We start from the raw sequence: 72089 nt of genomic DNA, 5'->3' as shown, positions 1-72089 counted from the left end.
TTTTTCTATTAGGCTGGTGAAGAAGAAGTTGACCCCTGCTTTTGTGATGGTGGAAGTGGGGTGGTCCCTCTTAGCTGCTATCCCTGCAGTGGTTGCAGGACAAGCAATTCCAGTGAAGAAAATGCGCGCCGAAGAGCAGAGATTAAAGAGCGCTAGAGGAAGGGAGAAGAGTTCTGATGAGATTTTTGTCTGCGAAAGGGTATGCACGTCGATGAGAATGCTGAAAAAGGTTGGTGCATTCTCAAAGGACCCAATTCATGATACTTATGTTACCGTCTGCCGCGTATCTGAGGTTGATGCGTGTGCTGATGCATGCGCACGCACTGTCTGTGTAAACCAACATCAAGTACCCAATTGGAATGACATCTGCCTTCGGAGATGCCAGAGCGAGTGCTTGAACTCTCTTCTTCAAGTTCTCTTTAAATGCGAAAACATGTATTACGAAACGAGTTGTTAGCGTTAGTTACTCCGATTTTTTGTGACTTAAATTCTCCGATTATAATGTGATTGGGTTGGCTAATCGATTTTAGGCTCGTTAGGATGAACTAGATTTTCGTATTCTCCTTTGGTGTTGAAGAATTTCTGTCCACCTAAAACTCATCTCCGATCACTATTAAAATTGAACCAAATGATCACTCAAGTAAAACAAGAAATCTGCTTTGTTTTTTAAAGAAAAAGAGTGATAGTTAATCATCAGTGTTAATTGCGCAAAGTTTGCTAATCATGATACTTTTCTTTGCTTTCTTTAGGGCGTTGAACTTGTTGGACAATACATGCATATCTTGAGTTATTTCTTTTTCAATAGATGTGACATTATTTACGGCATAAATGTCAAAATTAGAACCAGTTATTCTCTTTATTGTCTAAAATTCATTTTCAATTTGGAGACCGTTTAGTTGTTTTTATGTGTCGAAAAATTAAATCACCAATTAACATTCTCATGATAAGATGTTAATTTTTTTTTTTTCCTCATTAGATACACTTTATTAAATTCTAATTAAAATATTTACATCTTAAGTTAAGATGTTAAAAAGGAACTCAAAACCAATACCATCCCATCTAAAAGAACCTCTAATTTTTTTAATAAATGTTGCAACAGAATGTGCCGCTCAGTTGCCTTCTCGACGAACAATCTCGAACGAAACAGTCCCCACATCATTTGTAAAGCCCAAATGTCATTAACTATGCTTTCCACCTCCGTATCAACGCCGATCTCCTTTCACGTTTTTGTTTTCTTTTTTCCTTTTTGTTGTTGAATTGAATAAACCAAAAGGGCTTTTAGATTTTAGGGTTTTAATAAGATTGTTTTTAGATTTTAACCTAAATGGTTTTCAAAATCGAATATAAATCCCTATTTTTAAAACTTACCATATTTAAGTAATTATAGCACATTTATTATTTATAAACTTACTATTCGAAATTCTTTACCCATCCATATAATTAATGTTTTTTTTTTTTGTGCTCCAATCATTTAAAATATAAAAATTTATTCAAAATTCAACTTCTTATTATTAAAAAAATTCTACAACAAAACAAAATAAATTTATACATAACTTTTAGTACCTTATTTTATTCATAGGTACAAAAGTATCGGTATAAATGTATTGGTACATAACTTTAGCTACCTTATTTTACTCATAGGTACATAAGCATATGTTCGTAAGTTTTGGTACAAATGTATCGGTACATAATTTTCGGTGTGAATGTATCAGTACAAATGTATCGATACACAACTATAGTATATAAACATACGTATGTACGTAATATGCATATACACAAAAAAATATACATATATATGAACAAATTCACACACAATGAAAAATATATAATAATATATGATTTTCTTACTATGGGAACTTAATAATAACTATCAATGATAAATAACATTTTTATTATTGATGAGAATCAATATATAACCTACAAACAAAATATTCAATAATTATTTCAACTTATTTAATATTAAAAATTACAATTAAATCCTAAGGATTATAATTATATTTTAATCTTATAGACAAGGTTTTATTCAAAAAGTAATCTTAGATAAGGATTAGAATAGAATTTTTCGTAAACTAATAATAAAGGGTTAGAAACTAAGGACTGAATGGAAAAGGAGAAGACTGACGTGCAAAAATCATTTCCTTCTGTATTATTGTTCCTGGTGTTTGATGAGATTGGTGAGCCTATTGTAGATATTTTGGCTGTAGTGTTTGAAGAGTGGTGTTACTTTTTTAAAGCATTTAAAGTTTAATTAGCTCAAATGTCTTGGATGTTTGCCAAATGAACTAGCAACACAAGTTGGCCAGCCATCACTCGGCCACTACCACTGACAACCAGTCTATTCCCACCTAGAAGTACAATGTAGTTGAGAAGATAGTTAAATGTTATATTTTCATATCATTATTACTTTTGCAGTATATTTCTTAATTTACAATATTAACCAAAATTTCAACGAAAATTGTTACGATATATTCTGAAAATTATTTGTTTTTAATTTGCAAATGTATAAAATAACCAAAATGGCCCTCAAAGGGGAAGGTTCAAGAGCATTATCCTAATTTTATGATACTTCAAGTGTGAGATCCCATATCATCCCGGGGAGAGGATGTGATGTGCCTTATATGTAAATGCCCACATCCCAATAGTGAGACACGTTTGGAAGGAAACCCAAGAACAAAACCATGAGGGCGTGGCCCAAAACGGACAATATCTTACTATGCGGACTGGGATGTGACAATTTGGTATTAGAGCCACTTCCCCGCCGGAATTGTGACAACAAGGGTGTCGGGCCCCTAAGGAAGGTGGATTGTGAGATCCCACATCCCCCGGGGGAGAGGAGATGATGTGCCTTATATGTACATGCCTACCTCCCTATAGTGAGACGTGTTTTGGGAGGAAACCCAAGAACAAAACCGTGAGGGGGTGGGCCAAAACGGACAATATCTTACTATGCGGATTGGGATGTGACAATAATTATGAGATCCCACATCGCTCGGGGAGAGGAGGTGATGTGCCTTATATGTACATGCCCACCTTCCTATAGTGAGACGTGTTTTGGGAGGAAACCCAAAAACAAAACCATGAGGACGTGGTCCAAAGCGGACCATATCTTACTATGCGGACTGGAATGTGACAATTTGGTATCAAAGTCATTCCCCGGCCGAAAGTGTGCCGACGTGGGCGTCGGGTCCCTAAAGGGTTGAATTGTGAGATCCCACATCGCCCAGGGGAGAGAGGGTGATGTGCCTTATATGTACATGCCCACCCCCCTACAGTGAGATGCGTTTTAGGAGGAAACCCAAGAACAAAACCGTGAGGGCGTGGCCCAAAGCTGACAATATGTTACTATGCGGACTGGGATGTGACATCAAGACACTTTCAATCTTATTTTACTCATGCTTGGATTTTGAATCCAATGAGACACACCAACTTTCTAATCTCACAGTACTCCTTCACTCACCCTCTCATTTCCTCTGTCTTCATTTTCTTTCATCTCTCTCTCTCTCTCTCTCTCTCTCTCTCCTTTCTTCCTCTTTATCTGTACCATACTATGTAGTTAAAGAAAAAGTCGTAGCTTCAGAGTAAGGAATCCAGCAACAGAAGATTTCCTCTGTCTTCATTTTCTTTCATTTCTCTCTCTCTATCTCTCTCATTTCTTCCTTTTTATCCGTACCATATTACATAGTTAAAGAAAAAGTGGTAGCTTCAGAGTAAGGAATCCAGCAACAGAAGAAAAGGAAAGCAAGAAATCCAATCTGATTACGACCTATTCATTTTCCCTCTTTTAAGATTATCTATTTCTTAAGTAATTTCTGATAAGACATTGTGGGCCAATATGGAATTAAATTTGTTTCCTTTTGAGGTAAATCCCACAAATACCCAAATTTGAAATATATAGGAATTTTTCAGAAGATAACGGTACGACTGTGATACAGTTGATAGAGAGTCAAGGGCCTGGCCGACTTGATGCTGCAAACGCGGGAATCTTGTGTTTGCTTTATACGTGCTAAAATATTATTGTCGACAACCGACGTGTCGTTTTCCGAACGAGTTGTTTCTTTTGTGGTAAAAAAAAAAAATTTTGGTAATCAACTATTTAAACTATATTTTGTGAAGATAAATGCCAATGAGATTTTGTCAAAGTGGACTCACTCTCTTTTACATTATTTTTTTGGCATAAGATTTTATAATATTAGCACGAAAATTGTGATAAAAACATGAGGAGGCGGATTAAAAGGATTTCCTTAGCATTTCTCTTTTGTAAATTATATGATATAGATGTTAGTTATTAGATTGTTATGAAGCGTCAATTAGAGTGATTTTTCAAGAAATATCACACGATTTGCAAATGTGATTTTTATGTTAAAAAAAAAAAAAAAAAAGGGACTAGATAGTGACTTTGTCACGACAGTTCATCATTTTAGGAGTCAGAAAAATTCACAAAGATATTTTAGTCTCTCCTGACCACCAAGGTGTGATTTACACGCATTAAAAATCGAACTAAAATGTGCCGTATAAGATACGAGCCAAAAATTTATCCTCAACTAATAGATTTATACTTAGGAATTAATTCGTAAATATGGTCTCACAATTTAATCTATCAATCGTTATTAGTAAAATGTTGACCTTAAATTTTTCGAAACTTCGACATTTAGAGCAAGTTGATTGCTTCTGCGATTGAATGATCGGCATGAAATTTAGTGTACGTATGGTCCCGTGTGTTGCCAAGTACAAAACTCCCACATAATACAATTAAGGGAGTTTTAACGAAAAACCCGCGGTACTGTTCACTTTAACGAAAAACTACATTTTTACACTAAAAAGTCAATCCTGGTACTATTCACTTTACCCTTTATTTTATTCTTATCATTAAAAGTCAAAATTTTCAAGCCATTTTCATTAGTAATTAATAAAGGCATGCTAGCCGGAATATTTGGAATCTTTACTGTATGAGAACCCTTTTGAAAATGTCTCTTAAAAAATTCCTCAAGTGACAACACTTTATCAGAAACACATAATTTTTTTTAACAAAATATATTTTTTAATCACTAAACATTTTTATTTTTTACGTCAAACGTCAATAGAACTTGACAATTTAAAAATAATTCAATTCTTTTGTTTGTAAGAGAAAAAAGTTTGAAGATTAAGGAAAACAAAAATGCCTGATGAACATTTCGGCATTCTTGTAGCAATCTTTCCCGTTACTGTTTGTGTATCAGATGATATAAGTCTGTTTGGTTATGGTCTCGTGTTAGGAATGGATAACAGTAAATGTTGGACTAATGCTTGCACTTTTTTTTTTCTGTGGCCTTTTGTTTGTGTAGGATTAATAAATTTTGCTCCAGAACTTCTGGTATATGCATTTTGTTGATATTGATATTGTGTCTTCCTATACGCAATTCGAGGATTGTCTCGTGATGACCTGAATTTTTCTACTTTTGTTATCAAGTTATATATAATATAACCTCATTCGTTATGTCAAAGTGACCTGGAGATTTTACAAAGTAATGTCTAAACTGGCATTGCACTGATGACTAAATGATGATCTAAGTTCATCATGTTTTCCTTTTTCTATTAGGCTGCTGTAGAAGAAGTTGACCCCTGCTTTTGTGATGGTGGAAGTGGGGTGGTCCCTCTTAGCTGCTATCCCTGCAGTGGTTGCAGGACAAGCATTTCCAGTGAAGAAAAAGCGCGCCGAAGAGCAGAGATTAAAGAGCGCTAAAGGAAGGGAGAAGAGTTCTGATGAGATTTTTGTCTGCGAAAGGGTATGCACGTCGATGAGAATGCTGAAAAAGGTTGATGCATTCTCAAAGGACCCAATTCCTGATACTTGTGTTACCGTCTGCGGTGTATCTGAGCTTGATGCGTGTGCTGATGCATGCGCACGCACTGTCTGCGTAAACCAACATCAAGTACCCAATTGAAATGACATCTGCCTTCGGAGATGCCAGAGTGAGTGCTTGAAACTCTCTTCTTCAAGTTCTCTTTAAATGCGAAAACATGTATTACCAAACGAGTTGTTAGCGTTAGTTATTCCGATTTTTTGTGACTTAAATTCTCTGATTATAATGTGATTGGGTTGACTAATCGATTTTAGGCTCGCGAGGATGAACTAGATTATCGTATTCTCCTTTGATGTTAAAGAATTTCTGTCTAACTAAAACTCATCTCCGATCACTACTAATAAAATTGAACCAAATTATCACTCAAGTAAAACAAGAAATCTGTTATGTTTTTAAAAGAAAAGGAGTGATAATCAATCATCAGTGTTAATTGCGCAAAGTTTGCTAATCATGATACTTTTCTTTGCTTTCTTTTGGGCATTGCACTTGTTGGATGCATCTTGAGTCATTTCTTCTTCAACGACAATGTGACATTATTTACGGCGTAAATGTCGGAATTAGAACTGATTATTATCTTTATTGTCAAAAATTCATCTCTATTCAGTTTGAAGACCGTTTAGCTGTCTTTATGTGTCAGAACAATTAAATCACCAGTTAAAATTCTCATGATAAGATCAATTTTTTTTTTCCTCAATAGATAGACTTTATTAAATTCTAACATAAATGTTTACATCTTAAGCCAATATGTTAAAAAAGAACTCGAGGCCAATACAATCTCATCTAAAAGATCCTCCAATTTTTTGAATAACCGCTGCAACAAAATGTGCCGCTCGGTTGCCTTCTCGACGAACAATTTCGAACGAAACAGTCCCCCACATCATTTGTAATAAGCCCAAATGACATGCACTGTGCTTTCCACCTCCGCATCAACACCGATCTCCTTCCTTATCATCCTAACAACTTCACGAGCATCAGACTCTATGATAATGTTTGACAAACCATGTCTGCTGCACTCCTCAAACGCCTCTCGAAGGGTAGAGGCCTCTGCCATCAAAGCATTGGCCTCTTGAATATTCCCCGTCCCCCGCGCCGTTACAACAACCCCGCAAAGTCGCGTATAACCCAGCCACCTGCCCCCTTCTTTCTCTTGCCACACCAGTGACCAGTCTCTAAATCGAACAATTTAAAAATTAAAAAAAAAATCTTTAGATGATGATTAAAAAAAAACAACAATACAATTATGATGTTTGTACAGTAAAATTAATGAATTTTTCTAGTGTATCAGTCCATAATAATTGATGTCATTCGTAAAAGTAGGCAGAATTTTGTTAATTTAATTTTCCAATTAATCAAAAAATGAATGTTATGAGAATCTAATTAAGAACCATGAAATGAAGCCAAATCTTTCATTAATTAGTCGAAGGATAAGATATGAAATATACAATATGTTATGATGAAGGCAGCAGAGATGCTTAGATCGGATCATGTTCTTCTAAAATTAATTAATTTTTTTGTAAAGGGGGAGGGCGTAATGCCTCCACGTAGACTTTCAAGTGGAAGTAGGTTGGCATATTGCATGCCGACAAAGAGATCAACTTAATTTAACGAACAAACAATGCATTCTCACCTGAAATTGTATAAGAAATTGAAGATTTTGATTAAAATAAAATAAAACGGACATTGAAAGATTACAAATAGTTCAAGGGTTTTTGCTCAATTGAAATTGTCCAGATATTGTAGATAAAAATTTTATTTGTATTAAAAAAATGATTTTCACACTCTTTTTAACTCCTTTCGCTCTTTCTTTTTGTTTCCTTTTGTTTTTGAATTGAATAAACTAAATAATTAAGGGTTAGAAACTAAGGACTGAATAAACAAAAAAGGAGAAAACTGACATGCAAAAATTATTTCCTTCTGTATTATTGTTCTTGGTGTTTGATGAGCTTGGTGCGACGCCTGTTGTGGATCTTTTGGCCGTAGTTTTTGAAGAGATGTTACTTTTTTAAAGCAATTGAAATTTAATTAGCTCAATTGTCATGTATTCCAAGGCATATCTCTAAGAATGATGTTTGCCAAATGAACTAGCAACACAAGTTGGCTAGCCATCACTCTATGGCCACCACCACTGACAAACAGTCCATTCCCACCCAAAAGTACAATGTAGTTGAGAAGATAGTTAAATGCGACATTTTCATATCATTATTACTTTTGCAGTATATTCTTTAATTTATAATATTAACCAAAATTTCAACGAAAATTGTTACGACCTATTCCAGAAATTATTTGTTTTTAATTTGCGAACGTATAAAATGACCAAAATGGCCCTCAAATGGGAAGGTTCGAGCGCATTATCTTAATTTTATGATACTCAAGACACTTCCAATCTTATTTTACTCCTGTTTGGGTTTTGAGTCCAATGAGACACACCAACTTTCTAATCTCACGGTACTCCTTCACTCACCCTCTCATCTCCTCTCACTTCATTTTCTCTCATTTCTTTCTCTCTCTCTCTCTTTCTCTCATTTCCTCCTCTTTATCCATACCACATAAAAACACCGATGGTGGCTCCAAAGCTATTTTTCGACGACCTAGACCACCAAACCTTCACCATCACATCCTCTCATCACCACAAACTCGTTCTTGACCACAGTTTCATGAAACTCAGGGCGAATCTTGAGATTTTTGAGGCTCAGGATGATGCCAAAAAATGTACCCTAACATCCTATAAGAAAAATTATTTGTTTTCACACGTAAGACTTCAATAAACTTATACTTAGAAAACCAATTCAAACTCAATAACTTAGAAACACTGAAAAACCAATTTATCTTGTATTGAGAGAAAGGAACCGAAAAAACTTCGGGCTTACAAGTAGATAGATGATGAGTTTTGTTTCCTTTCTATCTGAACTTTTAATTTTTAATTTTTTTTTTTATAAAGAACTTTTAAATTTTTTTTTATATAAATTAGGGTATGTTTTTTTCTTATTTACTAACCTTGTGAATAAGGGACTAAAAAAATAATCATAATTTTTCATATGTATAAGCAATATGAGCACTAAATTAAACCTAGTGTTGGTCAAAGAAATACATACATTAATTTCTTGATAGCTAATGCTATGGATACCAAAATTTTAAACCAAATTTTGTAATATGATGGGATTTTTTATTATTGGATTATTACTTAAGTGTTGATTAACGTGTTTATTTCCTATTAGTGAGACGCCATATGAGTTGCAAATTTGGTCTACTACTATACATTGAAGGTTAGACTTGAATTGGAATGAATGCCTAGAAACTACAACCCACATATCTATTAAATAGTAATTAAAAAGAAATTAACAATTAAACATAAATTCATGAAAATTGGAAAGAATAAAAGTGCACATAGCATTTTGAACTCATGACCTCTCATTAATTTTAAACAACAAAAACCAATGCTTCTAATTAAACTTCTTGGTTAATTAACCAATTTTTATAAATTTATACTTTAACGAAAAGAAACTCGTAAAAATTAGAAAGTAAATAAACGCACATAGCATTTCAAATGCAAGACCTACTCATTAATTATAAACAGCATAAACCACAACTTCTGGTTGAACTTCTTGATCATTTGACCAAATTTTATAAATTTATACACTAATGAAAAGAAATTCGTAAAAATTGGAAAGTAAATAAACACGCATAACATATCAAAACCGAGACCTCCTTATTAATTTTAAACAACAGAAATCACCAGTTCTAATTAAACTTCTTAGTCATTAACCCAATTTTATAAATTTGTATTCTTATGAAAACATATATGAATATACCACCCTAATAATTTTGGTGCCACCAATTTTTTTGAAATCTAGACGGATGCCCAACCTGCACTAGGCCAAGGCCGGCCCTTGTGAAACTCGAACTTGAGACGCCGATTCAAAGAGCTCCGAAGCAAAGTGACTTTCATGGCGACTTTCTCGCTGATTCCCGCCAAGGTTAGGCCTCTAACATTTACCATTGGATTCCTCTTGTCGAGGATGAATTTTCCTATCTTGCATGTGTGGTTTGGTTTGAAAATCGTGTATATCGACGACATGGAAAATTTCCCAGTTTCTGGCAAGGAAACTGAAGGCCAGCAAGGGTTTTCCAGCCAAACAGCGAGTATCTAATCTTCAAGGCTTGTACCATCATGTCATTGTTGATGCAATGAGCTAAACTTAACTCCTTGATAGGAATTTGGACGAAATAGATTGGTGGGGTGAGCTCGCAAGAAATTCGATGGAGTTGCAGCGATGGCCGCGAACCCAACCAAGTCAACCTAACTCGACAGCCCATTCTGAATCCAAATTCAGTATTGTCTCGATCCAAATTCAGTCCGACCCGACAACTGCACCTATTTCTTAATCTAGGTAAAAAATTCTAGGTATGATCCGTTAGCATCTTTTTAGATACCGACGAAATATTTTGTTCAGTGAAGAAATATTCCATCACCGGGGACCACCAATCTCACAGGCGCATGTCAACGCGTGGAGGCACGTCACGACGTGCGCCATCTCTCATCGTAGCTTATGGCGGCGTAAGGTGGTTCACTGTGGCTATCATAGGTTTTCAATCCGAATTTCGGTAGTTCGAGACCCGTAATTCTATATTCCTCGTAGTTTTTAATTGATTTACTATGTAGAGGTTGTTTCTACTTTGGGAGCGTTATAAACGTGTATGGGAAAGTGGCTACGACCATATGTGATGTGTGTGAGTGGGCTTTTATTTCTAAACCATATTATTATATGTTTTTTTTTTAAAGTGGTTTTACAATATGTTTTCACATTATTCTTTGCTTTTCTTATACTTAGCTTGTGTAAATGTTTTACCAGATTTTGATTTTTGTGACTTGAACTTGTGAATCTTTTCTTGAAAAGTTTCAACATCATGCTTTACTTGGGTTTGGAAATGCTTTATGTGATACCTTGATTAGTGATACTTGTGATTTAAGACATAATCCATGGCATGTTTTCATATGATATGTCTGCTCACCATGTATGCTTACAAGGTGTTTTCTTTTATTTGTATTTTTCTGGTCAGGATCAGCTTTACGTGTATGTTCACATGCACCGTTACGTTTACTTAGGATCCATAATAGGTGTCAGCCTATCCTTAAATTGCACTAGGCAACTAGGATGAGCGCCTAGCGCCAACTTATCGTGTATGTAGTAGAGTGTAGATTTATACACCCAGCCTATTCATGTTAGAATATCTCTGGATGAGCTCGTATGTCTACATTGTCTAGTGAGCATACCATATCTTATATATTGATGATTGTGATATACCTGTTTTTTAGGTAGACATGATTTTCACTAATGCTATGGTACTTTATTATTATTTTATTTTTATTATTATTACGGTTTCAGACTATGATACTTTGTTATTGCGATTTCTACTTGTTAGTTTATTCGGAATGATTTTACATTGAGAATTTATGAGTTTTACTCGACTTCTTGGAATAAATATTTCTACTTTATTGCTTGGTTTTTCATACTTATTATTTAATATGATTTGACATCTATATGAGTTTTTACAGCAAGAGGTTAGTATGTTCTAAAGATAGATGTTTTACTAGGCTTTAGAGCTCTTGACATTGAGATGTGGTGGCATAATGTTCCCTCACCCGTATAGGGACTTCTCTTATTAATCTTGTAATGAACATCTTGAGATGTAATACATTAGTTTACATTCGCTTTAGATATTTAGATTGCTCTGATGTCAGTTTGGTATCTCTAGTGTCCATTACGTACATTTACTTAATGGTTCATCACTTTATTCTCTGTGCAATCTACTCACTCTACTCTATTCTACTTTTTTTTTTTTTTTTTTTTAATTCTCTTACTTTATTTTATTCTTACTCATCACTTTCACCTATGGTTTTGTCACCCTTTGAGTGTTGACCAACATGCTTCGATTTGGGTATCCACATTGAATTCTAGGTCGGGGTGTGTCAAAAGTCGTGATTTTAACTAACATTAATTACACAAGCATGATTAACACTTTTTACACCACATGGATCAAAAATATTGTTTTTAGTCAAAAGAAGGATGTATGGACAATTTTACTGTCTATGAGCCTCATATGCAATTTTGGACAAAGTTTGAATGAGAATCGCAACTTTAACTACGCAGTCATACAAAAGGCATCACCTTCAATTTTTGTGTAGGTATTGCTACAAGTAATGACGGATCCACAGAGGGACATGGGAGGTCCCATGACCCCTCGAAGACCCCTGAATCGTTTCTTGAAAATTTTCAGGGACCCCTCGTACTCGGATGAAGGCTATGCAGCTGCAACAATGGCGTCCTCATGGGGAAGACGAACGTGCGGAGGAAGAAAGACAATTTTGCCCTTTTCAGCCTTGGCCCAAAACGCACGTTTTGGCCAACTGATTAAAACCTTTTCTTAAATAAAAAAAAGAAAAATTAGACAATGGAAAAACGTTTTCGTTTGCTTCCTTTTTGTTTTAAGTCCCCAAGGCCCCCATCACTCTTCCTGAATCCCCATACCTTACTCATCCCTTCCCCCATCCAAAACCTGAAACAGCCAATTTTCACATATCCAATCCTCAATTTCCCAATTCTCAAAACCCTAAAATCCTAAAATCCCACTCAATCCCATATTTTAATTTTACTTGAATATCATATCTCAATTTGTTTCAAATATCCACACCACCACATTTGGTTCAAAATTCAAATAAGATTTTTTGGTATTCTAATCTAATCTAATCTCAACTAAATTATATTATCTATTGATGGAGATTTATAATCTATTATTGATATGATTATAAATATGTTTTATGTTTGTATACTCATTTAATTATTGGAATTTTGTTTATTGATTAATTGGTATATGTTTTGTGTGTGTGTGTGTGTGTGTGTGTGTGTTTTTTTTTTTTTTGTTAATATGTAGTGTAGAGATAAGAAATATGGAAAGGTTTTTCAAGCCAAAGAGCATATTTGCAAATGGAACATTTTCAGACTATGAAATATCGTCGTAGACGCTTGAATTAGAATTTTATAGCTTGTAATGTTGTTTGCGTATGATTTATGAATGAAATGTATCATAATTTAACTTTTAAAAGTTATTTTTATCTATAAATTTTTTTACCTTTATTATTGGGACCCTCCGAATTTAAAATTTTGGATCCGCCAACATCAAAAGTTGAATTCTGGATATTAGTGGGGGATCCATTTGTATTTTCATTACTAAATAATTGGTAAGTACATAAGTAATTGTGAATTAGTAGGCATGTCATGAGTGTGGTGCCTCAACACATGCTTAACGAAGTTCATTAGAGAGTTGTTCTACTTACTCATGCGGCCTGGGACTCGCAACAAGTTTGTCCTTGTGGTGCCTCAACAACCGCTTAAAGTAATTCATCAGAAAATTAGTCTACTTACTTGAGTGGTCTAAGAACAATAATAGTTTTGTCGTTGTGTATTAAAATTTGACAAAAACAACTGTTAAAGTTACAAAGTATTACAATATTGGCTACTTATTCATCTAACTATCAAGTTAAATACTAATTTTTGACGTTAAAATTAGTGATGTTGTTTTTCCTTACATGAGTTGGGCTGGTGTCACTTGGTTTATTTTTCATAACTTTATATATAGGATATTAATAGGGGATTTTTTTAGAAAAAAAAAAATTCATTGTCTTTAAGGTCATGAATTCACAAGACACCAAGTAAATATAAAATTCAACAAGGGTCGCATCAAGAAATAGAAAGTTAAAATATAAAATTCAACAAGGGTCGCATCAAGAAATAGAAAGTTAACTTAATACTTAAACAAAGTAATCAATAGTGAAACATTCTATAACTTTACGAGTGATTGTTGCTAATTTTTAAAATACAAATACAAAAAAGGTTATGGTCTGAAATTACACAAGTAAAAAGTGTAATCATCCCATAGAAAAGTATGCGAGCTTTGTAAGCGATGAATTGCATTGTTGGTTAGTGGATTCTTCCCCAGTTAATGAGTTAATTACGTATCAGATTCAAGGCCTCGTTTCTTTAGCAATAATTAATGTAAGATATTTTGTAGTTAAAGAAAAAGTGGCAGCTTCAAAGAAAGGAATCCAGCAACCGAAGAAAAGGAAAGCAAGCAATCCAATCTGATTGGGACCTATTTATTCTCCTTCTTTTAAGATCATCCCTATCTTAAGTAATATCTGATAAGATATTGTGGGCCAACATAGAATAAAATTTGTTTCTCTTTTAAGGTAAATCCCACAGAATACCCAAATTGGAATATATATATTGATTTACTTCACAAACAGTCAAAGGTCTGGCCGACTTGATACGGCAAACGCTGGGGAATCTAGCGTTTGCTTTATACGCTAAAATATTATTGCCGACAGCCAATGTGTCGTTTTCCAACGAGTTGTTTCTTTAGGAGCCGGCTGGACAAGCAGGAGTTTCCAATTAAAGTAACGTTAGAACACTGAGTTTATAAAATTTAGATTAAAATTTTTTAAAGAATTTGTGGAGTGCTTGTGTTCCTGGGAAGGTCAAGATTTACGTTTGGCGAGCGTGCCTAGATTCTTTGCCTACACGGTTGAACCTTTGTAAGCGGCGAGTGTGGAATGAGGAGGTCTGCGTCGTGTGTGGTGGTCAAACGCAATCAACGGAGCACATTCTAAAAGATTGCAATGTGGCAAGAGCAGTGTGGTTTCGCAGCCATGGCCTAAAGGTAGATAACAGTGAACGTCTATCTCTCATCCATTGGTTAGCAAATTTAAAACTACATGTATCAATTGTTGGGTTTGAATTTTGTTTGATGATGATGTGGGCATTATGGAATCATAGGAATGAGGTTCTTCGGGAAGGCAAGTGATACACTAGTAAGAAATTGTGCTTTGAACAGAAGAGTGGATGCAGGAATTTCATAAATGGCATAAGCCAATAGCAAGAAGGGCTGCCCGAGAGTTGCAAAAGTGGAGAAAGCCAGAGGAGGGGTGGGTTAAGTGTAATTTTGATGGGGCCTGGAATCAAAGTGGTTGACGGGTGGTTATGGGGTGGTGTTGCGTAACCATCTGGGGGAGTTTCTAGTTGTTGACGTCGGTCCCTTTGTGAGCTCACAATCTGCACTGCACACAGAGCTCACTGCAGCTCGCCAAACAATGGTGTTGGCAAGGCACCATTTCCCAGAGAAGGGTTGAAAGCCCCGTCAAGGTTTTTATCGAGGTCCATTATGCACACTATCGTCAGTTTATACGTATTCTACTCTTGCTTAATGAATATCGTACCTTCATTTCAAAAAAAAAAAAATTGTTTGTCTAATAGTATTCTTTTAATTAATCTGAAGGGAGCATTTTTGCTCACAACTATAAATTATAGTGAGTGCTTATCACTATCTTTTAAGGGTTAGTTTGATATTGTTGTGCTTTAAAAAAAAAAACCACTTTTGTTGTACTGTAAGAATAAACAGCTGTAAAATAAAATCGTTGAGTGTTTGGTAAACATATTTTTGTAAAAATGTTTTTAACAAAAACAAAAAAATAGTGTTAAGAGTGTTTAGTAAACGTTTATATAAATTACTGTGAATATATTAAATGACTAAAAAAGATATAGTATTTAATGTGATATAATATTGTCAAAGAGAATAATATAGAGGTAATAATTGTAATTTTGTAAATATGTGAAGGTATATTTGTCATTCGAAAATTTCATTAAAGAGCACTGATTACTACACTTCGAAAAAGAAAAAATTTAGAAACATGGTAGACCCTACTTTTCTTTTCTATGTTTTTTTTACTGTAATTGACGATAATGTTTCAAAAAAATCACTTCTTAAGGGAATTGTTATTAGTACTCCAAAAATATCATTCTACACTCCTTACAAATGTATTTTTCTTTCTAATTATAGAAAGTTTGGAGTGCCAAATGAGATTTTTGGAGTGCTAATAACAATTTACTTTCTTAAACTTTTAAAATGAGGAAAGAGAAAACAGATTAATGTAAAAAGGGAACTGTTATTAGTACTAAAAAAATCTCATTATATACTCATCATAAGTGTATTTTTCTTTCTAATTATAGAAAGTTTGGAGTGCAAAATGAGATTTTTGGATTGTTAAAAAAAATACCTATAAAAAATAGGGTAAATGACACAAAACTATCTCAACTATGGATCAAATCACAATTTCATATCTCATGTTTTAAAAATTACAATGTCATACTTAATCTTATGAAATTGTTGCAATGTTAACCTCCACCTGTTTGTCTGTTAATTTTTCTGTTAAATGTTGACGTGACTTGGAGTGAAACCTACTCCATGGCCCAACTAGCCAAAAATATTAATTAAATATTAATAAATTAAAGATAAATTATTTAAATATTTTTATTAAAAAAACACGTGGGACCCACCCCTTATAATTCTCTCTTTCTCCTGATCCGTTTCAATGGGTCATTTGACACACATCGACCCGGAATGTCAACTAGGACTCCGAATCGAGCTGTGCTGGCCAACACCTGGAAGACGACGAAGCCATAAAGTGTAGTGATGTGGAAAATGTGAATAAATTTAAACTTAAAAGTGCCTAAATACAAGAGTGTGCTCCTGAGAGCGGGAATGAACCCAATTCACACGTGATGACAGAACATAAGTACAATACAGTAAAATAGGGTGAGAATTATACCATCGATGGTAATCGTCTACACCAAGATTTGCCAATAATCCTTGTTGGTACGAAAACTCAGCTACTAGAACCTGGAGGGACGAAAAACAAGGGTGAGTGGCCCTGAAAATAAAGTTTTAATAAAAACCTTATGAAAATGTTATAACCCCTCGCCGTAAAACCTATATAGTTTCTAGAAAATACTACTACGTAGGTATGAAAACCAATGCACAAGAGCAGTGAAAATTGAAGTATTCCATGTCATAATATTTTAGCAATATTAAATGTAAGTCAGGTGTGAAACCAATATAAAATAGTATGCCAGTTCGAGTCACCTAATGTGACCTGTACGATTGGACCTGTAACTTATCAATCTAGGCTAGCGCACGAGTCGGAGTCACCTTGTGTGACCTGTACGACAAGCTGGGTATAAATATGTACGCTCAAGTGTTACGATCACGTGAAGGCTGTGCGATAATTCGCGGGTCACCTATGAGTCGGAACCACCTATTGTGGTCTGTATGATAGGATGGCACCAGACTTGGATCCAAGGTGAGCATGTGGTGCGGAAGGTTAACAATTACGTGAAGGCTGGCCCTAGCCCCGGGTAGGAGCACTAATACTGGGGTGTAGTCATGATAAGCTCTAAATAAATGTGTGCATACCAATGCAATACAACCGATTCAATCACAAAGTAAACTCACCTGAACTTACATATGCATCCCGTAGGATCGTTTGGCATTTCACAATTTCATAATAATGCAACATTTTAAATATAACAATATTTAATCATGGCATGATATACATAACTCAGTTCAAAGCATTCGTGGAAACTATAAATTTTATATATATTATAAAAAGGAAAAAGACCTACTCACCTAGAGTCTGCACTACAACTCCCTAGCACGAATATTGAGACGTCACGAACGATCGGCGCCTAGAACAAATATTCAGTCACGTCTCAGAATTCTTATTGATAGAACACGTAACTTACATAAAATACATCCCCAAGGATGTTCTAAAATGATTTGGGACCCAATTCAACCGTCGGTAAAAAATCGACGGTAGTTTTCACAACCCTACGTAACTCGGTCTGGAAGATCCGCATCATAGATTTTCGATCCGTAACTTCCAAAAATCCACACTATACTTCTAAAACATCATACTAAAATTTCATTACGATCCAATGGTTGGATCTCCACCAATTGCAAGTTCAAGTGGCGGTTAATGTTTTATTTTATGAACTTACAAATCCAATTTGGGAAGATCCGTACATTGGATTCCCAATCCATAATTTCCTATGATCCTCATATATTACGTACTATAAAATATTAAAGTTTGGTGACGATCCAACGGTCGGATTGTTGATTATAATCAAGTGCCGGATTCTATCAAAACTATGCTCATATGATGAGATTTCATCAATCTAACTTCACCTATAGAATTGGGGTATCAAACTTAGCTTAGGAAAGTTAGGGGATGTCTCGGCCCACGCGCCGCCGTACACGACGGTCGGCTGTCCCGACTGGCCAAAAAAATCAACTATTTCTAAAAGTTCCCAAATTTCATAGAAATGAAGATCTTAATGAGTAAAACAAGTTTTATACCTGTAGTCAAGTCCAATTTAGTCGAGAAAAGCTTCAAGTCGCCATGCCCGAACCTTAGGATTTGGGTTCTTGATTCAACTCTAAACAAGCTTCGACGCCTTAACCAATGCATGGGCTTTGTTCTTGAGGTTGATGGGAGTACATTGGTGGTGGAAATTGCACAAAATCGTTGCATGAATGGCGGATTCATCGCTGTGGGTGTCCTTCGAGCCGACGTGAGTGTTCGTCGTGAAATCACGACCTATAACCATCAAACTTGGGTGGTAATGGAGATTGGGATGACACCGAGTTGATTGGTGGTGTTGGTTGGCTACAATTTTTTAGAAAATTGAAGGAAAACCGAAGAAAACATCAGGAAAATTTGAAGAGAAACGGGTCGGTCACGCGAGGAAGAACTAGGTCAGGGTGATTCGGTGCTCCTCCACTCTTTCCTTTTTCTTCCTTTCTTCTTTTTCCCATTGGTCACTCACCCTCTCCCCCTTTCTTCTTCTCTCCATTCGTCCTCACCTCTCCCTCTTTTCTCTCCTTTATTTTCTATCTCCACCGACCATCTCTCATTCTATTCAATCTCAGCCACACACGTGGTTTTCCAGATTTTGCTCCAAAAATTTGGTGCATTCCAAAAAATAATAAATTTACAATTTTGCCCTCGACTTCATTCGTTAATAACTCTTTCATTATAACTCCAAATTACGTTATGTTTGCGCCTACGCATTTGTAACAATGAGTACTACGAGGATACGCTAAGAAAATGGATCTTATGTGACTTGACAAGGCGGTCACCAAAAGTCAATGCATTTTCCTCGAAGGGCATTTTCAAAATTTCACATTTTAAAACTATAAAAACCGTAGTTTTTGGGGACGAGTCGTTACATCCTTCTCCTCGGCCATCTCCACCTCCTTCCCTTGGAGCTCATCCCCCTCCTCTTCCTCCACCAAATCCCTACCGTTGAACCCACCCCATATAAACCCATCACCCTTATCCATCTTCCCCAATCCAAAACCTCAAATCCCTCATCGTTAGCACAAGCTCTCGACTTTACTCTCTGCGCACTCCCTCTCTGTCACCAGGTCACCCTTCGCTCAACAATGTCAAGATAACTTCTGGATCGCCCATTTACAATGATGGGTTCTTCATCATTTTCGGAATCAAGAACAACATCAATTTTTATCCCCTCATCGTCGTCAGCTTCGCCGATGACATCTTCTACCTCTACTTCGACCCCTGCATCTCGACCTTCTACCTCCTCTCTTCTAGATCCTTAAATTTGACCCAGTCCCTAGGCCTGACAAACCTGCTTGCAAAAAAAAAGAAAAGTTTGGGTTTTTTTTTGTCCATTTTTTTTTTCTGGGGGACAGAGAATGAGTGGTGAAATTTGGAGGATGAACGTGAAATTTTTTTGGAGAAAGAGGAGGAGAGTGGTGATTTTTTTTTTCTTTGTGCCGATTTGAATTTCTGGGAAACAAACGAAATGAGTTGTGAAATATGGAGGATGAAGGTTAAGAATGGAGGAAGAAAGAATCTCAGAAAATTGGATGTGAGAGAGAGATAGGAGAGAGAGAGGAGAAAGATCGGTTGTGAGAGACATAGGAGAGAGATTGGATGTGAAAGAAAGATAGGAGAGAGGAGAGAGATCGGATGTGATAGGGGTGGAGACAGAAGAGGGTGGGTCCCATATGTTTTTACAAAAAATATTTAAATAATTTTATCGTCAATTTATTAATATTTTTATCCACTTGGGCTAAAGAGTGTGGCCCACTTTAAGCCACGTCAGCATTTAACAAAATAATTGAACAAATTGACGGAGATTTGACATTGTAACAAATTTGTAAGATGAGGTATAATATTGTCATTTTTAAAATATGAGGTATGAGATTATGATTTGACCCATAGTTAAAGTAATTTTATGTAATTTATTCTAAAAAATATATATTTTAATTGACTGTTCCATCTTCTTTTCCAAACCTACAACCCATTAGAGCTTTAGCGCGCTTCCTTTGTTGTCGTCCACACCCGGTCTCCTTCTCCTCCTCCCATTTCAGATTATCTTTACCCTAGAACAATGTCTAGAGAGAGAGAGGTTGGATGGGGGAAGAAGAAGGAGAGGTTGAAGGGAAGAAAATAGCCGGCAGCAAGGAGGTGAGATGGCTGTTGCCGGCGAGGTGATGTGACTGGGTTAGGTGACTGTTGAAATTATTTATTTCATGATTACTTAGTTTTGTAAATCTTTTAAATCAAAATTGAGCGTTTGAATCATCATTGTTGTGGGTTCGAAGGCTGGTATCCTCAATTGGAAATATGAGAGAGAGAGAGAGAGAGAGAGAGAGAGAGAGTATGTAAGAGGGTGGGTTCGCCGACGGTGGCAAGGTGATGGTGGCGGTGCAGCTTTCTTGACTGTTGGGTTTTTGTATTTTTAATGTTTATTAGCTTTTTTATGCCTTTTAAAAATTTAATAATAAACCTTTAATATAAATGTTAACTACAATTAAAAATAGACACGTAGCAGTCTTAAAAGAAGGATGATGAGCATCCACCATAGTTAATGTGAAATGGTTTCAAATATCCAAATAACCAATTTTGTTGGAAATGATGGTGAAATGTTTGTGGTAAAGCTATAAAAATCTGCAAGTGGGTATATATATTGAGAAAGAAAAGAATTTTGAGTAATGCTCGGAGATCAACTATTTAAACTAGAGTAATGCTAGGTAAATTAAAATTATAGACGAAATTTATAAATTAAATGATATGTTATCTAAACACGTTAATCAACAGTTAAACAGTTAAGTAATAATTGAATCATTAATTTTCATGTTATTTAGTTTACAAAATTCAGTCGACCTAGTATTCCTCTTTAAACTATATTTTGTATATAGAAATGCTAAGAAGATTTTCTCAAAGTGAGACTCTATGAACTCTACACTACCTCATGTTTTTTGCACAAGATTTTACAATATTGGCACGCGAATTGTGCCAAAAACGTGATAACATGGGGAGTCAAAAAAAAAAAAAACAAATCTATGATAGTATAGAAAATAAAAATATATATGTCAAGTTCTATACTAACATATTTCTTCATTTCTTAATATAAAATCTATCGTTGTATAAAAAATAAAAATAAACCAAGCCCCTAAACTTTATGTGTTGGGTTTAAATATATTTTTTTCATCTTTGTTTAATTGATAAAGCAAAACAAAAACTTCATTTAGGCCGGCCCATACATAGAAGATTGAACGAGTCATCAGTAGTCACAAATCTTTCAACAAGACTTCAACCAAATAAAATAAGAGTAGTGCTATCCAAATATATATATATTTTTTTTAACTTTTCACATATACTTGTTAATATTTGTTCATTGATATTCTTTAATTTATACGAATTGATAAGTAAAAATTAAACGAGATCTGAAAAAAGTAAAAATAAGTGTATTGTTATCACCATCCCAAAATAAAAGAAATGAGCCAGATGACCCTGTAGAAGCATTTTTATAGGAATTGGAGCACATCTTAAAAGGGAAAAAAATATGAAAAAAATAGAAATTTTAAATTTGGATGGAATTACTTGGAATTTAAAATATCAATTTAAAAATATAAATAGAAATAGTTGGAAAAATTAGTCTTCTGAATCATAATTAATGCTTAAAAGTTAAGTAATACAAATCGTCTTCCCCCCCACCACGTCATATCATATCCCCCACCACCAACCGAAAAACACGATTCAGACACTGACCGACTCCCCCAGTCCCTCTCCCTTATCGCTTACCAATCGCCACCTCACATCCAATCCCCCGCTGGTGTGCAGCACCGAACCCACCCGCCTCCCGCCATGTCTAAACCCTCTGACGTGTCCTTCTTCCTCCTCCTTCTGGTCCTCTGCGGCCAGGCCCACGGAGGCCGCTTGCTCCTCTCCGACTTCAACCAATCAACGTCATCCGATCTGATCTCCGATGGAGTCCACCACCACCACCGGTCCCATACCTTCGCGCCCTACCTCACTCTCAAGAACGCCCTCTCGGCGGAGGACTCCACCTGCGAGCAGACCTACGGGTTCCTGCCCTGCACCACCACCGTGATCGGCAACCTCTTCCTGATTCTGGTGTATGGTTACCTGATGTACTTGGCCGCCACCTACCTCTCCAACGGCAGCGAGCTGTTGCTCGAGATTCTCGGGCCCGGTATCATCGGAGGCTTGTTCCTCCCCATCCTCGGCGCCCTTCCCGACGCCATGCTCATTCTCGGTCAGTCTCTTTTTCTTACTCGCTGTTTGTTTGCCGAGAAAGTGATAGAAAATTATCATTTTTTTTTTGTTTATTTCGGATGAAATTATGCAGTTTTAAATATCGACTTTATGTGAGTGATGTACAGTGATAGACCATGGTAATATGCACTGTTTTGTTTGTGTTTGCTTTCGAATAATTCAACTTTTTTCCTTTCAAAATTGAAAGATTATACCTTTAAACTTTTGCAACCTTTGTGTTCTTTTCTTCTTTTCAATATTTAAATAAAACAAATTAGAATTATCAACTTTTTTTCAAATGGATCCTTTCATTTGGATCCCAGTAGAGAGAATATGAAATGAATTTTGAATTGTGATGTAGATTGGATCCCACTTTTGTTAGTTGCTCTATCTGTTTGCGATTCGAATTTGGGATTGGCCCCAGTTGTTTAGCTTTATGCCTTGTCCTTAATACCAAAATTTTGCTCGGATTTGAAGATTTTGATCTGGAATAATTGGACCTGTTTCGGTTTAGTGATCGTACTTCAGAAGCAAATTTAAGATAAAAAAAACAAAGATCGAATGCTTAAAAGCTAAATCAAGAAGGGAAGAGAGTGTTCCTGCAATATAAATTGTGCTGAATTAGCCCTTTGCATATACAAATTTTGGAACTTTAGGGCCTGTTTGGTATCGTATTAATTTGTTTTTCATAATTTCTCAAAACATTTCTTAAGAACATGTTTTAAGAACAATTTTATTTAAGATCCAAAAATTTGTTCGCTATGAGATTCAAAATTGTTTTTAAATTTTAATAATTAAAAAGAATAGAAAAATATCGTACAACAACTCAATTGGAGGGTCGGAGGAGAGGGAGATTAGAGAGAACAAGAGAGATGAGAGAGAAAGAAGAGTGAGAGGAGAGAGATTCGGGAGAGGAGGGGAGGTGAGAGAGATGAGAGAGAAAGAGCAGACGGAGAAGAGAAAAGTAGGAGAGAGAGATTCGAGGGAGGAGGGGAGGAAAGAGAAAGAGGAGAGAGATCTGGAAGGGAGGAAAGAGTAAGATATGATAGAGAGAAAAATAGGGAGTGAGAGGAGAAGAGAGAGTAAAAGTAGTGGATTTACGGTTGAAAAACTCACTTTCTGTGTTTTCTAGAAGTAGGTTAATTTTCAAGTTAGTTTTGAATTCAGTTTTTGAAAACAGTCCTACAAAACAAGCATTCAAGTTGTAAAACTTAAAAAGTGGTTTGAGTCTAAAAAGTTGGATTCAAGTAGAATACCAAACAGGCTCTTACTTTTATGCAATAGTCTAATATATCATTTTCTCAAATACCTTAAACCTTCGCATTAGTCTTTAGCTATACATGTTCGGTTTTCGGGGATGTGTGGTGTGTTCTAAAAAAAGGATGCTCTTTGTTTTATCCATCCTATTTAGATTATCTATTTAATAATTAACTTTTAATGGCTTCTGATATGTAATGTATTATTTTCAGTATCCGGACTTTCTGGAACTAAAGAAACTGCTCAAAGTCAGGTCTCTGTTGGAATGGGCTTGCTAGCTGGTTCTACTGTAATGCTTCTTACGGTAATATGGGGTTCCTGTGTTATTGTTGGAAAGTGTGATATTCAGGGATCGGTTGCCATGGATAACAAAGATACAAAAGGGTTGAGCTTAACTGGTAAGTCTATATTCTCTTTGCACGTTTATTTGAGAAATGTAAATTGCAAATTTTATATGCATTGTTTTCACCTTACAAACATTGTTCTCTTTATCTGTGGTCAGAAATTATTTTCACCTATGGTAAATGGGAAAATGCACAATGATGATTAACAAAGGATTGATCCACATGTGTGAATGCATGTGTTATATGTTGACCAGTGAAAGTTTAATAAGTGATGAAATTCTAAACGTAGATTGAAAAATGAAATTAAGAGGAAATTTGTATTCCTACTGACATGTAGTGGGAAGAATGCTTTGTTGAATTAGTTGTATATTTGTTTCCTAATCTCCGGTTCTGTATATGAACAAGAGAGAGCAAGTTGTGAATGTTCCAACAAGAAAACTGGACTACTTGACCTTCTTGTTCATCTTAAAAAACCCAGTTTTATATGCCTTGTTGACTGAATCTTTTAAATTATTGTGTTTGCCACTTCAGGAATCATAAATTTTGAATGTCTGATATACAAGGAGATATGAACTAAAGCAGAACTGTTGGTAATTGCAGGTTCTGGTGTCAGTACTGATATCTGGACAAGCTATGCTGCAACGATTATGATTGTATCTGTCATCCCATTTCTTATTGTGCAATTACCGCAGCTCCTCAATTCCACCTCGGGTAGACACCTAGCAGTTTTGATCTCACTCATTGTCTCGGTAGCACTATTGCTTTCTTATTGCCTTTATCAGGTAATTATAGTTTTGATGCAGTAAGTCAGCAATTACATACACTGTGTAGTGTAACCAATCTTTTTTATTTATTTACTTTTTTTTTTTCTGTTTGCTTAATTTATAAAGCTTATTTGTAATTTACGGCTAACAAATTTGTCCGCTTTTCTTCCATCTATTGTAATTTGCATTTTCATGTGAAGATTGCTGGTACTTATGCCTAGTAAAGCTAACTTTGTCAGCTTGTAAGAAAAAGGAAAAATAATTGAAGATGACATAACAATTGGTTACTCCTTTAGTGAAAGAGGGGGTGTTTGGGTTGTTTCATATCTTTAATAGGTATTATAAACTAAGATCACAGAATTTATCTTGGTTTCTTATAAGGATTCCATATCACTAGATTGGTGGAAACTGTTGCTTGTTAATTTTTAAACTGTGAACTCCAGTTACTAATGGGAATTCGGGATATGCTTGGACAGCCCTATTATTAATCAAGGGTGAGCAACCGCCTATGCTTTGTAGGTTTATTATTAAAAGGTCTGAGTACTTTTAAGCGCATTAATATTCTGTAAGTTCTTTTATACCAAAGGTTTGGATACCCGTTGCGATTCTGTCATGCTAGTTCCGTAGGTAACATAAACTGTTTCAATTTTCTTTTTCCTAGTATTACGAATTGGATCTTCATGCTTATTTTCACTGCTATTGACTTATATTTAATTGTTGTTGCAGGTGTTTCAGCCTTGGATCCAGAGGAGAAAAATTGCTTATGCAAAGCACAAGCATGTAATATCAGGACTCTTACAACATCTGAAGAAGCGTGCATTGGGAAAGCTTCTTAATGATGAGGGTGAACCTGATGCAGACATTATCGAGAAGTTAGTATTTTATAATAGTATTACCAATGGAGTAGTTAGTCATGTCTGTGCTTTGTGTCTCTTTGTTATGAGAGATTGTTGCATTTTTTATTTTATTTTATTGTTGGAATTCGTTCTAACTCGTTTTCTGATTGGATATGTGTCAGGTTGTTTTGTACAATTGACGAGGATAGGGATAGGTTTCTTTCAGCTTCTGAATTAAGAGCACTGATTGTAGGAATCCGGTTTGATGAAATACAGTTGGATAACAATGAAGCTGTAGAGAAAGTGATGAGTGATTTTGACACTTCTCGTGATTCCTATATCAGTAGTGATGAGTTCTTCATTGGCATCTCAAAATGGCTCAATGAGGCAAAGCGTCAAGGAGATATCAGTACTGACCCCAGTAATCGTACAATGAAGTTTTTAACAGACTTTCACAAGGTAATGTTTGCTTATGAAGATAGATTAAGGTTTGCTTATTTGATACGACTTTTCTATGCTAATCTGTTAATGCTTTGTCGAGTACAGCGAACAAAAGAAGAGCACGCTCTTTTGGGGGCGGATGACCAAAGTGATGAGGTTGTTGAGGGTGTTGAGAATGTGAAGTGGACCTCTATCAAAGCAGGATTAATGTTGTTGGTAGGAACTCTTATTGCCGCTGCATTTGCAGATCCCTTGGTAGACGCTGTTGATAATTTCTCCGATGCCACAAGCATTCCAACTTTCTTTATCTCATTCATTGCTCTACCTCTGGCTACTAATTCTAGTGAGGCTGTATCAGCGATTATCTTTGCCAGCCGCAAAAAAATAAGGACTGCCTCGTTAACATTTTCTGAGGTTTGTATCTCACATATCCCATCTCTTGATGTTTTACCAATCTGCAAGCCTGTCAATATTTCACATCTTCAACAGTTGTATAATTTATCAGTTGGAGCTTTTACAAGTTTGCCATAAACTTACAACTTTAAGTTTTAGACTTCCACTCAGATCAAACTCTTTTCTAAAGTGTCCAACTGAATCCTATTAAATTATTATTGACCAAATTCAACATTGTTTAGGGTATCCTGCACAATTAGCCAATTAACATTCTTCTGTTTGTCATGATTTAACTATGTTGATGGAGGAATGATATTTAATTTGAATCTGTGATTTCACCCTCCATCGTATTAGTTGATTGACATAATGCGCTCATAGTACAAGAAGGTTTTATTTTGAGTATTTGACTGAAGCCGAGATGCTATATTAATTGATGGGTGCTCGAGAGCACTAATACAATTGCATGGAAGATTTATTTTGATAACTATTGCACTGAAGGTACTATTGAAGGTGCTGCATCTAACCAAAAGAACAGAAAGAAAAAAAAATGAATGTATGAAAGTACTGCATAATTTGAGTCCAATTCATGAACGTGAAAAGTAATGTACAGTATGGTTTTGTTGCTATCATGCCGTTGCTATCATGCGGTTGAAATATGACCTCTTTATCTGTGTTTCTTGTTGCAGTTATATGGTGCAGTAACCATGAATAACCTCCTCTGCCTAGCGGTATTTTTGGCCCTGGTTTACGCCAGAGGATTAACGTGGGACTTCTCATCAGAAGTCCTGGTGATTCTCATCGTTTGCATTGTGATGGGTCTTCTAGGCAGTCTCCGCACTGTCTTCCCTCTTTGGACGTCTTCAATTGCTTACCTACTCTACCCATTCTCCCTGGCGCTGGTTTACGTCCTGGACTATGTTTTTGGCTGGTCATAGACACATGAGGTCATACGAATCCGTTTGAGTGGTCTTCGGCTTATATAAATCGACATGTTTTTTTCAGTTTTCAATTTTCTTATGGTTTCCATGATCTTTGATAATGTTCTTGTGAGTATGCCTGTTTCATTTTCGTCAGAAACTTGAGATTTGTAGGGGCACTTGTATTATCAGACAATTTTCTCTGTATAAGCAAAACCCTGATATGTTATTGCAATTTTAACATCTCGAGTTATACCTTCTGAAATTTGTCATCTTTTTTTAATTTTTTTGATCAAACAATAGATTTTGTTAGATTAGTTATCGACGGGATTTGAACCTACGCTATTATGCAAGAACTCAACACCTTTCCACTACTGTCGTGAATGGCTACTTGCTATCTTGATTGACCTAAACATTTTTTGCTTCGATTATGGGGGTTACGGTTAGCGGTTTTATCCCAGTTTATCTTTTGACACTAAAATACTCAAACTGGAAGTGTCGGAAGCTAAACTGGAAGTGCCAAAATTGCCAACTATTCGAGGATAAATTACAAGTTTGGCAACTCATATGCTGACATTTTTTAAGATAATGTGGGCACAAATATTGCTGACGTGGCCACACGATTGGCTGAGGACCTCGGTTGACTTGCTGCTGAAAATCTGCTTTATGTGGCATGCAGTATCCAGATTATCATAAAATTGGGACTGCAATCTGAAGAGCCAAAAAATTTTGAATCACAAGAACTTCAACATCCACCTGAAAAAACCATGTTCAACACGTTGCTATTTCACCGTCTCTTCTTCTTTCTTATCCTCTGCGGCGGAGTGGCTGCGAGCCACAACATCTCCAGGCCTCAATCCTCACCGCACGATGTAAATGTGTCTGATGGGGTACACCGCCAGTCTAACAACTCCACAGTGCCCTACCTTACTCTCAACCGGCCCGGAGACATCGCGGCGGAGGCGGAGGGGGAGTGTGAGGAGACGTACGGGTTCTTACCTTGTACCGACAGCGTGCTAGGGAACCTGTTCCTGATTTTGGTGTACGGTTACTTGATGTACTTGGCAGCAACGTACCTGTCGAATGGGAGCGAATTATTGCTCGAGATTCTCGGCCCCGGTATCGTCGGAGGGTTGTTCCTCCCCGTCCTCGGGTCGCTTCCCGACGCCATTCTCATTCTCGGTGAATATCTCTGACTTACCCTCTCATGCATTCTCTGTTTGCTTTTGGGCGGGAAAGTCTGGGAAAAAATTGAAAGAAAAGCCGAGGACAACGTTGAAAAAGTGAAGCAGCATTAAAATTGTTAGTTGTTACTTTTTCGACAAACCATGTGGCCCACGATTAGGGAAACACATCTTCTTTTACTCCTTTTACTAAATTATTGGCAATGATAGGTGACTTTCAGCCAGATCGGATAAGATAAAAAAAATAAGGTTTTCAATTTTTTATTTAAAACTTTTTGAAATTAACTTTTCTTTTAAGTTGGAAACTTTCGGTTTTCTGGAATCGGTGGTTTTTTTTGAAATTTTCGGGTCATAATTTGAAATTTCTACATCTTGCATGTTTCGGATGTGTTTACATGGATCTTTTTTCTTCTGCATGCAATTCAATAATATTTGTAAACAATTATGTAAATTATAATACATTTTTTGGTATATTATTATCCTACTGATTGTATACAACATAGAAACATTATAATCAAACACTTTTTTCAATATATAATATAAAAGCCATGAACAAAATTACTTAAATTAACAACGAACATGACAATTGAAAAAAATAAATAAATAACGAACATGACAAAATATAAAAAATGTTTACAAGATACATAGAATTAGTGAATAACTGTAAAATGTTGGATTTTTTTTGGAATAATTTGATTGGATTATCCAAATTAACAATGAACATGGAAAAATATAAAAAAATGTTGAGAAATGCCAAGGGGACTCTCTAAAAAATGAGACTTTTTTTTATGAATCCTTTGCCACCTCATGTTTATCTTGTATTTTTTGGTACAGTGTTTTATAATGTTGCTACCGAAATTGACATTAAATTATGAGATGACAGAGAGTCATTTTTTAGGAGAGTCCTCTTAGCATTTATAAAAAATGTTTACCAGACGTAGTTAATTATAGTGTCGGAAGATAGACTGGGATAAAATTGTTTCTGAATTAAACTAGTCTTCTTAATTTGCAGTATCCGGACTTTCTGGGAGTAAAGAAACAGCTCAAAGTCAGGTCTCAGTTGGAATGGGGTTGCTAGCTGGTTCAACTGTATTGATTCTCACATTGATCTGGGGTTCCTGCGTTGTCGTTGGCAAGTGCGATATCCAGAATTCGGTTGCCATCGATAACAAAGATACAAAGGGCCTTAGCTTAACCGGTATATTCGTCCACTTTATACAGTATACATTTTTTCTTTCCTATGCAGTCTACATTTGTCAAACATGATACTAAGTTCTTACAGTAAAATCATTTCCTACTGAGGATTCAGAAACACATCAAAAGACATGAAGAGGAAAGGATCAATGCTCAATATTTGAAAACCTTCCATGTATTTTTCACCTCGGAGCTAATTTTTTATTTTATTCAGTCCTCGTCCATGAGATTTGAACACGACCTCCTCCAGCAGAGTGGAGTGTTACTTTACGAAATGGTTGTTCGCTCCTCAGAGACCCTTGAAGTTTTGAAAAGCTAATTAATGAGAGAACACAAATCATGATTCAAACAAAAAAAAAATGGACTAACATGATCTCCTTTTTCAACAGTTAAATGGAATAAAACTCCCGTTTTTACCGTCTTTGTTTCAACCCTTGACCCTCTATTTAGTAATTAATTTGCGCATGAGTTTAATATAATTAATCACAATTCATAATAGCTTTTGTGAACTGGGAATCGGAAATAACTCGTTTACAATTTACATGACATGCCTAAATATTTGCTGCCTGAATGTTTTAAATAACTGTGTTTCTCACTCGAGGAATGATAAATTTGGGGATGTTTTGTATTTGCAGGTTCTGGTGTGAGTACTGATATCTGGACATGCTATGCTGCAAGGATTATGGCTATATCTATCCTCCCTTTCATTATTGTTCAATTACCAGCGGTTCTCAGTTCAAAATCCGGCAGCCAGATCGCAGTTTTGGTTGCACTTGTTATCTCTGTCGCACTATTTATTTCTTACTGCCTTTATCAGGTAAATTTGATGTTCATGTAGCAATCAATTACATAATTGTCTAGTCTGATATGTCCAATCAAGCTTAATCTGAGCTTACAAAACACATTTAATTGTGGTGCAGGTGTCTCAGCCTTGGATCCAGCGGAGGCGAATTGCGTATGCAAAGCACAAACATGTTATATCAGGAATCTTACAACATCTAAAAATGCGCTTCGGAAGTCTCCTTACGGATGACGGTGAACCTAATGAAGAAAATATAATAAAGTTAGCATTGTTTATCAAATTTTTCACTAGGATTAATGCACTTTTTTTTAATTTTTTTTATAATGCAGTTACCTCGTTCGTATGACGTTATTATTTATATTGTCCATTCTTGACCTTACAACATTCTTCGTGTATAGGTTGTTTTATGCAATGGATCAGAACGGGGATGGACATATTTCACGTAATGAGTTAAGAGCAATGATTGTAGGTCTCAAGTTCGACGAAATAGAGTTGGACAAGAATGATGCTGTGGAGAAAGTGATGAATGATTTTGACACTTCTCACGATTCTCAAATCGATCGGAATGAGTTCCTCTTCGGTATCTCAAAATGGATTCATGAGGCAAAGCGTTCGGGAGATGACAATGATCATCGCACGATGAAATTTTTGTTTGACTTTCACTTGGTAAGGTTCGATATCTCCAATTGATTTTGAGTTGCATGCTCTAACTTCAACACTAACTACTCAGAAACTAACGTGCAGAAAACTAAGCAAGAGCACGATCTTCTCGGGGGGCAAAGTGATGAGATCATTGAAGGTGTTGAAAATCCCAAGTGGACATCCTTCAAAGCAGTTCTAATGTTGTTGATAGGAACTCTTATAGCAGCTGCAGCTGCAGATCCCTTGATTGACGTTGTTGATAATTTCTCAACTGCCACAGGCATTCCGACTTTCTTCATCTCATTCATTGCATTACCTCTGGCTACTTCTTGTGAGGCTGTGTCTGCAATAATGTTTGCTAGCCGCAAAAAGATCAGAACCACCTCTTTAACATTTTCTCAGGTTCGTATATCACATATCCGATCTCACTCTATGTTATATCACTCTGTGAACTGACAGTACTTCACATGGCGAAAATTTGTGTCAATAACTTATTGAAGAACAGAAGAATTCTACATCAGAAAATATACATGACTTTTATTGAGTAGTTTCACTACTAATTATTACACCAATGTCCCTTTCGACAAAACCTCGACCCTGCCATGCTGGGCAGCTAGTAGAATGCGAGTTGGTGCACAATATAATCGGTGTGGTTAGAAGTGGACCGCTAGGACTATATCCATAATAGGTTCGACTGTTCTCCAATTTAATAGTCCAGTTTCATCATTATTAAGTTCACTAAACGCCCAATTTTAACTATAGGCTTCTAAATCAACAAAAATCAGAATGTAATTACATGTCAAATGCTTTTCACAAGTAGTTATTCTGCTAGGATGCTTTGTTTTTAACTGTAACATATGGAAACTGCAGTGTATGCTGAAATAAGACCTCTTTATCTCTTTTGTTTCTTGTTGCAGTTGTACGGATCAGCGACCATGAACAACGTCCTGTGCCTGTCGGTCTTTTTGGCCCTTGTTTACTTTCGAGAGTTAACGTGGGACTTCTCAGCAGAAGTCCTTATTATTCTCATTGTTTGCATCGTGATGGGGGTTTTCTGCAGTTTCCGCACTGTCTTCCCTCTTTGGACATCTTCGATCGCTTTCCTACTTTACCCATTCTCCGTCGCACTGATTTATGTCCTGGATTATATTTTCGGCTGGTCATAGACTAGAGGGGCCATATGAACTTAGTAGGGTGTTTTCAGTTTATGCGTCTGAGGCTTGAGGATTTGAACACAGGTTTCAATTTCACGTGTATTATTGTAGTGGATAGCTCGTTTTGATCTTATGAACTTTTTGCTTTCAACAAAAATTTTCTTCTTAAGAAGTTTGTGATTTCATTATCTTCTTAGTGATTGACATATTCGCTACAATATATTTGACAAAAGCCATGAAAACAAAGAATATCAAGAAAATAACCCAAATCATTCTTAGCCGAATCCAAACGTTGGTTTTCTAACAAACAAAAATGTTTTTGGTTATGTTTGACAAAAAAAACTTAAAAGTGCTTACGAATCATAGGACCGCTCTCTTCTTCGAGAAGCAATTAGATTTTTTTAATAAAAATTTAACACATTTCACATCAAAATAATAGCTAAAGCTCTTATGAGCAAAAGTGCTTCATAGAGAAGTAGTTTCAAATGGACCTTAAGTCTAAAAAAGTTATGATGCTCAATTAATACAAGATTAAAAACAAACAGGGGTTATCCTAATTGCAAAAGACAGTGATGTGATGAGCAAGAATGGAATCAAATCCTTCCGTAGTGACAAATCTCAATATTTTTTCTATAACGAGTTTAAACGTAAAGCTGAAATGATATATATAGAGAGAATCCCCTTGAAATCAACATACAGGAAAACATCTGAGTCACTCGCCAAAATCACATCTCTTGAGTCACACATATAGATTGACAAAACTGTTGATATTCAGACAATCTTTTATCTCAATAAACTAAACACACGGATTAGGCTAGAAAGATGAAGCAACATATGACAAATATGAGCAGCAGCTTGCTGCAGGAAAATAGAGGGTAGAGAGCAAATGGGGAAACAGAGGGCATAGAGCTTTTTCACAAAGAGATCTTTTTTGATATTGATTGAATGTCGTAATACATGGGATAGCTGATAAGGCAAATGCTCAGCCCTTTTACAAAAGATCTATGCCGTACATGTGGCAATAGATTAGAGATCCAAACATTTCAAATTACATAAAAAGATTAACTTTAAAGCAAAGGATTAACTTTAACACTCCTTGTTAATGCTTTGCTGCTTCACTCCCAAAAGTTCTCTTAGGTAGATGAATATGTCCTTTGGTAATGCCTTGGTGAAGATATCAGCAACTTGATCTTCCATCATGCAGTAGACCATATCCACTTCCTTGTCTTCCACAACACCTCTGATGTAGTGATGCTTTAGAGCAATATGCTTTGATTTGCCATGACAGACAGGATTCTTGCTCATGGCAATTGCTGACTTGTTGTCACAAAGGATATGAGTTGTTTGTCACCAAAATCTTGCATAATTCTTCTCAGCCACACTGCTTGAGAAGTTGCGATTGAAGCCGACACATACTCAGCCTTTGTCGTTGATAGTGCAACTGATTTCTGCTTCTTAGACACCCAAGAGAATACGCCAGCCCTTAGTGTAAAAGTATAGCCAGATGTTCTCTTCAAGTCATCCACACTACCTCCCCAATCACTATCACAGAACCCATACAATTTTGGCTCAACATTCCTTTCATACATAATACCAAAGTCAAGTGTACCTTGTATGTATCTTAGGATCCTCTTTGCAGCTCCATAGTGAATGCGACTAGGCTTGTGCATAAATCTGGACAACAAGCTTGCAGCATACATAATATCGGGTCTAGTCGCTGTCAAATACAACAAACTCCCAACTAGGCTTCTATACATAGATTCATCAGCATCACCACTACCATATTCTCTTTGAAACTTTTCATTCACAACTAGAGGTGTTGCAATAGGCTTGCAACCAACCATTTTGAATTTTTCTAAAATTGTTTTTGCATATTTCTTTTGAGTAATAAAGATACCATCATTTGATTAAATGATACTAATTCCCAAAAAAATAATGCAACATGCCTAGATCACTCATCTCATATTTCCTCATCATGTCATTCTTGAAATTCAAGATCATTTTATCACTACTTCCAGTATAAACCATAACATCAACATATAAGGAAACAATAAGGATATCTGAAATACCTTCAGTTTTGACATAGAGGGCAGGTTCATTCTCACTTCTTTGAAATCCCCTTTCATTGAAATATGAGTCGATCTCTCCATACCATGCTCTCGGAGCTTGTTTCAAGCCATAAAGTGCATTCTTAATCTTATCCTCTAAGAACAAATCCTTGAGGTTGATCAACGAACACCTCTTTTTTTAGGACTCCATTTAGGAAAGCGGACTTGATGTCAAGTTGGTGTAGAAACCACCCCTTCTGCGTAGCTATAGAAATAAGGCCTTTGATTGTTTCATGCCTAGCTACCGGTGCAAAGGTTTCTTGGAAGTCAATCTCGGGTTTCTTAGAATAACCCTTTGCCACCAATCTAGCTTTAGTCCTTTGAATGGAACCATCTTGATTGAGCTTAGTCTTATAAATCCATTTCACTCCAATGACGAAGTTGTCACAAGGTTTGTCTACTAGTTCTTATGTCTTGTTTTTCACAATGACATTAATCTCCTTTTACATTGCAGCCTTCCATGTATCTTTTTTCACTGCATCATCAAAGTTTTCCGGTTCTATAACACAGAAATTACAGCTTTCATAGACTTCATTTAAGCTCATTAACTGAATCGGCGTTGAACTTGGACTCGAAGTTGTGGGATAGTGAACTTGAGGACTGTTTTTAGGTGACTATCGTGGAATTTCCGGCTCAATTTCCTCTTCATTTGGCCGATTTTCTTCTTCAATTCTGATTAGTGCAGATTCCTCTCAGATGGTTGCTTGATTGCAATCCCACGAAGATTTCTCACTAAAGAGAACATCTCTACAAACCACAACTTTCTTCTTTTTTAAGTTGTAGAGTCTGTACCCTTTTGTGTGTGAAGCATAGCCTACGAAAATGCATCTTTCACTTGACTCATCAAGTTTTTGTCTTAGTTCTTTCGGAACATAAGCAAATCAGATTGACCCAAACGCTCTCAAGTGATTCACGGAAGGCTTTCTTCCACTCCATGCCTCAAATGGTGTCTTGCCTTCAACCACCACTATCAGATGCCTATTCATCAAGTAGACCGCTGTATTAATTGCCTCACCCTATAAATATTGAGGCATTCCCTTGTCATGCAACATTGCCTTAGCCATTTCGACTATGGTTCTGTTTTTTCGCTTGGCTACTCCATTTTATTGTGGAGTGTAGCTAACAGTAAGTTGCCCTTCCAAGCCAATATCTTAATAAAACTTATCAAATTCTGTGGATGTGTACTCTTAAAACTTATCAAATTCTGTGGATGTGTACTCTCTTCCTCTATCACTTCTAAGAACTTTGATTAGATAACCAAATTATCGCTCAACCATAGCTTGCAACTGCTTGAAGATTGAGAACACTTATGATTTATGTCTTAGAAAGTATACCCAAGTCATTTTGGAATAATCATCCACGAAGATTAGGAAATACTTGTTTCCCACTTGAGTAGAGGCCTTCATAGGTCTGCAAACATCTGTATGAATCAATTCCAATGGAGCTTTTGCTCTCCAAGCTTTACCATGTGCAAATGAATCTTTGTGATGCTTCCCAAGTACACAACCTTCACATATTTCTTCATTTTCTTGGATACTTGGCAACCCACGCACCATTTTTTTTTCTTGTAGCTTTTTGAGACTTTGAAAATTCAAGTGGCCAAGTTTTTTATGCCATAGCTTTCAATCTTCTTGCACTTCCATCTTGAGTGCATATTGAGTTGCATAGAAAGCTTCTACTCTTCCTCATCTCAATCTTAGCCAAGAGTTGTTCATGATTCCTTCCATCATATATCTTGCAAGTATTGTCTCCAAAATACAAGTAGTAGCCATGCTTAATGAGTTGTCCAAAACTTAGCAAATTTTGCTTCAAATCAGGAACTAACATGACATCCTTGATGAACATCTTTCCATTCTTCGTATGCACGTCAATAGTACCTCTTCCCAAGTATCAACTAGCTGCCCATTTCCCATCTTCACTTGGGTTGGGTTTGTAGTGTCAATATTATGGAGAATGTTCTTGTTCGTCGTCATATGATTGCTACAACCACTATCCACAAACCAAACTTTAGCTTCTTCTTGGACGGTTGTATTATGACCAACATAAAACATATTGGTCTCTTCACCTTCAACTTTGGTGTAGTGAGCTACTTGATTATCTTTGTAAGTACAATCCTTTTTCATATACCCGAATCTGCTACACTTGTGGCATTTCACTTTTCCCTTGAACCAACATTCATCGGAATGAGCTTTGTCACAAATTTTTCACTTCGAAACATACAAAGTCTTCTCAACCTTTTTCTTCTCTTACCCTTTCCTTCCCACACTTTTTTTTTGCCTTTCCAATTCTTGTTGGACTTGGCTTTGCTTTGACTTGAACTAGCTTCAGTTTTTGGATTCACTGTAAGTGTTTGGAAAACATTTTCTACATCATTGTTGTCATGCCTGGATAGTCTCTGAGCAAAACCTTTGAGTAAACCAATCAATTCTTCAACACTCAAAGTTGACAAATCCTTAGTCTCCTCTATGATTGAAACTATGTTGTCATACTTTCTTGGCAAGCTAATTATATACTTCTAAACTATTCTCTCATCAGACAAGGTTTCACCATAACTTTTCATTTGATTAATAATCTCAGACAATCTACTCAGGTAATCATCTAGCAATTCATCATCTTTCCTTCTTAGGTACTCAAAATCTCTTCTCAAAGATTGGAGTTTGACTGCCCTTACCTTAGTAGAGCCTCTGTAGACTTTCTCCAGCACATCCCAAGTTGATTTGGCATCTGTCTTGTTCGAAATTCTCGGAAAAATTTCATTTGAGATAGCATTTTGGATGACCCCAAGAGCTTTTGCATCTCTCTTGATGTTTTCCTTTAGTTCCCTTGTTTAAGCCTCTATCAAAACCACAGTACTTAGAGGTACCACATAGCCATCTTCCATCAAGCTCCACAAATCATGAGATACAAAAATTGTTCTCAACTTTGTTCTCTAGAAGTCATAATTCTCTCCAATGAAGATAGGAGTTCGAATCTCTCCACTACTACTTGAACCAGCCATGAATTTGAACATTTTGATTCTAGGGTTTCACTTAGAATTTTCCCCCTTTTGAGAATCAAAAAACGCCCTACTATTTGATCAGATTGGCTCTGATACCATGTTGATATTCAAACAATCTTTCATCTTAATAAACTAAACACACGGATTAGGCTAGAAAGATGAAGCAACATATGACAAATATGAGTAGAACATGAAAATAGAGGGCAGTGAGCAAACGGGGAAATAGAGGGTAGAGAGCTTTTTCATGAAGAGATATTTTTTGATATTGATTGAATGTCCCAATACATGGGACAGCTGATAAGGAAAATGGTCAGCTCTTTTACAAAAAATCTATGCCATACATGTGGCAATAGATTAAAAATCCAAACATTTCAAATTACATAAAAGGATTAACTTTAAAGCAAATGATTAACTTTAACAAAAACGACCCAAAGCGGAAAATCCATACTGAAGTGAAAGTAAATTAAAAACTCTCTTAGAGAGATGCAACAAAACTAAAAACAAAATTAAACTAGAGGTTTCTTTCTACAACTTATTAATAAAAGCGCTCTAAACTATACATCTTAAAACTCATAACCCTTTAGATTATCAAAACTCATACTTTTAGTATAGTAGTGTCACCATCCTACCTAAAACACCAAATTTAGTCGTGTATATGAAGTGGGTGGTGTGGATCCAACAAGATGGTTGAGATTTGAGACAAATAAAAACCAGAGTAAGAAGAAATCACCAAAACGAGATTGATGACGAGGTTCAAACCATAATTAATCATTAGGCGATAAAAATTCAATCGAAATCGTCTTCGGTAAGTGTATGAAGAGTGCAAGAGAGCACTTTGTAAGAGAGTTATTGTGATAGTTGGAATAATTTTATCTTATAATTTTTTTGAAGAACCAATTATAATTGTATGCTCACGAATGAAATATACAAAAATTAACGATTAGAATTAACTAGCACAACTAATGCTAACATTTTCCAGGCAACATAGGCCCAGAGTCTCACATCAAACGCTTGCAATTATAGTGGATGTCATATGTGCCTACCCCACATAAAAAACGATAGGACAAAGCACAGTCAGATCTTCCACAATCCACATGCAAAAGTTTGTTAGCAACTGCAGTGCCTCGGTCATCCACCAACCAAAAAACAAACTCAAAACATAACTCAAAAGATCCCAAAATCCCAAGGCACACAAGCACTTTTGACTTCATAAGAATACAATTGTAACCACTCATACAGACAAATCTGCATCTCCATGTCCATTTTTCCTTTCCAAACTCTTCACCCTTCACAAGGCTCAAGCTTACGTATGCAAATAAAAGACCCATCTAAGTATAAATTTAAATTATGAAAAAAAAAAAAAATTATAATTTGGTTTACAGAGAAAACAAGATCCACAAGAAATGGCCTAATTAATAAATAAATCGGATTTTATAACTTCAAATTGAGATCAACACTTTCTCCTACTTCACCATTGCAATTGTTGTTTAGAGTGGTCGCTGCCCTACCATTTTGTGCCTTTGCTAGTGGGAAGAAGCTGTAGAAAGCTTGTTGTGGATTTGGAACACTTGGTCCTGGCTGGTAAATTGTGTCATCTGCATTGTTCCCCTATAACAATTCGAATGAACGAAAAAAAAAAATTAGACAATTAATGAAATGAAACTGCTAAACAAAGTTAGTGAAATGAGAAGTGGGCTGTATTGATTATCGCACTTGATAGTGAAATGATTCAAAATCCGGAATTTCACGGTTATGAAACGCAAGATAAGATGGAGGGAGGTTGAGCTTTGGGCTGGGACATGTCCAACTAGTTGAAGGAGGGGCTAGGGTGAGAAAATCTCCATTGACACTCCCATTTTCTTTGATGCTGCTTCTTGAATTCGACTCAGAAATTGAAGTTGAGCATGAAGGTCCTTCTCTGAATATGGTGCAAAGGAAAGAAAATCCATGTGAGCAAAATAATGTGCTTGGTGTAAATAAATGGAAGATAATTAGAGATAAACTGACCTGAAATTTGTTTTGATTGCTGGATCAAAATTAAAGGCGGATCTGTTCCCACATGAAGTTGCTTCATCGGCTCTTATAGGAGGAGCAACAAATGTAGGGAACTTGATGGAGGGGACTGGTGGATTCTCTAGAGAAAATGGATATGGCCTCTTCATGCCAACCATCTACTACATATTAAAGATAGTAAGAATTAATCAAATGAAGTATTATTCAAGTGATATTCTATATATTGATTATATTCTAATCTAAATTACGAGGAGGAAAATTACAATTTGGGTTCAGAAGGAGGACCACATTGCTATAGTCAACTTGGCTACTCATAGGTATGTATGAACACCAATCTCTTAGGTGCCTCACAAAATTATCAAACAGATTGTACTCAAATTCAAATTCAATTGCATCAAAATAAAACAAACTGAAATATAAAAATATACAAATTCTTTCTGAATTCCAATGTGAAATAGGATTTCCAAATCTAATGAAATCCCACTGGTTGGACTAATTCCCACTAGGAAAAATAATTTGCAAAATAAGTACTGAGAAATTTTAAGTTTTGAGATGCTAAAATTAGATACATATTTCAGGAAAAAGAGGCAATCATATAGGCTAAATATAGAGGTGAACAGAACAAACCTTTTCTTCATCCGGCCACATAGGAGTATAGTTGCTGTAATAGCTTTGGTTTGAAGGGGGCTCTATCTGAAAATTTAGTACAGATGATGAATTTGCTGTTGACAGATTAACCTGCAATATTTCCCATACACCAACAATTCATTCTCAAATAGAATTAAAAAGAGTGGATCATCAAAAGTTCATTAATTTCTTCACGTAACTAAATTTTATTTTTTTTATACGACGATATTCTAAACTACTTTAATCTACAAAGAGGCACGCTATCCTGAGTTAACTTGCCTAACTTGAATCTAACATTTCTTCACATAATTAGATTTTTTCTAGAACTACAAAGAGAAAGGGGAAACTGAAACAAACAACGAAGAAAATAGAGTAGAAAGAATGTGTTACCATTGAAGGAGGAGGAGGAAGTGGCGGTGGAGGAGGAGGCTGCTGGTGATGAAATTGCTGTGTTCTTGTTGGAAAATTGGAGAGCGGCCAAACGGGGTTGTTGTTGCTGGACTCAAAAGGCAAATTCATAGTAGACCTGAATGCCAATCCAGGATCCAACCCAGGATTACAACTCACCTTCTGATCAAGAATATTAAACTCACATGGATTCCACAAGTTGGGAACATGATTCCCATTCCCACCACCATTAATGTTATTGTTGTTATTATTTCCCACACCAAATGGAACAGTTCCACTGCTGATCATTGGCTTCCTACCATCAACGCCGCTGTGGGCCGATGGAATAAACTGCGGATGGAAAATCGAGTTGGGGGAGGGCAGATCCAGTGATGGGAATGGTATTGAAGAGGGAGGCTGATAAAAATGCCTGATCGGAACCGAACTAGTACACGAATATGAAGAAGATTTTGTTGGTGATGGGAGAGAAGATGGTGGGGTGGTGGACAAAATTGCAGCTGCTGCTGCTTTCTTCTGCTGTTCTTCAAGCCTGATTTTCTCAAGCTGTGCAACACCAAGTCCTCTCTGTGGCACTTTTTTCTGCTTTGTTTTTTTGGATGAAGATCTACTACTGATGATGTTATTGCTTCCCAACCCAATAATTTCAGTGCTAGTGTTTTGGGTTTGTTCTTCCTCATGAGCCATTTCTTTTGCTATGTTAATAAATCCATCTACTTTTATAGCAACAAAAGATTGATAATAAAAAAGAGGGGATTTCTGGATCACACTCAGAAACTCAGGATTTGAAATGGGGATTTATGAGAGAAAAACTAAATCTTGATGGTGATTTGAGTTGGAGGAGGAACATGTTCTTGTGGCTTTTGTAGTGCTTGCTCTTGTTCTTCTCTTCCATGAATAAAAATTTGGGTTTTTTATAACTTTTTTTTGGGAGTTTAAGGAAATAAAGAAACAAAGATTGGAGAGAGATACCCAAATCCTTGATTTTCAAGAAACCATGATTTGAAAACAAACTCTTAGAGGAATTTAAGATTACCCAAAATCTCGCTTGGGGAGGAACAAACCCAAAAGCCTAGCCAAGTTTTTAGCAAAACAAACAGTACAAAAATTAAAAAGGGAGAGGGAGAGAGAGAGAGAGAGAGAGAGAGAGAGAGAGAGAGAGAGAGAAGCGGAAGAGAGATAATCTGAGAGGTTTTCAGATTTTTCTCACATGTCCGAGAGAGATCAGATGACAGAGAGAGAGAGAGAGTATATATGCAAATTTATGACCAAAAAATCTGTATTTTTTGTAGGGTTTTTTTGAAATTCAAACCATGCAAATCTAGAACACTATGATTAATATTTTTCTCAAATTTTTCGCCCACATTCTCGCTCCACTCCTCATTTGCTTCCTAGACCGACTCTTATGAGCTCTGTTTTCTCTCACTCACTGACTACTTTCGCTCCTGAGAAGACAAGTGAGAGCCAAAAGTCGAAAGCCGAAAGCCATAAGCCAAAAGCTGAAAGCTATATTTTTGCTCTCAAATTCCAATTGGGTTTGTTTGTGAGTCACCAAATTGAGCTACGAACCAGAGTGTCACCAATGCTTTGCTTGTTTGTTTCCTTTTTGGGCATCCATGCATGGCTGGCTTTTGCAGCTTTAGCGTATAGGGCCTACCATCTCAACTCCCACGTACGCGGGACCCGTTTAAAGTATCCCCAACACGGACGCATGCATGGAATTCACCGCCATTAACTTTGCCTAATGTAGTAACGTATAGGTTTATTGGATAATATTACGAAGGTAAAATTTATAAATAAAATTTACAAATTAAATGATGTGTTATCAAAATAAATGAGCACGTTTATCAACGTTTAAGTAATAATTCAATTAACAACTTCCATGTCATTTAGTTTATAAAGTTTTGTCTACAAATTTAGTTTCCTTAACATTATCCATATCTACTAGCATGTTTTTGGAATTTGAAAAGTATAAAGTGTTGCAATATGGGAGTTTTCACATTCTTATTTGGACAAATATCATATGCATTTTAATTTAAATATCGACATTGTTTTCACATGGCAAAATTCCTTTTAAATAACACAAGTTCAAACTTTGATTGGCACTACCCTTGAATTTACATACTAATTTCTTTGATAGGAAAACTAGAAGCACTAGAAAAACAAACAAATACCATATGCAAACTATTCTTATACAATTTGAGATAAGTGTTTGTTGTTTTTTGCAATGATGTTGAAAACTATAAATTAATCTAGTGACGTGAGTTTTTAGTTTTTTATTTTTATTTTTATGCAGTTTGTGCCTCCTTTAATTTTACCCTTTTCGGTTTGTTTCATTTACAATTTTGTTAAGATTTATGTCTTGTACGTACGGTTGAGGTTTTTAAATGAATATCATTGACTAGAATGAGTGAATGACATGTTACATGTCTTTGAAGTTATCATTGCTACTAATAAATGTCCTATATCCTTGATGGACAATTAGTTGGATGATCATTCTTTCGTTATAACATTGTTGTGCGTTCATTATGTCATCGTTTATCTTTGGGCTAATTATCCATTCTTTATCTAATTACCCATTCTTTATTTAAAGCGAAATTGTTTCATCTTTCAAGGCAAAAAATAGTAAAAAAAATTTGAGAACAGAATGACAAATTCGACCCCATCCTCCATCGTCATACCTAGGGAAGGCAATGGGGTGGATTGGGTTTGGATGTGCCATCCCCATACCCGAATCCATTTATTTTCCTTGAACCTAAACCCGTAGAATTCCTGAACGGATTTTCCCCATAACCGAACTTGTCGGGTGACGGATTTTTGATCGAGGAACGGTTTTTCCCATTATGATATTTATATTATTAACTAAATGAAGAATATTAAATAAATTGCTATTATTAATACAATTGATACAATGCATCTAATAAGTAATATTAAAAATTTATATTACTAAGAAAACATTTACACTCTTAAAAATTACTAGCATATGGGCACACACAAAGTGTGTGAGAAATTTTTTTATTTTTGTTTTTGAAATAGAAGGAGAGAGAGGGAGAGAGGAAGAGAGTGATAGAGAACGTGGGAGCGGGAAGGTTTTTTAATTTCATTTTATTTTATTTTAAATTGGAGATATGTTAGGATTACATGTAGTTGAGGCTTTGAAAAAAAAACAGTAAAATTTGGTTGTGTGAAATTACATTTCTGCCCTATATTTCTTATTTATATTATGTTTTAATTAAAGGGTTAAACTAGTAATTTCATAGGATTTTAGTTGACAATGAGTGTTTTCTTAATTAGTAGAGATAAACATATAATTCATATTATTAATGATATAAAAGTAAATAATTTATTTCATATTTAGTAATGCATGATTATTAACAACCCCTTTTCATATAATAAATATTTATATTTTTTTTATTCATAGATGAAATTGTTCGGTTTCGGGTATGGGTTCGGGCCGGATACCCCAATAACCACAACCGAACCTGAAACCGAACCATTCGGATCGGTTACTTATCAGAATCGGATTTGACAGATTAAATTGCCATCCCTACCTACCCTCCCTCATTGTCACTCTAAACTTCTTTCCTTTCTATACTTTAAATTCAACTTGTTAGTTTCTATTTCCTACTTCCTATTAATGGAAAGTTAGTGATAACAATTATAAATGATTATTAATGGAAATTGAATAGGAAGTTTACTTATAACGTTAACTTATTTTGAACGTTATGCTTTATAAGAAAAGATATTCTACGGTTCATATTTACTTACGAACTATAGCAAGAACATAGTTGAAGATAGATATACAGACTGGATCAATTTTTATGTTTCCCCCTTCCGATTGGATCTACGTGATCAAAAGCTTCTGTGAGAACATCAATGTTATATATAAAATCGTATACTTTCTGTTACCGGAAAAAAAAAATCGTATACTTTCAATAATAACTAGATGGTGTGTGTGATGATTTGAAACTGAAGAAAATAAGTTCACGTTTTAGAAAAAAATGTGTTAACACAAGTATATAATTTATTCAAAACAAATACGCCTCATGTTATATATTAGGCTTTCCAGAATGGTATACCGCATCAAAGAAAAAGTAAATTACACACACACACACAGACACAGACACAGACACACACACACACATAGAGACACACACACACAAATGATATAAAATCCAAACTAAATTCATGTAAATTATATTTAGAACCTATAAACATTTCCCCAAAAAAAAAAAAAAGACATATATCATATATATGCATATCTCAAAAGTGCTTGCTTAATTTTCATACAAATGATATATTTGCTTTTAAGTGACCATCACTTGGTTTTTTTGATCACCAAATGTTTTAAGAACCAAGACGTATAGTTCCGCATGATTCATTTTTATAGTAATTAAGAGAATAATTAAAGTATTAGAATAGGAGATTTCTCAAATTTAATGGTGATCAGAACTTGGATTTAGGTTTTAAGTTCAATCTATCATGAAAAATGAAAATCTACCAAAATTGGACACACTAGATCCTATTTACTTTATTTATTTTCATTTGGTTTATGAGCCACGAGCCGTTAGTTAAATACTTTAAATTCAAATTCCATCCAATAAAAAATTGACAGTAATATCAAATTCTTAGCCAATTCAAAGATTTGAGTCAAATTAAGGTAACCATAATCTAATCATAAATTTGATAATCTGAAACAGATAATAGATAACACAAGTTGAGAGGTCACTATATATGATTGAATCCTCAAATATTGCCTTGTGACATACCAATGAGCAAAGCTAAAATCTACCTTTCTTGAAAGACCCCACTTTGGCCACAGCAAACTATCCCAACTTTCTCAAAACAAAACAAAAATGGTGCCTTTCAAGAAAACCAGCCACCCACCATCCATATATTCCATAGGGGACTGTGGAGCCTCCATGACACCACTCCTTTTGTCACATAAGAAGCCAAAGATTTTGTTGGATTCACAAACTATAAGGCGTCCATCATAAATATAAAGCATCTATCAATAAGATTCTGTTTATTTTGCCTGATCTCATTCTTGTTTTTCTTTCATTGGTTGTTCATTGGTTTGAGTACCATGTAAGAGAAATACTATAAAGAGACTTTTTCAAAATGAGATTTTCTATGAATTCTTTCTTACCTCACAGTTTAATGTCAATTAATGTGCTAATATTATAAAATATTGTGACAAAAAAAATGATGTGAAAGAGAGTCTATAAAAAGTCTCACTTTTGAATGTCTCTTTAGCATTATTTGGTATTTGAATCATTTGGGGTGAATTTAAAATCTTCAACAACCAATAATTTATTGTGGTTGATAGCATCATAAATATTGATGGGTCGTATGTTTAAAGTTGTATTTAGTGTGAACAAGATACGAAATTGGTTTTGTATGAGTGAAATTTTTTTAGTGCAAGATGATCTCGAAATTGGTTTTGTATCATTTTATAATTTCTCCCTTTTTTTTTTCATCAACGAAGATAAAATATTTGAACTTGAAACTTCTTTAATATTGAGAAGAGAAATTAGACTAAGAGCTACTTTTAAAATAAATAAAAAATCTTCCATGCTACGAGTTATATATGAAGAGATTGAATATCTAGTTGCTGAAATGAAATTTTTTTTTTTTTCTCTTTTAGTACAAAGATATAAATTTGCACTAAGGGGAGTGAGAGTTCGGCTAAGCCACACAATGACAATTTAATTTGGTATCGAATTCGTCATCTACGATAGTCGAACCTAAGACCTCTTACTTACAAATAAAAAGAAATACCATCAGACCGTAGTATTGAATGGTGAGATTGAAGCTCTTTCGGTTTTGGAGTGTTGGTTTCGTACTTTTTGTGCTTGTCACACACACATATCCATCAATATGGTGACTATTAAATTGACAAAGCTGGTATTGTTCTTTCTTTCGAATTTTTTTAGTTTGAAAACCATATTAATTTAATTCAGGGTACCTTATTTGAAAGTTTGTACATTTTCTTCACGACCTAAAAAGTTTTCGCTCCTTCTGTGAGAGACCTTTTCTCCTTCCGTGAGAACCTTCCTCACTTTAGTGTGAGTGGTCTTTTCGATTAAACCAGTGTTATCGCCGGCCCTAGCTACTGCTAGGGTCGGTGGTAGTCCCATGGTTTTTCTTCCTTTTTCTTTTCTCCTTGCTCTCCATGTTGTCTACACTTTCCCCCATCCATGCAAATATCAGTTTCCTCATCCGAAATCTATCCTTGCTTTTGATAGTACCTTCTCGAACTCCAACCCCCGGTCATTTGCTTGCTCCATCCGCCTTGATCCATCCCCTTCCATACCCCTCCATCCATCTCCCTTCATCTTTTTCATCAATTGGCTCCCTCATCTTTTGGGGTTCTTGCAGGTATGACCTTTAGTGATGGTGGTGGGCGTCGGACCGTGGCGATTGATGTTTACTTTTCTGGTGGCGGCTGTTGTAGGCGCCGAAGGAGGCGTTGTGTGTTTCTGAGTTCTGTTTTTGCGTGGGCTGGGCTCCAAAGCTGGCTTTGGGCCTTGTCCTTTGTGTTATGTTGGCCTTCTTTCTGTGTTAATCTTGTATCTAGGCCTTTGTTTGTACTTGCTTTTTGTTGGTAATAAAATTTACCTGTTGTCCAAAAAAAAAAAAAAAAAAAAAAAAAACCAACCTAATAAAAACATTATCGTTTCATCTCAATGTATACATAAAAATCCATTTTCTTGAGACATATGCTACTATTGATGGGATTGTCAAGATGGCTAAGCAATTAGAGTCCATTGAGCAGTTGTTATGCTCGCGAAATTGTAATAAAGTGGCTCACTCTGGCTTCTTTTGATAATCGTATTAGCGGTTTGCATAGATGGATGATAGGGTCTCCGGAATGGTTTAGTCCCATCTTGAAAATGGTGTAAACATTTTATTATTTTGACAAAAAAAATTTACAAGTGATATTTTACTCTAATCTACATTAAGAGGAGGGGTGAATTTGTGAATTTGAACTTGGGACACAATAAGTTGAAGAGAAAGACCCTAACCACTAGGACAATTCATCACTTGACTCATACTATTTTCTTAGTAAATCGATAACATTAGTGGGTTATATATTAGTCGTCACGAGAAAGAGAAAATGATAGAGATCAAACCCGTACGAGAGTGTATAGATATGCTTGCTTTCTGCTACTATTGTAAAGCATCATCTGCCATACTATTTTGAATCAACTTCGTCTATTTTTCTTTGTTTTCAATATCAAATGTTTGTTAGCTACCTACCCATTGTGGGTAGGGTGTACCGTGTGATCAATCTAGCATTGAATTCAACAGCTTATACGACAAATTACTTTAATGTTTAGCCTTGTTACAAACACTTCAGCTCCTATATTTTCTTTAGCAATTTCATAACGCATTATTCACCCAACTTGGCTAGTGTTTGTAAGTCCTCCTAAGTTATAATATACATAGAATGGAACTTTGAAAAAGATCGTTCTATAGTATGAATCAAGTGAATAAACGTCCAAATGAGTGACTAATTAATGACATTGATTATCTGAGAGTCGGCCTCCTGGAACACTGAGATAATTAGTTCCTTATTTCCTCCTTGCGACGCAACCTTGATTCTCTCAATCCCGTTAAGTCGCAAATTGCCTCCGGATTACCTAATTTGGCATTATGATTCTAAGATGTTGTTTTCTATCAAAAGTGCTTGTAAGGTTGCCATCTCTTTGCGTGATCTTGATTCCCCATCCAATCAAAGCACAATTGGTACCTCTACCTGGAACAAACACTAGAGAGCCTCGATCCCAGGAAAGGTCAAAATCTGTGCTTGGAAGGCTTGTCTCAATATCCTTCCTACTCGTTCGAACTTGGAGAAAAAAGGGGTGGCGGTGGACAATATTTGTGTTTTGTGTAGTTCATCTTCGGAGTCTATGCTACATGCGTTTTTGCTTGTCCATTTGCCTGAGTAGTGTTCTTCTCCTCCAACATGAATTTGGGTCAAAGACCTACGACATAATCTTCATTTTGGGATTGGTTTTTTGCGTCTATTGGCTTTCTTTCTCCTACTCTTTGTAACTTGTTCTTGATGCTTATTCATTCAATCTGGCACGCCAGGAATGCCTTGTTATGGGATGGTAAGCTCGTGAATCTGACATTTGTTAGTTACTTTGCAAGTCTTCAACTGGACCCCTTTACCAAAGCCCAACCTGCATCCCAACCTCAGTCTGTGCACTTGATTTCCCGTTGGTCTATTCCTCCCACTGGATGGATTAAAATCAATGTTGATGGTGCTTTTTTTGCTGCTTCTAAAATAGGGGGGATTGGTCTGATATTCCGTGGCGAAGCTAGTAGCTATGCTGGAGGTTTTGTTTGCCGAATATCTCACGTCAATAACCCCTATATGGTTGAATTGCTTGCTACCCGAGATGGCCTTTTTTGGGCAATGCAACAGAACTTTTAAAGTATTCTCCTAGAGGGCGATGCTTTGCAAGTTGTTCAGGGAGTTGGGAGCTTGAAGAGGGGGTCTTCCTCTATGGATTTGCTAGTGGATGACGTTCGAGAGAGTCTATAGGGCTTTGGTTCCTCTAAAATCTGCCATATTCCTCGTTCTGCCAATGGTGCGGCTCATAGTTTGGTCAAGTTGGCATAAGTTTTTTCTTCTAATTTTCATTGGTTTGAGGAACCTCTGGATATAATCTAGGATATCCTCTTTAAGGATTGTATGCCTTCTTTTTTATATAAATAAAATCACTATCGTTTCCTCTAAAAAAAAAGGATGACTAATGCTACAATAATTAAGAATTCCAACTGTCAGTAAGGGTGTCAGTCCTTAATTACTATTATTATTATTATTATTATTTTGGACTCAGTCCATACAAAACCCATTTACGAATTAGATGAACAGGTTTAGATTACAAAAACTAAGAGAATAACTATAATAATTGGAACTTTCAATCGTATAGCTATTTTCCTTATTACAGTTAATAATGTAAATCAATTCATTACAATAAGCAGGTCCCGTAGCTCAGTTGGTTAGAGCGTTGGTCTTATGAGCCGAAGGTCGCGGGTTCGAGCCCCGCCGGGACCATACTTTGATTTGTGTTTAATTTTTAACCTTTTTTTTCCTAAATTTCACCATATTAACCATTTGATATTCTGCAAAATGATATGAGATTCTATCCCTTTCGTGTTGTCGACTGTTAAGTGTTAATTCCGAAGATCATACACCGCTAAAAATCAATTTTGTTGGTGTTGAAAAATAACCCTTAAACTCGCCTTCATAGGTTTAGGGTTTAAGCTTTTGTATTCTAATTCAACTTCTGTCATATATATTGTCCCACTAATCCAACCACCTTCTTCATACATGGTCCCAAACATCAAGCGTTGCTTCTAGTTTCTGTTGTTCTATTTCTGTAAAAATTCATAGCAATGATCATTCCTCAACAACAATTTGTACCTAGAGCGGGTTTTGATCCGGAATCATTTGGTTCCTTCTTCGATCCCGTTTTGTATATTTTAGTATGTGTCCTTACACGGTCACACCTCCGTAGTATTTGTAATTTGGTTCTCTTGTTTGTGGATGTTTTTATTATTAATTTATGCAATTTGTACTTAGCAATAGGTGGAAGAAGGGAGGAATTAATGATAATGTTTAGAATCTTTACATGCAACTGCAAATTTTCAATGAGAGAAATAATGAATAGAGATTTCGTGCTATGTCACCAATTGTAATTTCAGTAGTCGTCAGCGTGCATTGGATTTATGTGGTTGATTTGTGAAGTAAACCTGCATCTTTCTCAATGGTATCCGGTCTATATATACGACTGTTTTGTACTGTGGCATATCAGCAGCATCTTGATTAATACAAATGAGTTCAGGGATTCCGTCTTATGAAGTTTTCATTTGGAAATTCTTTCATTGTTTACTCAAGGAACTGCCTGTGGTTGTAATTCTCAAATTTTGTGTCTGTTACTATTTTAATCTGCAGTCATACATTACATCCTATTTTCTAGACAGGTACAATCTGGTGCCAAAAAAATCAAATGCACTTCTTGGTGTCCCTGAAAACCAATTGAAGATATAGCTGTCGCTCGGATTTAAGCTGCATTTTCGGCACCTAAGCTAAATCATTCTAATGTGTAAATAGTTTTGCGCTTCGGTTGTATATTATAATTTTTGCATGAGTATGCGCTCAGGGTACAAGCAACAACTGCACTGAGCTATTTGCATTTAGGGGACTAGAATAAGATCAAATTTGATCTAGCGATAGTGTATGGTCAAGGGATCAACACACATTAAGCTTAAGAAACTTGAGGTAACGTTGCAGAATGTAAGAATCTCAAATCAGAAAATCGACAAATAAAATACTACAATATATAATGAAGAGCTCTACTACTATTTCACCGAGTTCCTTTTGTTTGTTGCTTTTCTGTATTAGTGTTTGGACCCGATTTTACACCATTGGCCCAAGCGATCGAGGCCGTTGAGTAAGCATGGTTCTTAATCGTCGGATAAGAAAGTTAGGATAATTTGCTATTGTTAAGAGATAATATTATGGTTCTTAATCATAATAATTATCTTTTAATAAATTATCTTAATTTTCTTATGTAAAATCAATTGTACAGATTCTTGGACGCTTCATGTGGCTTAACATGGATCTGCAAGTCGAAGATAATGGCGAATAAGAAACCTAATAAGGTTAGGTGATGGATGCAGCTTGATATCTAATCAGTTGCACAGTTCCATATTTGAATGGATTTGCATGCAGAACCACATGGAATAATAGGATAAAGGAAAATCATGGTTTTAGATAATGATGACGCAAGGAACCTAAGTAGGCTAGCCTTTTTTCTATGATTTTTTGATGATCAAATAAAGTATGGCTATTGATGGGTTTTTATGAGAAGCCTAGGTAGGCTATAAATGTGATGTGATAAGCCTAGATGAACTTTTATTAGGTTTGAAAAGTCTTGGAATAAATCCCACAGCTCAGTTTGAATAAATCCCACAGCTCAGTTGGACTTTTATTAGGTTTCTAATACAGATCAATTTCAGGAATTAGAGTTGCAATTAAACACTGTCGACAGATCTTCAGTTTGGATAAACAGCACTGTAAAGGCAATCGGCGAACACCTTTAGTTTGGATAAACAACACTGTTGCTGTAGAATCAGCCGTTCCCGGAGCACTTTCAGCTTGGATAAATAGCACTGCGTCGAGGCCGACTGGTTATCTATCCATGTCTCAGTCGAGAAGGATTTTCGAATCCTTATTGGCAGAGGTCATCTCATTAGCCTTTTTGGCGAAGTGAGGTATTACCAGATTATTACATTTGACACATTGAAAGCCGAATTTGATATTAAACTTCGCAGAACTAGCAGTCTTGTCTTTAGGCTTGAGAACCCAAAGGCCAAGACTTGTTCCTTCCTTGGCCTCAATTGCAAGATCAAGACTTTAGCATCAACGCAACATCAACAAATTTTACTCCTCGGCCAAGCTCGGCAGACGAGTTGACACACCCCGCATTCAACCGAAGGATGTAGTTAGCTCATTAATTACTCAGCTTGCGCGCCACGTAGGCTTTGTAATTTTTAGGGTCAACAATTAGCAATTTCATAGCATCCCCAGCACGTATGTCTAGCTTCTCCTGGTTACTCATGCTCTTTAACTTTTCGTCAACTTGTCACCTGCATCTTCTCTTCGCCTTCCTTTGCAGGTATGTTTTGCTTGTTTGCTTGTAGCATCATTTGCTTTTTTGCTTGTAGCAGTACGTGTTCCAGTAAAATCCAATGGTTGCCAATCCATATAGTTGGGGTGGTCAAGAGGCTTAGGAGCACTCAAGAAACAATGCATCAACCGTGATCATTTGGTTCAGCGGCACTCAAGACTTTCATACAGCAGCCTCCCAACTCACCTTAGCTTGCGTACCTAAGGCCACGGTGCTTATATCTCCATATACGTAGCTGTTTTTTTTTTTTTTTTTTTTTTCTTGGCATTGGCAGCCAAGACCGCCTCCATGATCAGACCGGAATCACTAGAGTACTAATTTTGTTCCTCCTATCAGCCTTACTTTGTTTAACCGTGCGATTTCTTTGTATTACAAGTCCCGGTGCCTCTCGATTTTAATTGGTGAGACTGGACCTGCTACATATCCTTCGCTTTTTGCAGGCAAGGACTTAGCTGGCTGCGACCGTGATTAACCTGATGCTCTTTCTTATGGTCTATAGCCAGAGAGAGGGGTGTGGACTTCAATGAAGTATTCTCTCCTTTTGTGAAAGACAGCTCTATTTGTGTCCTGCTTGCCATGGACCATGGTTGCACTCTTTTGATGGGCGATTGCGAAAAAAAGATTGATTTTTATATTGATAAGAGATATCGTTCCTATAATTCTTCCTATGGCTATTTCCGATCCCAAGAATACGATGTTGTTTCAATACCATTATCTTCCCTTCCTCCTAGCTGCCACCTTAGTTGTTTTAGGGCTGGTTTGGTATTGCTGTGCTTTGAAAAAAAGCTGCTTCTGCTGTGCTGTGAGAATAAGCAGCTGTGAAATAAAGCAGCAGAGTGTTTGGTAAACTTTTTTGTAAAAGTGCTTTTGAAAAAAAAAAACAGTATTAGAGTGTTTGGTAAACTTTTATGTAAAACAGATGTGAAAAAAAGCCGGTTTTTCAAAGTTAGGTTTTGCAGCTTCTTATTTTTGGCTTTTTTTCATCCAAAACTGTGAAAAAAAGCTGAAGCTGAGTGTTTACCAAACACAAAAACAGCTCTCAGCTTTTTTTGATAACAGCTTTTTTCAAAATCACCTCAGTACCAAACCAGGTCTTAATTGCTCCTTTGATTTGGCGTAGGGAAGGTGGAAGCTCTATAGGACAAGTGCTTGGGGCTATTTTGAAGCTATGCTATATTGGAAGAGATAGCGGCGGCTGGCTAGTAGCTTTGCTTTTGTTATTAGCTCCTACTAGCGCTAGTAGTTAGCTTTAGGAGCCATTTTCAAGAGGTAGAATATCAAAATAGCGCTGCTTTAGTAGTCGTGTACAACCAAGCAGGCAACGCAAGTAAGTTGCCCTTTTTTTTTTCTTTCTCCTTTGGCTTATAGCTCAAGCTATACATCTGCAAAAAAGGTAAGGAAAAAAATACATTGTCTAGGGTTTACGGTTTAGGGAAAAATAAATGCATTGTCTGGTCCTTTGATAATTCAATGATCACTGCACGTCCGGCGGTCCATTTCCAAAGACTAATGATAACAAAAAGCCGACAGATTCATGTATTTTCAGACATTTTTTGTTCTGGGAAATGGATCTAATCCAATTTTTGTAAGCTGATCTATAAGATTATCTGGCATTGAATGCATGACAGCATTACTGTTGAGTTCCAGGTGAAGGACTCACAGAAAACTGTTGGAAGTTATGGTTTCACGATTAGTCTTGTGAGTTTATCCTTACTCCAAACTTTGTATTAAGCAATTTCAATTTGGAAGCGAAGAGTTCTTTTTCTTGTTTTTTAATCGCCAGTGGTCGTGCACGAGATTTTAACCTAATATCTCCTCTAACAAAGTTAGAAAGTGAAAATTGCGTGCCACTAAACTAAACGAATATGGATAATTGAAGAGTTAATTAGATGATAACCACACCATTTTTCTCTCATGCACACCTGTGTTTAATCATGTCATTGTTTCCATTTAATTTATATTCAATCTAATAGCCATAAATCAAAAGAAGTGTGTATAACAAGAAAAATAGTGTGAGAAGAGAATTGATTTATGCACTCCCTTTGAACCATCTACACTTCCTTCTCGTTGCTAGCCACTAAATTGAATAATAAAAGGAAAACTGAATGACACTATTGTTAGCTCATTATGAGACTTATCCCACTCCTACACTAAATTAAATAATATCGTTTGTTAAAAAAAAAAAATTGAAAACTGAAGGACAAAATTTTAAAAAAGTGCAGCAGGTGTTCTTCTCCGTAATTATTGCATAGGAATGTAATTTCTCATTGTAGTTAGTGTGGGATTCCTACCAACTCTGTATATATTGTACTAATACCATTGGACTGTAGTACTAAGGGGCACTATTTTCATATGTTAATACAAGGAGACATAATTTTACATGGTGTCCCTCATCTTGGTTTTCTCTTAGGTCTAGGTTTTTCTTTTCTTAGGGCATCGTCTTCTTCCTCCCTCCCGGCCAAAACACTGCAACCTTCCTTCAACTTTCTTTAAACCTTCTACCATCAAATACATTGTGAGGGTTCATCAACTCAAAGCCTTTGGTCACGATCTCTTGAAATATGTAGAATGTTCTTCTCCTCTCCCCACCCATCATTGCCAATCCTAAATACCTCGACGTCTGTCCTCTCTCTCTCCCCATAAAACAACTCTTGTAGAAAAGGAAATTTTTTTCAGTGTGTCATAAGTGGTTGGATACTTAAATTTTTTTTTTTTTAACAACTTGAATTATGATAATTGGCGTACCGGCACATTGAAAAGTTTCTCATAGAATAGGGTTTATTTTTCGTTATGTGCTGCTTTTGTACATTTGTGGTTGGTGCGAGCTCATGAGCTTTGTATCTTGGATTCTTGTGGTTCTTATTTTATTGCATAAATATATTACTTGTTATTTTTAATGCCCACCCGTGCAATTAACTCTAGATCATGTGTGTGTCCTTAACCTATGATCGCAACTGCTCAACCCAATGATTTGAATTTTTTAATCTCTAATTATTTCTTTTGTGTTTTTAATGCTGTATTAACTAATGAATTAGAAATTGTATGGATGTTGGGTGGATTATGGCCTAAAAGCTGTAGAGCAGAAAACCAGCATGCAGGGACCGACCTTACATGCTTGAACAGATAAATATATTAGATTACAGCTAATTAACATATTAGATTCACATTATCCATTCATTACCCACATGCTTTCTTTGGTTTGTTTGGTCGTCTACATCCAGACATGATACAAGGAGGACGAGTTCATTACTATCGTAGCGTTCCGAGCCGCTAAAACAATGCGACATGAAGAGAGACGTGATCTTGTACTAGTGGTCGAAAACGATAAGATACAGTAAATCCGTTCCACCTATGTTTTTCTAAAAAAGACTCTTAAGCCTTCACCCTTTTATCATTTGTTAAATCTTTCCGCAGAAATCATCCTTAAAACTTCATAAAATAAAAATAAAAATAAAAATTTATCCTTAAACCCCGACAATACATTCCTCGACTTAAATCCTTTTTAATCTTCTTCCGCCGGAGCTTAATTCGGAATGCTGAAGCTTCACTTCCGGGGTGGGAAAATGGGGATTTAAACAATATTTGCTCCAACGGGGAAGCTACATAGGGCTCCCCCTCCCCCTCTTTTAAGAAGTGAAAAAAATGTGTAAATCTACATTATATTTAGTCACTCCCTTGTTGAACACGAATATTGACAAAGTGCCAAAAGTGATGGTAACTCGAAAGGAATTCTTTTTGAATATTTTAGTGGGATTCCTTGTGAGTACATACCGTCCTATGAATAGGAACAAAAAGCGCTAAAAGCGATAGTAACATGAGGAATTCCCTTCGAGAATCGAAGTGGGATTGCATGTGAGCACAATTCCAATGCGACTCAGATCTCAACCGTCCTACGAATAGCAACAAAGAGCGCTAAAAGAGATAGTAACTCAAGAGGAATCCCTCCTGTGAATTGAAGTGACATTGCAAGTGAGCACAATTCCAATGCAACTCAAATTCCAACCATCCTATGAATAGTAACAAAGAGAGCTAAAAACGATAGTAACTCGGGAGGAATTCTTTTAAAAAATCGAAGTGGGATTGCATGCGATCACAACTCCAATGCAACTCAAATTCTAACCATCCATCTTTTAGGTTTCTTTTCAAATATTATCCTGCGAAAAAATAATCGAAAGCTATTGATTCTTGTATGGGATCATAAAACAATAAGGGGGGCTCTCCATACTTGCATTCACTTTCTATTGCAGTGTCACCATCTCAATAGAAGCTAGCTAGTAGGTGTTTTATCTTGAAGGAAAAAAAATAAAAAATAAAAATAAAAAAGGGAAATTTCCAGCTAGGGGGTCTTAAAAGGTTTTTGTTAGGCACTGAGATTTACAGTGGGTAGAGAGGAAAGGGGACCATTATAGACAGATGGGCAAGTACTAGAATTTTGGTGGTATCCATCTGTGTACTCTCTTTTCATAATTGAGAGTTTTTGTGATCATCCCAATACCCTCCCTTTCATGGCTCCCTCCTGCAGATGTACTCCACTTAACCCACTTGGTCTTTACCCTGCTCATTCTATATCACATGGACCATGACCCTTAGATTCCTTCAAAGCATGGACACACCCTTGTGTCAAAACTCAAATGTAATTTTGAAGGGAGACTTACCTACACCGGTTAAGTCTCCAGGGGCGTACGGCTTTGACAGTGTCTCAAACTAATGATGCAATGTTATGTGAGAAAGTTGAAATGCATAACCTTGTGTTACTGGTTCGGGATACTAACATAGGTTGTGCGCAGTGTAGGTAAGCCATTCCAGTGATTTTAAAGGAACAACCTTTACTAAGGTGACTATCACATCGGATGTGTCCAGTGTGAAATCCAGTGATATCAGAATACAAGGGGTCACCTGTTTTTATGAATGGTGCCTCTACAGATGATGCAGTCAGACACCCTACCCAAGTCAGTTGAACCAAACTAAGCTAGTTGAACTAAAATTCTACCAGTTAAGGTAAATAAAAAAAAAGGGATTCAATGTAGGTAAAAAGGTTGACAGTTATTCTTGTTGGAGTCAAAGTGCAGACAGGACCATGTTCAGCTCACACTCAATTGGGTAAATGTGGTTTCAAGATTCATCAAATTATGCTATCACTTTCACACAAAGAAGAGTTGTTTTAGCCATTTCAAAATTTTAGCCTCCACATTCAAATTGTACTCCTTATATGCTGCAATGCCAAAGGAGAGCAATATGGAGCTAGAAGGGAAAACCCTGCTTAAGTTGGGAATTTACCAAATATTGCATATTTGGGAAGAAAATGGACTTAAACAACAAGCTATTAGTCTACTCCATCCCCAACAATTTCTACTGTTTATGGAAAATGACTTCTGTTCCGTCTTCGGAAACCAGGACAGAGACTTGCATGAAGCGAAAGGAAGGGAAAGGAAAGGATAGAGATGGAAAAGCCAATACTTTCTGCTTCAATTTGTTTTTGAAGGTTTGAGGCAAGCTGCTGAGGACTATGTACCCCTTCACTCAAAAGTAGTAAAGAGCAAAAGAATGACAAAGGGAACTACAGACTCTTTCTCCCAGTGAAGTTTACTATTTCCAAATGAGATGAAGAAAAAAGGCCCCAATTCCCTCTTCTGTGCTTCTCTTTCATTTCTGGAATAAAAGAGGGCTAAAATCTGCCAACTTCCTATATTGGGTGATCTGGGGTTCTCTCAAACTTTTGGAAGAATTCAGAATTTGGGGGCTCGGGTTTGTGCTAATGTATCAAAACACAGAACTTCCATTTAACTCTAGGAATGAAACAAGTCAAATTTAGCAACATACTGCTAGTCTAGCAACAGAAACACAAATCCAACATAGAGCAAGCAAAAAGTTTGAGCTTTGAGAGCTCATCTCAAACATGAAAACAGAGCTTTTAAAACAAGAAGCAACAAACTGATGAAATAAAAGCTAAAACGAACCGAGGGATCAATAAAAACCCGAAAATGCACTCAGATTTCTTCATCCCAAGGCGCACGCCATTGAACAAAGCGACCGAAAAATCGTCTCCTGGCCATATATGAATTGGGAACCAACAGGTAGATCTTGTAATATCTCTGTGGAAGGCAGAGATGAGATGAGAGCTTGAACCCTGCAATAACACAAACCAACACAACAAGCTAACAATGTGAAAATTCATCCAAAACAAGCAAAACGGGCTAGAAAAACAGAACCAAAATTTGCAAAGGTAGCACCTTTTGAAGAGAAGCTCAGTCTATTTCTTTTGGTTCAATGGCGAGAATTGGAGGAAGCAGAGGACGGCTTGTCGGAAGTACCGTCGTGCTCCTCCTCGCCGTGAATTCGTGCCGGGATGTGGAACCCGGAGAATCCGCCTCCGGAGGCGAATCCCATGCCGGAAATGGACTGTTGATGATGAATGGATTGCGAGATTTGATGATGATGGTCGTGAGAAATGGATTGTTGGTTTTGCTGGTCCATCATCCAAGCACGAACTGACGGCGAGTTACTGGACTGAAGGGGTCCCCTCTGAGAAAAGAACTGACTTTGGCCGAACAACGACTGCTGCTGCTGTTGCAAAGGACTAGTACTACCCTGCTGTGTTGGCAGCAGCGAATTGAATATAAACCCGCCTGCCGACGATGGTCCGCCGTTACCACCGCTATCTCCGCCACCGCTGTTCCAAGCCACCATTCTCTGGAATCTGTTCATATCTTGCTGCTGCTGGTTGTGGTGATGCTCTGCCCACGAGCCGGAGGTCCCATCAAACCCGAGCTGGTTTTGGGATCCGGAGAAAAGGGTTTGCTCGTTTTGGTGGGTCTGAGCGTGGTGGTGCTGATTTTGGGAGTCGTGGTGGTGGAGGAGAATTGGGTCTTGGAAGGACTGCAGGGAGAGGCGCAGATCTTGGCTTTGGCTGCTGGCTTTAGAGAGCAAATCAGGTGGGTAGTTCTGATGGAACTGTATCGTCGACGATGGAGCCTCGGCGGCAGCTGTGGCCGCGGAAGCACCCATTGGGAAAAAGGACTTGATGGTGTCTGCAATGGCGTCCGAGTCGAGCGACGGTGGGAGGAAAGTCGAGTTGCTATTTGGGTTCTGAGCAAATTGCTGCTCCGAAACTCCACTCCCCACCATTGTTCTTCGATTAGCAGACCCAATTGCGTCCACTGCCGCGAAGCAGTGGATGCCGGTGGCGGACGGGTTCTGGGTCTCCATGGCTGGAACCGCCGCGGTGGTCGAAATCGAATGTGGGTTCCATGAGGGAAGCTCCTCGAGCTCGTCTATGGCGGCCTTGGCCTTCTTGATTAGCCAATCGACGGCCTTGCTGGGTCGGTCGTAGCCGAGCCGGTCCTGGACGTCGTAGAATTGAATGGCGGTGTGAGCGGCGAGCCGGACGCGGCGGTCCCTCGGGCCTTTTGCCGTGCAAACCTTGCTGTGCCTGTCTTTCCGGCCCGTCGCCCGGACAATGTGGCTGCCTCGTACCACCTCCACGATGTCGGTGCCGACTCCTCCGCCGGATGACGGCGGCCTTATCCCCAGGCGAGACGACGTGGTTGCTTGGTGGTTGTTGAGGTGGTGGTGGTGGGAATCTTCCATTTTTGATCTTGCATATTCGATGCTCTGTTCCACCAAAGTTGAAGAAGAAGAAGAAGTACAGCTGCGTTTCTTTGGAGCTCTCTGCTGGGTTTGCTGCTGGGTTTCTCCAAAGAAATGCTGGTGCTCCTGCTGGGTATGTGGGTCTTGGTGGAGATACGGAAAGTTGAAAGCTTGGTGGTGATTCTGCTGGGTTTGTTGCTGGGTTTCTTCTTCTTCTTCTTCTTGGACAAGATGGGTAAAATTGAGAATTGGGTTTTGGTGGAGATAATGGTGGTGGTGATTCCTTTGAGGATCCAGAGTCAGACCCTTGTGATTTTCCTCTTCCAGTTTTTAATGGAACAGTACAACTGCTTCTGCTTCTGCTTCTACAAACAAGTACTTTTGCTAATAGACTTTTTTTTTTGCTAGTGGTCTTTCTTTGCTGGTGTGATCTCCTGATGCTTGTGCTGCCACCTCCCCTCTGAGCCCTGAAACTGCTTCTGCTTTTCCTGGTTCGGCTTCTTCTGCTTCTGGCTCTTCGGAAAGTCTCTGCCATTCAATGTTTTCAGTTCCATATCACAAACTACCCCACCACCACCACCAATTTTTTCCAAAAGGGTCCTCCCGTAATTAAAACCCAAACCAGACTAAAAGAGAGAGGCTAAACCGGCTACCTTGCCAGCCTAACCCATCTCTCTCTCTCTCTCTCTCTCTCTCTCTCTCTCTCTCTCTCTCTCTACTTTTGGTATTTGTGCCTCTTAATTGTGCACTTGCTTCTTCAGCTCTATTATGTGGACTGACTGACTTGACCTAATTACCAAAACTGGTTATGGGGGTTAATAATACCCAGCAGAGCAGGCAAACCCAACAACAAGAAGACCAAATCCCAAATTATAGAGAGAGAAAGTGGAAAATTGGGGGGAATTAAAGGGGGAAGGGGAGTGAAATATACAGTTTAATTGGTATCCTCCTACAGCTATAGGGGGAGTTTATGATGGCAGTGGTAAGGGTGGCAGTGTTGGTCAGAAAGAGGATTAAAGATCTATGTGAACCCATCATTGCGTCTTCTCTCTCTACTGTAGATCTACACCTCCTCCACCACACTACTACTAGTTCCACTCTCTACATACAACTACACAAAATACAGGAAAGAAAAAGACCAAACTTTATTGTTTTGGGTTTTCTCCATTTATTTCAATCAGTCAGCTCCAAAATTTGACTCCTTCCCTTATTTACCCTTTTCTTTAACTCTCCTATGGTATATTAATATTTTTCATTCATGTGGAAGTACAATTGTCCAAATTTGACTCACATAAATAGTGTATTCGAAACCTAAGCGTTATGGTTGACGTATTATGTAGGTTAGGCAAATACCCCCATTTAGAATAGAATGTCATTGTATAAACAAAAAACACTTCTCTACGAAGGAAAACACTTCAGTTAGGGCGAATAACATAGTTTTTACAGTAATTAATTGGAATGTTCAGTTTTTAAGAGGTGGTTGAAACAATGATCAGTTTTTACATATTGTCATTATGTCATCGTTGTGTGATTGTTATGTCGTCGATATATAGGCATAACTAAAAAATGATCATTTCTGCAACCAAATGTCAAAAATTGATCATGCCAGCTAATTACCCTAATTTTTAAGACACTTCTCACAAAGATATGAGCCTTACTATGTTTTGCTTTCATCTTGATCGATAGACTTACACGCACCTTGTAACACCAATAGTATAATCATGTGAGAAAATTAAAATATATAGCATTGTGTCATGTAAGTACTTAATACACATGTCTAGTTCAAGAATTGACCTGATCAGACAAACATATCGAAGTTTCTATCCCATAACCTCTCTAGCGGTTGTTTTAATTTTCAGGTTTTACTTGGTGGGCACAAGTTTTTTTTTTAAATTTTTTTTTGAACAAATGATATTATCTACATTAAGGGAGAGAGGGTGAGCTTAGCCTTATAATGAGCTAGTAATAATGTGTCTCAAACTTGTCTTTAGTGAGTATCTAACCTAAGATCTCACACTTACAAATAAAAAGAAATACTATTAAATCGTAGTACTAAATGGATTGGTGGACAAGTTAGAACCGTTGGTTTGAGGTCGAGGCCACTCAGTGTCTGCACGATGCTTTGGTAGATTAGATCCTTTACATGCCACCATCCACGCCTTCTGAAAGTGACCCCCTTTCTACCTTTTTATGTTCTCTCTCTGTCTCTTCTTTTGAAAGAAGGTTAAGCAAAAGCAACAACGTCATATTTTTCTGTTTTTTCTTTCGTTTGCTAAGCTTCCATGTCCTTTACTGATTACTTTACAATTTACATGGTGTTTTTGGAAACTGTCTTTTCTTTTTTCTCATGGTACTCTTTTGACAATTTAATGTAATCTTGTATGGATCAAAAGATTTTAGTTTATAAAAATAGCATCTTTAGTGAAAAATAAAGATAGTATAAAAGTAACATAAGCAAAAAATCATGTTTATATTTCTTTCTAGCAAAAATTGGATGGAGGCTTATACTTGATCCGGAGTCACTCCTTGCCCAAATCTTAAAATCAAAATCTTTCCAAATTCAGGTTTCTCGCGGGCGATATACGTCGTGGGGTGGAAAGAGATATTGCAAGGACGGAAAATTATAACTGCTGGAGTTAGATGGAGAGTGGGTGATGAAAGACACATCAGGGTAAAACATGACCCATATGACTGCCTATGCCCCGAACTGTTAAGCCTATTTCGCGTTATGATGAGATGCCAGAAAGAGTGGTGGAGTTACTTGATAGAAGAATCGGAGGATGGAGAACAAATGTTGTTGATAGATGCTTTGAAGTGGATGAACACGCATAGCTTGAGCATGCCACTAATTAAGTTTGGTGTGTAGGTAAATTAATTTGGCACTATACGAACAATGAAACTTACTCCATCAGGTCTGGCTATAAAGTAGCACATGAACTAAGTTGCAATGGGAAATTAGGGAGGAAAGGTAGGGCGAATCGAGTGCGGGGCAGGCAGGACATAAGGTGTGGCCAGCTATGTGGCTATGTGGAAGTTTGATGTTCCCCAGAAGTTGCGCCATTTTGTTTGGCAAAGTTGCATGAATGTGTAGGCAGTTAGGGTCAACCTTCGGAATTCGACTTGAGACATCTTGTCCCAACTGTGGTGTGGAGGAGGAGTCGCAGTGTCATTTGTTTTTTCAGTGCCCATATGCGAAGGTATTTTGGTTTGGGAGTCAAATTCAGCTTGATTCTAATATGGTGCAGGGAGTGGATTTTCGTGAGTGTTGAAAATGGCTCCTTAAACGCTATGAGCGGGAGAGGGAACATGGTGAGTTTTTTTGAGAAGAAAAGTGTCGAACTCATGGTTGCAGTGATGACGTTGCAACAGCAATGGGGAGAGTATGAAGATATGAAACAATGGCAAGAGGTGCGGGTGGATGAAGTGAGGCTTCCAGTTCGGTAGCAGCCTCTATTCTCACCTGCTGGGAGCGGCCGCCTTTTCGTGTTATTAAGGTGAACTGTGAGGAGCGTGGCGTACGAGGAGAAGTTTTGGATGGGTGGCAAGGGATTTTATAGATGAGACCGTTTTGAGTCGGAGTAGTTTTATACTTTAAACTCTAATGTAAACATTTATATTTGAATTCAATTAAATTTTCTATCGTTCGAATTTTATTTTTTTTATATTCTGCTGTGGAACCCTGCAATGATTGCCATTGTAAAAAAAAGTTGAACGTGACAAGAGATTTTAGACTAAATTTTTTATAAATGATATTTTGATGGACTGAAAAATATGGATATCTCGAAAATTTACATTGTTTCTCCCAAAAATAAAAAAAAAGTGTAGTCCTAAGTTATAAAAGACTTGCGCATGCTTATTGCATTGTTACGTGCATACGAGTGTATGAATAAGCCTGATGAGGGTTTTCTTCTAATTTTTTGGGATGTCCACAAATAATTCATTCTTTCGTAAGGATTATTATTAATATTTTTCTTTTGTTTTTTTTTTTTTTTTTTTTTTTCACAAGAACAATATGATATAAAATAAATGATATATATGTTTAATTTCTAGAAAGAAAATTGTTCTCTTTGAGAGAATGGTTTTCTTACTTTTTTTCTTAATTTTAACAAACAATTTTCCTTTAGTTATGTGAGAGGATGGTATAGTTAGACATCAACATTTTTCTGTTTACCATTTTACCAACAGTAGGAAACCTAATCAAGAAGCGGTGCCGATTAGGGAGATAACATCATGCTAGTTCGACCAATGATCACCAACCCTAATCAAGGTTGTTACTTAAGGTACATTAAATTTATTTATTTCTGAGTCCTCATCATGCTCCATTCTTCAAACTTGTCTTAAAACTGGCTTTTCCAAGTTTGATTGGCTGCAACAATTCAAGGCAAAATGATCATGACATTTCTTTACTAAAAGCGGTTAGATTGAACCATAACATGGAGTGACCTCAGTAAACTTTTACAATTTTTTTAATGTTATGTCAGCATGATAGAAAACGATAGTTTTGCTCGTAAGGATCAATTTTAAATGTCCAATTGATTTATTTTGTTTGGAATCTTGGCCTGCTTTCAACAAAAAATAAATTTTTGTGTTTCGAATCTTTTTCTTCATGTCCTTTAATAATTGTACTACTTTGTCCCAATCATCTAAACTATCTATTAACAAAATCATTTTTGTCAACTAAAAGAGAGTGAAAATATCAAATTAACCCTGTAAACAAATTAAAGAGAAATAACAAAAATAAAAGTTATGGGCAATATAGTGAACTAAATACAAAATAATTTTACTTTTTTTTCAAAGCTTCAAAGCCACTTGCCCCCATTTTCTCTTTTATGGTTTTCTCTCAATTTAAAATAAACTTTTAATGACGAAATAGTTATTTAAAAATAATCTCTAAAGAAAACTTTACCAATTATTTTATATTTTCTATATTTTTTTTCTTTTTCAAAATTTTAATAAACACAAGCGTGTACAATCGCTAGTAAAAGATAATAACAACACTAGTAGGCAAAAAAACTCACTCAACAACACTAGTAGGCAAAAAAACTCACTCTCAACTCAAAGCATGTTGGTCAATTCCAAATTGGTTGTGTGTGATGGATCTACTTGTTTTAGTATTGTCGAGACCCTGTGGTGGCTTAGAGGCTTGGGATACTCTTTACGGTGTCGAGAGGTCGTTCAACGACAATTCCCTTCCTCGTATTCTCATTTCCATTTCAGGTTACCTCTTTGTTTATTTAAATAAGAATGTTCTACATGACATTCTTAATTTATAAAAAAATTGGGATTCACCAAGGGGAGTTGGAATGTAAAGGTATGAATAAGAAACAACTTTTCGTGCCAAAACTATACTCAATATATATATATATATATATATATATATTTTTTTTTTTATTTTTTTTTTTTTTTTTATTTTTATGATGAAATGTAAACTTATTTTGTACATGCGTATCTCTAGTATCAAACTAATTTTTAAGGTAAATTACATTTTACCCCCCTTAAGTTTGAGGTCGATTTCAATTCTTTACAACATCTTTAAAACATTTCAATTTCATACATTTACTTATCATTTTATTTCAATTTCATACATCAGTTAGAAAATCTGTTAAGTAAACCGTTAAGTGATAACGTGACAAATGTAGGGTCCTCATTTGTGCTGACGTGACTGCTACATTTATGCCATGTGGCTAAAAACTTAATAAAAATTTTAAAATAATTATTTAAAGAAAAGTTAATATAAAAAAAAATAATAATAAAAAAAAAAACCCAACCCAGATCCCCTTAGTCTTCCCCAGAATCCCCACCTTCCTACCCCCATCACCCGTAGCCACTTCCCTCCCCACTGTGCCTCCATCTCCGACGAGAACCTCCCCGCCGAGCTCTTCCCCCAGTATACCGGCAAAACTCGCTGGCAAAGTAGCTCCATGTCGAAGCTCGTCGAATCGACGTTTGGGGTTCGTTTTTCACCAAACCTAGCAGAGCAGCGGCAAAACTGATAGGAGCATATTCATGCGACTTAAATGGCTAGTTCTCGTGCATTTACGTTATGTTTCTTTAGTTATTTTAGTCCTTTATGCTTCTTTTGTGTGTTTTCAGGTTCTAAAGGCAAAGTATGCAAAAGGATGCCTTTTGGAGTAAATTAGAGATTGGAATGAATTGCATATGCTTAAAGCCAAGTAGATGGACGAAATTGAAGACCAAACCATTCACTTATCACTTATCTTAACCATACACTTATCACTTACCATAACCATAACCATACACATTTCAGTCACAAACCTCCAAGGCCGTGCCTTCCCTACTAATCCAAACACCACCCCTTCCATTTTCACCACTCCCCAAACCATTCACACCATCAAACTATCCTTAGACCTTGTGCTACAACGAAGAGGAAGATAAGAGGGCCTAAACGTTCATACAATTCAAGTTTGAGTTGTTGGAATGTTTAGGTGTTTCTTTGATTTCAATGTTTAATTTCAATTCTCTTTGTTTTGTACGTATGAGGAATGGAAGAGAAGAGTGCCTAAACGTTCATACAATTCAAGTTTGAGTTGTTGGAATGTTTAGGTGTTTCTTTGATTACAAAGTTATGAGGAACTAAACCCCCCCTTGGCTAGGGGGGATTCGAAATATATGTTTATGCTTGCATTTTGATTTGATTACTTCTAATTGCGTTTCATAAGTTGTGGATTCAATTTGTTTAACCGTTTGATTGATAACTTATTTATGTATGTTTATTGAGAGTGCACGCTTAATTTTCATGCATGAATATGACGCTAGAATATAAGTGAGTTTCACCTAATAGTTACGAACTTATATTCACAAGTAGTGGAGGTTGCTTATAAACAATCGCGTTAAACGAATTCTTGGCATAAGTTTCATGCAATCATAGTAACGAATGCCTCGTCAACACTTATAATTTTCATAGAGCGTAATGATTCTTGCTTGTATCTCTATTATGCAATCATGTAGGGGACTTGGAAGGAATGTTTTGGGTTGTCGTATGCAATCATCCAATTCAATAACGTTAGGAAGATTTGAAGGTTAATTAGTGCATCACGGTTAACTTGGGGTGTTGAGAATTCATGGTTTATTGAAATGCAATTGGAAATCATTTTATTATGCAAGTGTAACATGTGTGGAGATGAACCCTTTAGCTAGCATTCATCCATTCAATTCCATCAAATTCATATTTACATTCTGCTTTAATTACAATTTGTTCATTTAGTTTAATTTCGTCAAAACCTAAATCCCCCTTTACTTTAATGTCCAATTTAGTTAGAAAGTGTCTTAGTTTGTGTTTATAAGTGTTTTGATTCAATTTGTTATACAAATTCGTCCAAATTCACCAAAGTGCTCAAAACTGCCCAGAAAGTGATTTTAAGGCAGTTTTGAGTGTTTTGGGTGATGTTTGAGTCTTTTGGTTTGTTTTAGTGTTTTAAAGTTTAGTTTTGCATTCTTTGAGTCTAGTTTAGTGTTTTATATTGTGTTTTTACGTTTTTGAGTCAAATCCAAGTGATTAACAATCCCTCCTAATCCCCGGTCCAGAACGATCCCTACTTGCATACTTACTACAATTTGACAAAAAGAGGGTTTAATTTGTGTGCGTATAAGTCTCGCATCAAAAACACCTGGTGTTGACAGAGCCACGTGTCACTCTACTCCTTTCCTTTTTTTTTCAAAAACTCATCCAAACGGCACAACCATAGTAGTTGCTCAGTCCCTCATTCTTCCTCAGAAACCTAGCAGAGCAGAAGAGTAAGTTTTTAGCTTACAGTGAAGCCATCGTCGCGGTACAGCTCGTACGATGTGCGTTCCTTGACCCTCTTCGCACTTCTCCAACCCGTCGTCTTCCACAGAGCTCAAGCTCCTCATTTCCTCACTCGCTGTCATCAAATCCAAGCCCCCGGATCCCAATATCTCCACGATGGTGAAAAAGTTCATGGAAAAGCGGTCGACTTCCAAGGCCAAGCCGATTAACCCAACGGGGTTGGTGATTCCGTTGGATCTGATCGTGGGCGGATTGAAAAAGCAGGCTAAAAACGGGTCGGGTTCGAATTTAGCTGCGTTGGGTAGGAAACTGTTTGGGAAAGGAGCGGGAATGACCTCGTCGAATAAGAAAAATGAGTGAATGCGTTGGCTGAGGGAGAGAAAGTGGTGCGAGAAAAAACGTGTTAAGGGGTGGAAGAAATGGTGGGTGATGAAGGATAGGAGGGTAGGCACGGGTGGGGATTATGGGGAAGAAGGGGATCTGGTTATTTATTATTTATTTATTTTTTAACTTTTCTTTAAATAATTATTTTAATATTTTAAAATTTTTATTAAGTTTTTAGCCACCAGGCAGCCACGTCAGTACAAATGGGGACCTTATATTTGCCACGTCATTATTTAATGGTTTACTTAACAGATTTTCAAACGGATGTATGAAATTGAAATAAATGATAAGTAAATGTATGAAATTGAAATGTTTTAAAGTTGTTGTAAGGAATTGAAATCGATCTCAAACTTGAGGGGGTAAAATGTAATTTACCCTAATTTTTATTCCAAATTTTTGTAGTTATTAGCAAACAAGTTATGTGAAATCAACTTTATTTTTATTTTATTTGAAAGAAATTTACTATTATTAGGGGAGGAGAAGTGACATACCCCGACCTGAGTCAAGGCATGTTGGCCGTCACATGAGGGTGACGTAGCCTAGTGTGCAACAGAAGTGATAGTAACAAGAATATGTTATATATATATGTGTGTGTGTGTGTGTGTGTGTGTAGGAGCGACCAAAAATGAAATACAAGTATTTAGAGTATAGGCAATCCAACATTGCAGTCAAACTGAACAAGTACTAATTATACAAATAGGGAGAAGATCCCTACATTTATTTATGGAAATGTCAAAACCGCCAGATAGTCCTAGTGAGCCACAGATACGAACAGCTACCTAGGACCTAGAGGGGCTCAAAATAGAAGGGTGAGTGGGCAAAAACAAAGCTTCTGAAAACATAGTTATCTTTCTAAACATAATAACTCCTCACTGTAAAACCTGTATAATTCCTAGACAATAATACTACGTATATATGTAAAAACAATGTACAAGGGCAGTGAAAACCCAAAATATGCCATGTCATAACGTTTCAGCACTAAAACATGTAAGCCAGGTGTAGAATCAATATAAAATAACATGCCAGTTGGAGTTACCTAACATGACCTATACGACTGAACCTATAGCTCATCAACCTAGGCTAGCACACGAGTCGGAGTCACCTAAAGTGACCTATATGACAAGGCTGGCTGTAAATATGTACACTCAAGTGCTACGATCACATGAAGGATGTGCGATAAATTCCGGATTACCTACGAGTCGAAACCACCTATTATGGTCTGTACGACAGGCTGGCACGAGACTTGGATCCAAGGTGAGCGTGCGGTGCGAGAGGTGAACAATCAAGTGAAGGACTATACCCTGGCCCGAGATAGGAGCACTAACACCAGGGTGCAGCAATGATGAGCTCTAAAGGCATTTATGCATACTAATGTAAGGCGACCAACTCAACCATATACTAACTCACTTTGAGTTTACCTGGGCCTCCGTAGCGTCATTCAATGTAATTGAATTCATAACAATGTAATGTGTATAAATATCATGCATAATCGACATGGCATTCAAGGCATAATTCATTTTAAAACGTTAATAGGAAATTGTAAAGCATATACATGTGTGTGTGTGTATAGAAAACAAATGCCCACTTACTGATAAGTAGCAGGATCGTAGCCCCCCAATCTGGCTTGTCCACGCTCGTCCTCGGGGTATGTCTCACCTATATGCGATTCAACTATTTTTACGTTAATTAATTAGCACATATACAAAATCTAGGATTAACTTCTCATAGCTTGCTCAAATGAAAGGTTTGAATATACGAACGTGATCTACTCGACGATACGAACCCACATAAAATTTTAGAAAGATTTTTGGACACCAGACGTGCCCTCACGTGCAGGCACATGCACAGCACACTGACGGAAACGCTAACAGCGTTAGGAATATTCCGTCAAAATAGGCGAAATATTTCGTTACATGGTAACGGCGTTACCTAACGCCGTTAGAATATTCCATTAAAGTTAACGGAATATAACTTCTTTTTCTCCGGTCTCCACCGCCGGCTGACGTCTGCACTCGTTGGTTTCTGGAAAATTTTCAAAAGCTTATATCTACTTCAATTCTTAACAAAATTCCATGAAATTTATATGGATTTGAAGGTCTTGAAGAGTAGAACACGTTCGTACCTATTAGAAGTCCAAAATTCAACAAAAAATGATCGGAAAATTCCTTGGAAAATCCAGCCAACTCTGCACCCTCTCAAACTTGCCTATTCCGACGTCCACTCCACTCCAAAACTACTCCAATGTGTTAGGGAAGCTAAGTGGATACCTTTCTAAGTCCTAAAACTCCTTAACCTCACTAGGATTGCATGGGATTAAACTTGGCTCCTTTCTGGAACTTCTGGTTTTCGAGTTCCCGACGTCCGTTCGGTGATCAAATGGTATCAATAAGATCGTGAGGCCATGGGGAACACGATGATGTAAAGCTCACGTTCAATTTGTGAGGTTTTGATGGGTTTGGGTGTGGGTATGTCACGGTGCAAAGGGAAGAAGAAAGGAGAATAGTCGAGAAGGAGAGAGAATGAGAGTGTATGTGTGTGCGCGTACGTGATTGGGCAGAACAGAAAGAGAAGGCCAGTTTTAATTGGTCCAAAAATAATAGGGCCACAAATCTGATTGGGCTCAAGAACATGGGAACTAAAATAATTGGGTAAGTAATGCACATAAGGGTCAACATCCAAGGAAAAATACAATGCTATTTACCCATTTACGTATTCAAATAATCATAACTTTTTCGTTACGACTCCGATTCGGGCCTAACTCACGTCAACGCATTTGTGACTTCGAGTACGATTTAATTACGACGACAAAAATAATAATTCAAAACTGCTTATGTACATCCACATCACTAAGCCAACGAGCGTATATTCGTCACTTTACACACTTGGGGAGAAAATTATATAATAAATTGGGACGGGTCGTCACAAGGAGAGTTCGAAACTGTTACACTAATTTAGAGGATGAGGAAGTTTCCAACCTATGACATATGAGTAGAAACTCAACACTTTATTCACTAAGATATTAGATCATATTTTTTAATTTTAATTTTACTAGTATTAGAGGAAGGGAGAGAGTTCAAACTTTATTTTATTTTAATTCCTAGAATTTAGTAAACATTATTACAACTTTTTGTCAAAAACGAAAAAAGTAAACCTTACAACTGAATTTTCTATTTTCCTTTTCATGCCCACTATGATATGTTTATAACCCGATTCATGTTCATTTTAGTTCCTTCTTATTCTGATTTCAAGTACGTAAACATGCATAAATGTCACAAGGCAGTGATGTCATTGAGTCTCATGCAGCTCTGGGTTTTCAACTTTTCGGATGCTCACTACCGGTTGGCTCAAGTCTCTGTTGAATTTGTGCAATTATTTTTCTCTCTTCCCTCTCTTCTCTATTATGTTTTTCTTATCTTATAACTATATACATCTCTTAGTTTGTGTCGCTCTTTTGCATTGTTGATGAGAGTTTTCGTGGTTTTGGCCACTTTTTAGTGCTGTCGAGTAGAGCATTTTATGTTTCTTATAGTTTTTGCATTTGATAAATGACTATGAAAAAGAAGCTCGATCTTAATTAAAGGTGACTCATAACATAATTTCTTTGCCGATTGTAAAATCATTAGATGTTGGTGTAGTATTACTCATGATGCATTTTCTCCTTTCAAATAAAACAAAAAATAGGAAGGTGGCGGCAAAGTGGCAAAGTGCTCAATCTCTCCATGCTGCTTATGTAAATATTCTTCTTCATCAACTCTAATTATCAAAATCAGATAGAAGGACATTAAAACAAGGAGAACAAATTAAGAAGGACATAACGGCATGTTCGTTAATGTTTTGTAAAACAATTTTTCGTTTTCTCTAACATAAAAATTGGTGGAAAATTGCATTTGGCAAACTGTTTTATGAAAATAAATTTTAAAAATAAAAGGCTTAATCAGATTAATAGTTTCCGTGATGATAGGGTAGTTGAAAAATAGCCATTGTGATAAAAAAAAAAAATTAGGATTTAGGTTCCTGTGATGAAATCTGTTAGGATTTAGGCTCAAAATTGTAAATTTCGTCTACGCTCCATTAATTGTTAGCACATAAGACTCACATGTGAGACTAAAAAGATAAAGTTAGCCTCATATGTAAACCATACGTGCTAACAATTAACGGAGAGTTTTGTTTTAGCCTAAAATGTTTGGCTTACATGCTAATAATTAACGGAGAATTGACGATATTTTCAATTTTGGGCATA

General features: G+C 36.6%; 4 protein-coding genes, 1 non-coding gene and 3 pseudogenes across 5 annotated transcripts; 5 read left to right on the top strand and 3 right to left on the bottom strand.

Annotated features, from left to right (window-relative positions):
* The window catches only part of LOC148697778 (uncharacterized protein At5g64816 pseudogene), a 929-nt pseudogene extending 506 nt beyond the window's left edge, over positions 1-423 (top strand).
* Positions 424-5543: 5120 nt separating this feature from the next.
* Positions 5544-5987, top strand: LOC148697777 (uncharacterized protein At5g64816 pseudogene; annotated as a pseudogene).
* A 15717-nt stretch (positions 5988-21704) lies between these two features.
* On the top strand, positions 21705-27537 carry LOC137715135 (sodium/calcium exchanger NCL). The gene is made up of 7 exons (XM_068454372.2): positions 21705-22321; positions 23790-23975; positions 24522-24703; positions 25412-25557; positions 25704-25980; positions 26068-26376; positions 27042-27537. Exons 1-7 carry the CDS (start codon positions 21910-21912, stop codon positions 27288-27290), a joined length of 1761 nt encoding a protein of 586 aa, XP_068310473.2. The 5' UTR covers positions 21705-21909; the 3' UTR covers positions 27291-27537.
* A 424-nt stretch (positions 27538-27961) lies between these two features.
* LOC137716276 (sodium/calcium exchanger NCL) lies at positions 27962-32405 on the top strand. The gene is made up of 7 exons (XM_068455703.2): positions 27962-28454; positions 29469-29654; positions 30286-30467; positions 30571-30713; positions 30851-31118; positions 31197-31496; positions 32012-32405. The coding sequence occupies exons 1-7, from the start codon at positions 28040-28042 to the stop codon at positions 32258-32260; spliced, it is 1743 nt and encodes a 580-aa protein (XP_068311804.2). The 5' UTR covers positions 27962-28039; the 3' UTR covers positions 32261-32405.
* A 1144-nt stretch (positions 32406-33549) lies between these two features.
* Positions 33550-34092, bottom strand: LOC137714565 (secreted RxLR effector protein 161 pseudogene; annotated as a pseudogene).
* Positions 34093-38526: 4434 nt separating this feature from the next.
* LOC137714567 (uncharacterized) lies at positions 38527-41834 on the bottom strand. Its single transcript, XM_088690697.1, has 5 exons — positions 40385-41834; positions 39995-40105; positions 39362-39525; positions 39068-39272; positions 38527-38962 (listed from the first exon to the last, which is right to left on the bottom strand). Exons 1-5 carry the CDS (start codon positions 41084-41086, stop codon positions 38786-38788), a joined length of 1359 nt encoding a protein of 452 aa, XP_088546823.1. The 5' UTR covers positions 41087-41834; the 3' UTR covers positions 38527-38785.
* Positions 41835-49398: 7564 nt separating this feature from the next.
* Positions 49399-49472, top strand: TRNAI-UAU (transfer RNA isoleucine (anticodon UAU)). Its single transcript has one exon. It is a non-coding gene; the product is annotated as a tRNA-Ile (tRNA).
* Positions 49473-57868: 8396 nt separating this feature from the next.
* On the bottom strand, positions 57869-60837 carry LOC137716099 (transcription factor TCP4-like). The gene is made up of 2 exons (XM_088690696.1): positions 58341-60837; positions 57869-58237 (listed from the first exon to the last, which is right to left on the bottom strand). Exon 1 carries the CDS (start codon positions 59695-59697, stop codon positions 58375-58377), a length of 1323 nt encoding a protein of 440 aa, XP_088546822.1. The 5' UTR covers positions 59698-60837; the 3' UTR covers positions 57869-58237; positions 58341-58374.
* Positions 60838-72089: the final 11252 nt, after the last annotated feature.

The sequence above is a fragment of the Pyrus communis genome, chromosome 3, assembly GCF_041283825.1.
Source record: "Pyrus communis isolate YQ-2024b chromosome 3, ASM4128382v1, whole genome shotgun sequence".
NCBI lineage: Eukaryota > Viridiplantae > Streptophyta > Magnoliopsida > Rosales > Rosaceae > Pyrus > Pyrus communis.
This window is presented reverse-complemented; position numbering and strand designations above follow the sequence as displayed.

Bases quoted from the DNA above. Each gene is read 5' to 3' on its own strand.
- LOC137715135 (XM_068454372.2), top strand. From the start codon at position 21,910: ATGTCTAAACCCTCTGACGTGTCCTTCTTCCTCCTCCTTCTGGTCCTC. The intron at 23,976-24,521 runs GTAAGTCTATAT...TGGTAATTGCAG, and splicing joins AAAAGGGTTGAGCTTAACTG to GTTCTGGTGTCAGTACTGAT. The intron at 25,981-26,067 runs GTAATGTTTGCT...TGTCGAGTACAG, and splicing joins TTTTAACAGACTTTCACAAG to CGAACAAAAGAAGAGCACGC.
- LOC137716276 (XM_068455703.2), top strand. From the start codon at position 28,040: ATGTTCAACACGTTGCTATTTCACCGTCTCTTCTTCTTTCTTATCCTC. The intron at 30,468-30,570 runs GTAAATTTGATG...ATTGTGGTGCAG, and splicing joins TTTCTTACTGCCTTTATCAG to GTGTCTCAGCCTTGGATCCA. The intron at 30,714-30,850 runs GTTAGCATTGTT...CTTCGTGTATAG, and splicing joins AATGAAGAAAATATAATAAA to GTTGTTTTATGCAATGGATC.
- LOC137714567 (XM_088690697.1), bottom strand. From the start codon at position 41,086: ATGGCTCATGAGGAAGAACAAACCCAAAACACTAGCACTGAAATTATT. The intron at 39,273-39,361 runs GTCAGTTTATCT...CACCATATTCAG, and splicing joins GCAATCAAAACAAATTTCAG to AGAAGGACCTTCATGCTCAA. The intron at 38,963-39,067 runs GTGCGATAATCA...GAATTGTTATAG, and splicing joins TTGAATCATTTCACTATCAA to GGGAACAATGCAGATGACAC.
- LOC137716099 (XM_088690696.1), bottom strand. From the start codon at position 59,697: ATGGAAGATTCCCACCACCACCACCTCAACAACCACCAAGCAACCACG.